The following is a 72089-nucleotide window of genomic DNA, read 5'->3' on the forward strand; positions in this document are numbered from 1 at the left end:
GTACCTCTGAAGCTGTTTCCGGTCATTTCTTCATCTAAGGCAAATACAAAGGTTAAGATTGCTGCCCGTACTTGTAGTGGCCTACTAAAGTGAGGTAGGGTAGCATTCTTGCTGATTCACAGAGATGTCCTGTCCAGTCACCTTCCCGCTCTTAGTAGATAAACCTTTGGAGAATATCTGACATCTCCAGTAAGTTTGCCCAGAGGACTGCAGTTGGTTGCCCATTGAATGAGCAGCTGATCTCCTAGGACTGCCATCTCTGGATGCCTCGTCATTTCTAACTTCTGCCAATTATCTCTTTTTCAAACAGGACTTTGAGGGCATGTAAAGTTTGGTAGTATTATGTCTTTTCAACAAACATCTTCTTGACTGTTCCTTCTCGACAAAGACTTGCTGCAACAAGCAGATCATCTGCCCCTAGATCCCTGATAATCTTGCAAATAGCCTTCATGTTCAGTAGTTGTGAGCTTGGTGGAAGCCTCCCAGCAACAGGACTACATTGCCAAACTCATCTTGGTGCTGTCTGATCTCCAGTGATAATGTAGTGAAGAGTTGTTTCATCTCTTTTCTGAGGACAGAAGGATCAGTTGGCGATGCTGGGATGAGTGGAAGGTAGCCAATAATGCTAGCCTGTGGGTGAAAGTTTACACTAGGGCTGACCTTTGAATACTTTTATCATAATCGAAGCTCCTTCGAAGCTTTCTTTCGAACTTCGAAGCTTCGATGACGGCGACGGGGGGGGGGGGGGGGGGGGGGAGAAGCAAAAGTTTATCGGTTACATAAGTGATAACCGTTAAGGAAATGTGTCTAAAAATGCGCGATTTACACAATTTTAAAAGGGAAAACACACCAGTTTTTTCCTTGTAATAAAGCTCCTTATTTTCATTAAATAGTACGACAATACAATGAGGAAGAAGAAGATACGAATGTTTTCTATATTAAAGAAAAGTGTTTTTGCAGTACAGTAGGATTGACATAATCACATCACGTCTGTAATGTAACACACCGTGGCTGCAACAGCAAACAGCAGCAGCGCGACTCAAGAGCCCCATATAACAAACAGATTAACTCCCAAGTCCCAAGGTGTACTGTACACGCAAATGTAATAGTATATTTTATAGTAAATAATTGCACTGCAGTGTGTCTGATGTAACGTTCCACTCATCAGCCGAAAGCTGACGGTCAGACTCAGACAACGTAGTTCTCTATGCGGGCGCAACTAGTGAGCTTGCAGATCCGACATAAACTTGTAATTATCAACACCACGACAATGTAACCCTAGCAAGTTGTTTTTAAGCTCATTTGTCCTCTTTAAAACGGGATCGACGCTGACGGGGTCCGATTTGTAAAATCCAATTGTCGCTGTTTGTTTCCTTGCGTTGAGTTGTGTGTCTGTCAGCGTGTGGAAGTGTGCATGGATGTTACACCGACAATGGGTGGCAAACGAAATGTGTGACTGCATCGCATAGTTGCATTGGGTGATGATGTTACTCAGACATTGGTGTTACACATTTCGGTACCAAACGGATGTCGGTGTATATGTGACAGCGCGCTGTCTTTTCTTTTTTTTCTTCAGCGTCGACCATTTGGATGGCTTCATGCATGCTTTTGTTGTTGTTGGCTTGTTATTGTTAACACGTGTGTGAGAAGGGGGTGACGCTATCATGCTAGAGTGGAGCGAGGCGCATGCAAGCTAAGGCACGCGGCCCCCCCAAAGGACAAACGGCCGCGGCCGATTATTCGAATTTATTTTTCAAATTCGAATACCGTGCCTTCGAACGAAGCTTCGAATATTCGATTTTTTTGGGTCAGCCCTAGTTTACACAGAATGCTGAAAAGCCAGGTAAACCAGCTTCTGCATCTGGAGGAGCATTCAGCAACTGTGATGTTGGAAGCTATTCTACCTACAGTAGGTGCCACACAAGTAAAAGGTCTTCAGCCAAGCCATCTGATGAAGTCTCTAGAATCTCCAACTTCCCAGTGCTCAGGAGACCTTGACTTCTGTCTGTCTTTGCTTGCTGACAAGAAACACTTGGGAGTAGGTGGTTCAGCAATGTGATGAATTAAAAATGTCATCTTTAAGATACATTTAGCTGTATGTACGTTTTCTCAGACTTTTATCCGCAATCATCCCCACAACTCTTGATAGAGGTAAAACTGTCCAAATGTGTTCATATTGCTTTTGTCATAACAGCCAGCTGCCTGTCACTGTAAACGTCATAGTAAAGCTCTAGGGTGGTGGGTGGCGTCCATCTTGGAAATATGTAAATTAAGATCCAGACACACCCAATCATGAAGATAAGTATTCCATTGAGTTTCTCTTGCTGTGAAATCCAAATAGACACCATTATAACTTGTCATTATAACAAAATTACAGTCACTGACAATCACTTACATTGAAGCGTTTCCTTCAACAAATTTGCTACATTACATGTATACTAAGGCACCAATACTTGTTTCAGATGTTAGGTGGATGTATTTATGACATTTGAGAAAGATTTTGTGTTGCCAAAATCAATATATCAAATTTTACAAGCAAAAACAGAAGCACAAGATTTTTGTTTTTTTGTTATTCCCATTAAATACATTTCTGGCTGGTGACAAAGATTGTGCAAGTGACACGCGGAGAACTTTTTGTTTCTTACTTACTATCAATAGATCTTTCTAATAAAGTAAAGTTTATATAGTGCCCATGGGGCGGGAACGAAACCAAACGATACCAGACACGCAATACAGCCTATCCTTGCGCCCCTTCATGACAAGACAAAACAAACAGTCCCTCAGAATTGTAGGTTTGCATATTAAGGTTTAATGAGATGTAGGCTAAAGCTCAAATCATATTAGTTTGGGCAACTACATCGCACTAGGCAAGCAGTTCACTCGCTTGCGTTGCGTGTGTGTGTGTGTGTGAGTGAGTGAGTGAGTGAGTGAGTGAGTGAGTGAGTGAGTGAGTGAGTGTGCGTTAATGCCTCGGAGATAGAGAGCGACAGATACAAACAGCGTCTATAAAAACTGTGTGTGTATGATGTTTTAAGCATTGTTTCCCAAGCACTGGGTCTCGACCCACGGGTGGCGGTGGGTCGCGGAATGGGACTGTGTGTGTGTGGTAATGTTGTGTATTGTAACTGCGTCTTCTATAGCAAACAGTGCTAAACTCTTCAATCAATCAATCAGTCTATACAACAACGTGAGGTCGAGAATTGAGCGGCCGCAAATTTCTAGTCACTTTATATTCCTCTATGCAGGGCCGCCCCAAGGCCTTTTGGTGCAATTGTGCCTAACTCGCAACTGGCTGTTGGGCTCAGAACCAATTTCATTGGAAAGGATAGGGATACTATGGTTGGTTCAAGTGGTTATTTAAAAAAAAAAGAAAATCCTTTGCTCACCAGGTCCAAGTGTTTTTCTTTTTCATAACAGGCAATCCTGTCCATAGAGAAAGGAGCTGTTGGTTACAGAGATAATCTGCTTATTTCTATTGCTCAAAAAGAAAACAAACTAGAAAAGAAAATTGCTACGAAATTTTAAGTGTGCCTGCAGCTCGCTAAATGTTAGCATTTGTAGCATTAGCATTTTAGAATTAGCATTAAATAATTTTAACATTAGCATTTTAGCGTTAGCGTTAGCATTAGCATTAACGGAAGTAGCGGTTAGCATTAGCGGTTAGCCGTTAGGTCTGTGGGACCACCCACCGAGTTTGAGACCAGTAACATGTTGGGAACTGGAGTTATGGATGTTTAAAGCCCAGCCAATAGGAAGACAGAGGGGGCGGGGCTTAAGCAATTACAGATCATTCCTATTGGCCGTGTAAATACACCCACCAAATTCCGAGACAGTACAATGCTGCAAACTGGAGTTATGGATGTTTAAAGCTCAGCCAATAGGAAGAGAGAAGGCGGGGCTTCAGCAATTACAGTTCATTCCTATTGGCTGTCTAAGTCCAGACAGCAAGTTTCAAGATGGTACCATGCTGTGAACTGGAGTTATGGCCGTTTAAAGCCCAGCCAATAGGAATACAGAGGGGGCGGGACTTAATCAATTACAGCTCATCCCTATTGGCCGGAAAAAGTCCAAAGTCGTGTGAGTGTTTTAAAGTTTAAATCACGTTGCTAGGCAAAAGTATGGCAGAGTAATGTGGCGCCAAAGTTTCTGTTTTTTTTTTTTCGGAGTCCCCCATTCAAAGTCAATGGGGTTTTTGGGTGTCGTTTTTTGCGAATTACGTCGCCATGGTAACGCGGATTGGAAAGAAAAGTAATAGCACCTCATTCCCGTCCGAGCCGCACGTTTTGATGTATATATTGCTGGGGTGGCGTAAATTGTGCGGCAGTTATTACGTGCCGAAATTTGCGGGAAGATGATAAGTATATAAGTATGGCGGATTACAACTAGAAAAGAAAATTTCTAAGAAATTTTAAGTGTGCCTGCAGCTCGCTAAGTGTGTGCAACCTTGTATAGCAGTTGGTGTTAGCATTAGCATTTTTCATTAACATTAACATCATTATTAGAATTTTTTACATCAGCATTTTTATCATTAGCTTTAACATTCAACATCTTTATTAGCATTTGTTAGCATTAGCATTTGTTAGCATTATCATTTGTTAGCATTAGCATTTGTTACCATTAGCATTTGTTAGCATTAGCATTAACATATGTTAGCATTAGCATTTGTTAGCATTAGCATGTGTTAGCATTAGTATTTGTTAGCATTAGCATTTGTTAGCATTAGCATTTGTTAGCATTAACATTAGCATGTGTTAGCATTAGCATTGTTAGCATTAGCATGTGTTAGCATTAGCATTCGCATTTGTTAGCATTAGCATGTGTTAGCATTAGCATTCGTTAACATTAGCATGTGTTAGCATTAGCATTTGTTAGCATTAGCATGTGTTAGCATTAGCATTTGTTAGCATTAGCATTTGTTAGCATTAACATTTGTTAGCATTAGCATGTGTTAGCATTAGCATGTGTAAGCATTAGCATTTGTTAGCATTAGCATTTGACACCACCCACAAGTCTGTACGACAAACGGTTCATGAGATAAAGGGTCACTTCCTGTTTGGTGAGGGGCACTTCCTGTTTGGCGAAATAGGCCCCAATTAAGGTTAAGGACTCTTAATCAAGTCATATGACGCCTTCCGTGCGTCTGTACGACAAACGGTTCATGAGATGCAGAGGCACTTCCTCTTTGGCAAAGGGCACTTCCTGTTTGGCACAGGAAGCACCAATTAAGCTTAAGGACTCTTAATCAAGTCATATAACGCCATCCGTGCGTCTGTACGACAAACGGTTCATGAGATAAAGAGGCACTTCCTGTTTGGCAAAGGGCACTTCCTGTTTGGCGCAGGAAGCACTAATTAAGCTTAAGGACTCTTAATCAAGTCATATGACGCCAACCACGCGTCTGTACGACAAACGGTTTATGAGATGTACAGGCACTTCCTGTTTGGCGAAGGGCACTTCCTGTTACAGAGGAACGGGGCTTAATCAATTACAGCTCATCCCTATTGGCCGGAAAAAGACCAAAGTTGTGTGTGCATTTTAAAGTTTAAGTGACGTTGCTAGGCAAAAGTATGTCAAAGTAATGTGGGGACAAAGTTTCTGGTTTTTTTTCAGAGTCCCCCATTCAAAGTCAATGGGGGTTTTTGAGCGTAGTTTTTTACGAATTACGTTGCCATGGTAACGCGGATCGGAAAGAAAAGTAATAGCACACCATTCCCGGCCGAGCCACACATTTTGATGTATATATTGCGGGGGTGGCGTAAATCGTGCAGCAGTTATTACGTGCCGAAATTTCCCCCATTCTAAGTCAATGGGGTTTTTTGGCGTCGTTTTTCGTGAATTACGTCGCAATGGTAACGCGGATCGTAAAGAAAAGTAATAGCACCCCATTCCCGGCCGAGCCACACGTTTTGATGTATATATTGCGGCGGTGGCGTAAATCGTGCGGCAGTTATTACGTGCCGAAATTTGTGGCGAAACACTTACTTACATAACTAGAAAAGAAAATTTCGAAGAAATTTTAAGTGTGCCTGCAGCTCGCTATTTGTGTTCAACCTTGTGTAGCGGTTGGGACTGTGGGACCACCCACTGAGTTTGAGACCAGTAATGTGTTGCGAAGTGGAGTTATGGCTGTTTAAAGCCCAGCCAATTGGAAGACAGAGGGGGCGGGGCTTAAACAATTACAGCTCATTCCTATTGGCCATCTAAGTACACACAGCAAGTTTCGAGACGGTACCATGCTGCAAACTGGAGATATAGCCGTTTAAAGCTCAGCCAATAGGAAGATAGGGTTGGGGCTTAATAGGGGCGGGGCTTAAGTAATACGTCCCTATTGGCCGTTTAAGTCCAGACACCAAGTTTCAAGTCAGTACCATGCTGTGAACTGGAGTATTGGCTGTTTAAAGCCCAGCCAATAGGAATACAGAGGGGGCGGGGCTTAATCAATTACAGCTCATCCCTATTGGCCGGAAAAAGACCAAAGTTGTGTGAGCATTTTACATTTTTTTTTTTTTTTATATATTTGTTTATTTGGGTACAGCAGGTTATATGTACATACATTGGTTTGGGGTTTCGATATGGTTTAGTCCCTGTGTCCCCAATTTTTTCCTCTTTTTTTCGCATTTTACATTTTAAATGACGTTGCGAGGCAAAAGTATGGCAGAGTTATGTGGCGCCAAAGTTTCTGGGTTTTTTTCAGAGTCCCCCATTCAAAGTCAATGGGGTTTTTTGGCGTCGTTTTTTGCGAATTACATCGCAATGGTAACGCGGATCGGAAAAAGAAAAGTAATAGCACCCCATTCCCGGCCGAGCCGCACGTTTTGATGTATATATTGCGGCGGTGGTGTAAATCGTGCGGCACTTATTACGTGCCGAAATTTTGTGGCGACATTATGTACTTACTTACTTACTTACTTAAGTATGGCGGATTACAATAAGTGTTTTGCCATTGCGTTGCATGGCAGGCACACTTAACTAGAAAAGAACATTTCCAAGAAATTTTAAGTGTGCCTGCAGCTCGCTAAGTCTGTGCAACCTTGTGTAGCGGTTGGTGTTAGCATTAGCGTTACATTTTTTAACATTAGCATTTTTTGCATAAGCTTTAACATTATCATTTTTCATATGATACCAACCACATGTCTGTACGACAAACGGTTCATGAGATATAAGGTCACTTCCTGTTTGGTGAGGGGCAATTCCTGTTTGGCGAAATAGGCCCCAATTAAGGTTAAGGACTCTTAATCAAGTCATATGGGGCCACCCACGCGTCTGTACGACAAACGGTTCACGAGATAAAGGGTCACTTCCTGTTTGGTGAGGGGCAATTCCTGTTTGGCGAAATGGGCCCCAATTAAGGTTAAGGACTCTTAATCAAGTCATATGGCGCCACCCACGCGTCTGTACGACAGACGGTTCACGAGATATAGGGTCACTTCCTGTTTGGTGAGGGGCACTTCCTGTTTGGCGAAATAGGCCCCAATTAAGGTCAAGGACTCTTAATCAAGTCATATGGTGCCACCCACGCGTCTGTACGACAAGCGGTTCACGAGATAAAGGGTCACTTCCTGTTTGGTGAGGGGCACTTCCTGTTTGGCGAAATAGGCCCCAATTAAGGTCAAGGACTCTTAATCAAGTCATTTGACGCCACCCACGCGTCTGTACGACAAGCGGTTCACAAGATGAAGGGTCACTTCCTATTTGGTGAGGGGCACTTCCTGTTTGGCGAAATGGGCCCCAATTAAGGTCAAGGACTCTTAATCAAGTCATTTGACGCCACCCACGCGTCTTTACGACAAACGGTTCATGAGATGTAGAGGCACTTCCTGTTTGGCGAAGGGCACTTCCTGTTACAGAGGGGGCGGGGCTTAATCAATTACAGCTCATCCCTATTGGCTGGAAAAAGACCAAAGTTGTGTGTGCATTTTAAAGTTTAAGTGACGTTGCTAGGCAAAAGTATGTCAGAGTAATGTGGGGCCAAAGTTTCTGTTTTTTTTTTTTTTTTCAGAGTCCCCCATTCAAAGTTAATGGGGTTTTTTGCGCGTAGTTTTTTACGAATTATGTTGCCATGGTAACGCGGATCGGAACGAAAAGTAATAGCACACCATTCCCGGCCGAGCCGCACATTTTGATATATATATTGCGGGGGTGGCGTAAATCGTGCGGCAGTTATTACGTGCCGAAATTTCCCCCATTCTAAGTCAATGGGGTTTTTTGGCGTCGTTTTTTGCGAATTACGTCGCCATGGTAATGCGGATCGGAAAGAAAAGTAATAGCACCCCATTCCCGGCCGAGCCGCACGTTTTGATGTATATATTGCGGGGGTGGCGTAAATTGTGCGGCACTTATTACGTGCCGAAATTTGTGGCGACATTACTTACTTACTTATGTATGTATATAAGTATGGCGGATTACAATAAGTGTTTTGCCATTGCATTGCATGGCAGACACACTTAATTAGGTAAATGTCTGTCGTACGTAATGCCAGTAGTCACTACACAGTGTCAATTCCCACTGGGCGCTGCCATTATTGTGTACAAGCCCACACCGTTGGCCTAAATGTCTGCTGTACGTAACAGACATTGTTGGTACAGAGATTTCAAGCGTGAATTCAAAGTTCACAGCTTGCCTTGTACACAATAACAGTGGTGCTCAGTGGGAATTGACACTCTGTAGCAACAATGTCTGTTACGTACAGCAGACATTTACAGAAAATATATATATATTTGTGAGCGATAGAAATAAGCAGATTACCGGTATGTCTGTAACCAACCGCTCCTTTCTGGAGCTTTTGATCGTGTCGGACGAATGGACAAGGTTGCCTGTTATGAAAAAAAAAAATGGGATGGGGAAATGAAAACCTAGCTATCTACTATTTCTAGGTAAAACCCTCCTATCTGCACTGCAGTGGTGTAAAGTAACTAAGTACTTTTACCTAAGTACTGTACTTTAGTACAGTTTTGAGCTATTTTGTACTTTACTTTAAGTTGAGTATTTCCGATTTCCAATAATTAAGTGTGCCTGCCATGCAACGCAATGGCAAAACACTTATTGTAATCCGCCATACTTAGTTAAGTGTGCCTGCCATGCAGCGCAATGGCAAAACACTTATTGTAATCCGCCATACTTAATTAAAGGAGTAGTTCACCCCCAAAATGACTTTTTTTCTATTGATTAGTCACACCATGGAGAGTAGAGTTCAACTAGAAGAGAAAATTTCTAAGAAATTTTAAGTGTGCCTGCAGCTCGCTAAGTCTGTGCAACCTTGTGTAGCGGTTGGTGTTAGCATTAGCGTTATTTCATTTGACGCAACCCGCGTGTCTGTATGACAAACGGTTCACGAGATCAAGGGTCACTTCCTGTTTGGTGAGGGGCACTTCCTGTTTGGCGAAATAGGCCCCAATTAAGGTCATGGACGATTAATGAATTAAAGCTGCAAGCAGCGATGACCGGGCCCTCGCAGCTCTACCCACGTCACAAGGCCAGCAGCCAATCAGAAACCAAACAGGAAGTCAGCCATTTCGACTAATTAGTGGCGTTTTGGAGCATTTTTGGCCGTTATGACGGGTCGCACTTTAACGACAGTTTTTTGAGAAAAAATTGTTTTGTGAGAAAAAAAAAATTTGAGAAAAAAAATTTGAGAAAAAAACTTTTTTGAGAAAAAGAAATTTTGAAAAAAAAAATGTGAGAAAAAAAAATTTTGAGAAAAAAAAATGTGAGGAAAAAAAATTTTTGAGAAAAAAAATTTTTGAGAAAAAAAAAATTTGGAGAAAAAAAAATTGAGAAAAAAAAAATTGAGAAAAAAAAATTTGAGAAAAAAAAATTTGAGAAAAAAAAAATTTGAGAAAAAAAAAATTTGAGAAAAAAAAAAATTGAGAAAAAAAAATTGAGAAAAAAAGAAAAGGTATGACACCAGCCGCGAGTCTGTACGACAAACGGTTCATGAGTTATAGAGGCACTTCCTGTTTGGTGAAGGGCACTTCCTGTTAAAGAGGGGGCGGGGCTTAATCAATTACAGCTTATCCCTATTGGTCGGAAAAAGACCAAAGTTGTGTGAGCATTTTACATTTTAAATGACGTTGCTAGGCAAAAGTATGGCAGAGTTATGTGGCGCCAAAGTTTCTGGGAAAAAAAAAATTTGAGAAAAAAAAAATTGAGAAAAAAAAATTTGAGAAAAAAAAAATTTGAGAAAAAAAATGTTGAGAAAAAAAAAATGTTGAGAAAAAAAATTTGAGAAAAAAAATGTTTTGAGAAAAAAAAATGTGAGAAAAAAAATTTTTTGAGAAAAAAATTTTTTGAGAAAAAAAATTTGGAGAAAAAAAAAATTGAGAAAAAAAAATTGAGAAAAAAAAATTTTTGAGAAAAAAAATTTTGAGAAAAAAAATTTTGAGAAAAAAAAAATTTGAGAAAAAAAAAATTTGAGAAAAAAAAATTGAGAAAAAAAGAAAAGGTATGACACCAGCCGCGAGTCTGTACGACAAACGGTTCATGAGTTATAGAAGCACTTCCTGTTTGGTGAAGGGCACTTCCTGTTAAAGAGGGGGCGGGGCTTAATCAATTACAGCTCATCCCTATTGGTCGGAAAAAGACCAAAGTTGTGTGAGCATTTTACATTTTAAATGACGTTGCTAGGCAAAAGTATGGCAGAGTTATGTGGCGCCAAAGTTTCTGGGTTTTTTTCGGAGTCCCCCATTCAAAGTCAATGGAGTTTTTGGGCGTTGTTTTTTGCGGATTACATCGCAATCGTAAAGCGGATCGGAAAGAAAAGTAATAGCACACCATTCCCGGCCGAGCCGCACATTTTGATGTATATATTGCGGGGGTGGCGTAAATCGTGCGGCAGTTATTACGTGCCGAAGTTTCCCCCATTCTAAGTCAATGGGGTTTTTTGGCGTCGTTTTTTGCGAATTACGTCGCAATGGTAACGCGGATCGGAAAGAAAAGTAATAGCAACCTATTCCCGGCCGAGCCGCACGTTTTGATGTATATATTGCGGCGGTGGCGTAAATTGTGCGGCAGTTATTACGTGCAGAAATTCGTGGCGAAAGACTTAATTAATTAATTAATTAATGACTTAAGTATGGCGGATTACAATAAGTGTTTTGCCATTGCGTTGCATGGCAGGCACACTTAATAATATTTTTTGGTTTTTGTCGCATTCCTAAGACAAAAATTTGATTTGAGTAAATTTACCCCCATTGATTCCGGATCAATGGGGGTACATTTATTGTTATCACATTTTTGTCTTTTTGAATGTGACAAAAACCAAAAAATATTATTGAACTCTACTCTCCATGGTCATTTTGGGGGTGAACTACTCCTTTAAGTACGTAAGTTTCGCCACAAATTTCGGCACGTAATAACTGCCGCACGATTTACGCCACTACTGCAATATATACATCAAAACGTGCGGCTCGGCCGGGAATGGGGTGCTATTACTTTTCTTTCCGATCCGCGTTACCATTGCGACGTAATTCGCAAAAAACTACGCCCAAAAACCCCATTGACTTAGAATGGGGGAAATTTCGGCAATTAATAACTGCCGCACGATTTACGCCACCCCCGCAATATATACATCAAAACGTGCGGCTCGGCCGGGAATGAATGGGGTGCTATTACTTTTCTTTCCGATCCGCGTTACCATTGCGACGTAATTCGCAAAAAACTACGCCCAAAAACCCCATTGACTTTGAATGGGGGACTCTGAAAAAAACCCAGAAACTTTGGCACCACATAGCTCTGCCATACTTTTGCCTAGCAACGTCATTTGAAATGTAAAATGCAAAGGTGGTACTGCAGCTGAAATGCTCTGAGAGCCATTCAAAAATGAGAGAGGCTCTCTATTCAGGAGTGGTAATTTAGCCTCAAACCTTTTGAAAAACGTTTTTGGGACATAAACAATATGACATAAATACTTTTTAAATGCATGGTGTATCACCTTTAAAATTTCTTCGAAATTTTCTTTTCTAGTATACTTATCTTCCCGCAAATTTCGTCACGTAATAACTGCCGCACGATTTACGCCACCACCGCAATATATACATCAAAACGTGCGGCTCGGCTGGGAATGGGGTGCTATAACTTTTCTTTCCGATCCGCGTTACCATTGCGACGTAATTCGCAAAAAACGACGCCAAAAAACCCCATTGACTTAGAATGGGGGAAATTTCTGCACGTAATAACTGCCGCACGATTTACGCCACCCCAGCAATATATACATCAAAATGTGCGGCTCGGCCGGGAATGGTGTGCTATTACTTTTCTTCCCGATCCGCGTTACCATGGCAACGTAATTCGTAAAAAACTACGCGCTAAAACCCCCATTGACTTTGAATGGGGGACTCGGGAAAAAAAAACAGAAACTTTGATGCCACATAACTCTGCCATACTTTTGCCTAGCAACGTCATTTAAACTTTAAAATGCACACACAACTTTGGTCTTTTTCCAGCCAATAGGGATGGGCTGTAATTGATTAAGCCCCGCCCCCTCTGTATTCCTATTGGCTGGGTTTTAAACAGCCACTACTCCAGTTCACAGCATGGTACCGTCTTGAAACTTGGTGTCTGGACTTAAACGGCCAATAGGGACTTATTACTTAAGCCCCGCCCCCTCTAAAGCCCCGCCCCTATCTTCCTATTGGCTTAGCTTTAAACAGCTATATCTCCAGTTTGCAGCATGGTACCGTCTCGAAACTTGCTGTGTGTACTTACATGGCAAATAGGAATTATCTGTAATTGCTTAAGCCCCGCCCCCTCTGCATTCCTATTGGCTGGGCTTTAAACAGCCATGTCTCCACTTCCCAAAACGTTACTGGTCTCTAACTCGGTGGGTGGTCCCACAGTCCCAACGGCTAACCGATAATGCTAATGCTAACAAATGCTAATGCTAACAAATGCTAATGCTAACACATGCTAATGCTAATGCTAACTAATGCTAATGCTAACACATGCTAATGCTAACAAATGCTAATGCTAAAACATTTTAATGCTAACAAATGCTAATGCTAAAAATGCGAATGCTAACAAATGCTAATGCTAACATATGCTAATGCTAACAAAAATGCTAATGCTAACAAATGCTAATGTTAACACATGCTAATGCTAATGCTAACATATGCTAATGCTAACAAAAATGCTAATGCTAACAAATGCTAATGTTAATGTTAACATATGCTAATGTTAACACAAATGCTAATGCTAACACATAGTAATGCTAACAAATGCTAATGCTAACACATGCTAATGCTAACATATGCTAATGCTAACAAAAATGCTAATGCTAACAAATGCTAATGCTAACACATGCTAATGCTAACAAATGTTAATGGTAACAAATGCTAATGCTAACACATGCTAATGCTAACACATGCTAATGCTAACAAATGCTAATGCTAATAAAAATGTTAATGTTAAAGCTAATGATAAAAATGCTGATGTAAAAAATGTGAATAATTATGCTAATGCTAACACGAACTGCTATACAAGGATGCTAATGCTAACACCAACTGCTATACAAGGTTGCACACACTTAGCGAGCTGCAGGCACACTTAAAATTTCTTAGAAATTTTCTTTTTCTATTTTTTTATTGGCCTAAAATATTTTCTATAATACATAAAGTCATGATTCCACCTGCTGACCGCCTGTCAGCATTGAGACATTTCTTTTATGGAAGAAAGTGTGCGGCCCATTCATGTACTATACACTATAAAGGAAAGAAATACCCCCAAAAATCTGTTTTAAGTAGCATGTGAGGGCCTGAGGCATCAAACTAGGGTTTTTAATGATTCTGAATCCATTACAAGCATTTGTTTGGCATGAAAAACATTCCTTGGCCTAAAAACAGCCGCACAAAAATTTGGTTTAGTGATGAGTCATCACTTTTCACAATTTCGTGGGGGGCTTTTTTTTTTTAGCCCAAGGAAGGTTTTTCATGCGAAACAAATGCCTACAATGGATTCAGAAACAGAAAAGAAAATTTCTATGAAATTTTAAGTGTGCCTGCAGCTCGCTAAGTGTGTGCAACCTTGTATAGCAGTTGGTGTTAGCATTAGCATCCTTGTATAGCAGTTGGTGTTAGCATTAGCATTTTGCATTAACATTAACATCAGTATTCGAATTTTTACATCAGCATTTTTATCATTAGCTTTAACATTAACATTTTATTAGCATTAGCATTCGTTAGCATTAGCATTAGCATTTGTTAGCATTAGCATTTGTTAGAATTAGCATGTTTTAGCATTAGCATGTGTTAGCATTAGCATTTGTTAGCATTAGCATTTGTTAGCATTAGCATTTTTGTTAGCATTAGCATATGTTAGCATTAGCATTTGTTAGCATTAGCATGTGTTAGCATTAGCATGTGTTAGCATTAGCATTTGTGTTAGCATTAGCATATGTTAGCATTAGCATTAGCATGTGTTAGCATTTGTTAACATTAGCATTTTTTTTTAGCATTAGCATGTGTTAGCCTTAGCATTTGTTAGCATTAACATTTTTTGCATTAGCATTTGTTAGCATTAGCATGTTTTAGCATTAGCATTTGTTAGCATTAGCATGTGTTATCATTAGCATTAGCATTAGCATGTGTTAGCATTAGCATTTGTTAGCATTAGCCTTTGTTAGCATTAGCATTAGCATTAGCATTAGCGGTTAGCCGTTGGGACTGTGGAACCACCCACCGAGTTTGAGACCAGTAACGTTTTGGGAAGTGGAGACATGGCTGTTTAAAGCCCAGCCAATAGGAATGCAGAGGGGGCGGGGCTTAAGCAATTACAGATAATTCCTATTTGCCATGTAAGTATACACAGCGAGTTTCGAGACGGTACCATGCTGCAAACTGGAGATATAGTTGTTTAAAGCTAAGCCAATAGGAAGTTAGGGGCGGGGCTTTAGAGGGGGCGGGGCTTAAGTAATAAGTCCCTATTGGCCGTTTAAGTCCAGACACCAAGTTTCAAGACGGTACCATGCTGTGAACTGGAGTAGTGGCTGTTTAAAACCCAGCCAATAGGAATACAGAGGGTGCGGGGCTTAATCAATTACAGACCATCCCTATTGGCCGGAAAAAGACCAAAGTTGTGTATGCATTTGTAATGAGCTCCGAGTTACTGAATGCCCCTTCACCTCTTAGGACAAACCCCGACGCCGTCCGGAACCCCCAGTGGGGTGCTAAACCTACCAACTTACCAGATATTTTTTAACAAAACACTATCACTAACACTACACTATACCTTTAAGTTAACACAAACAGGTGTTATAACCTTTCTCATTTGCATAAACCTACTATTACTGTATATACATATACACTTCTCTGTATAAAGGCTGAGCTATCAATGAGACCCTCTTTAAACTGTTGAATATTTTTACTTTCTACAGCAACTATTTATTTTAGAGACCAGGATATACACCTTACCTTAGAAATGTAGAATCAGCCATATCCTCCATCCCACCCCTCCAAAAAAATATTCATCATCACTTTAGCCAGCATCAACTAATATTAGCTTTGCTACCTGTATTTTCATTACATTACCACATTAGCAGTACAATTACATTACCAAATCAGCTCAACATTATAGCAGCAAAATCCGATTTTACCACTTTTAAAGTTATACCATGTAACTTTTTTTATAAAACAAATCTTAAAATTGTCCTAACTGTTAAATCGCTAAAGTTTTAGAACACCCACTACGTTATTTTCAGCTTCTAAAGCCTTCTCTTTATATGTTTTCTATGATCCTGACCAGGGGCCGGTTTTCGTGGAAAAATTACGTCATCATACACTACCGGCCAATCACAGCGAGGGTTATACACTGCCGGCCAATCACAGCGCATCTTGAAGTGGGGTCGCTATCACAATAGGGCGGCCATATTTGTAGGCGCCCGTGTGTCTCTATACTCGGGTGAAGGAGTCTGTTTCTCCGGAATGCCTGAACGCACAGGAACCAGGGACCCCTCTAAAGATAGATCTCGGTGAGGTGGAGGCAGACGCGGGGGTGTGAGGCCCGGTCCGCGGTGAAAAACGGCCGAAAGACGCGGACGCGACCGCGGTTTGCTATAGAGCTACTGACCACTAGTTGAGCAACTTACACAGTATAGCTTTAAGTATACAGTGATAAAATGACCTAAACATCTTTTTCAGAGATGCCAACAAGGTTAGAACCCATCACAAGGGGTTAAAGATTAGTTCTGAATAGGTTGGCAACTTCTACCCCGAGATAGCTGCATAGTATGTCTCATAATCAGCTTCGGACCCCCGACTATGTGTTTACGAGAGGGTGTCATGGCGGCTGCCATGCGAGTGCATTTTTAGCATGAAACATGCCAGCCGCTTGGGATCAAAATGTATTTTTTCGAGTAAATGAAGTCTCTTTATTGCAAGATCAATGGATTTCTATGGAGGACCTACAGTAGACCTCCGCGGCGAAAAACGGCCGAAAGACGTGGACGCGACAGCGGTTTGCTATAGAGCTACTGACTACTAGTTGAGCAACTTACAAAGTATAGCTTTAAGTATACAGTGATAAAATGACCTAAACATCTTTTTCAGAGATGCCAACCAGGTTAGAACCCATCACAAGGGGTTAAAGATTAGTTCTGAATAGGTTGGCAACTTCTACCCCGAGATAACTGCATATGTCTCATAATCAGCTTCGGACCCCCGACTATGTGTTTACGAGAGGGTGTCATGGCGGCTGCCATGCGAGTGCATTTTTAGCATAAAACATGCCAGCCGCTTGGGATCAAAATGTATTTTTTCGAGTAAATGAAGTCTCTCTATTGCAAGATCAATGGATTTCTATGGAGGACCTACAGTAGACCTCCGCGTGGCGAAAAACGGCCGAAAGACGCGGACGCGACAGCGGTTTGCTATAGAGCTACTGACCACTAGTTGAGCAACTTACACAGTATAGCTTTAAGTATACAGTGATAAAATGACCTAAACATCTTTTTCAGAGATGCCAACCAGGTTAGAACCCATCACAAGGGGTTAAAGATTAGTTCTGAATAGGTTGGCAACTTCTACCCCGAGATAGCTGCATATGTCTCATAATCAGCTTCGGACCCCCGACTATGTGTTTACTAGGGGTGGGACGATATTGGCATCTCACGATACGATATCTATCACGGTTTTGGGCTCACGATAACAATATTATCACGGTATTCGATATATTGCAATATTCAATATATTGCAAGAAATGTCACCAACGATATATCACAATATATCTAACTGAAAATGAAAAACTACCATAAAAGGCCAAACCCTGGAATTATACATTTATTCCATTAATTTTACAAGATTCATTTATAAATTGGCTAATAAGTAGATGAATCTTGCCTCCTCAAACAACAAACACTGCAACTTTGTAACCTGCCCACAATTTGTCTGTCCACAACAATGGGTATGCCTAACTAAAACATCCATAACTAAAAAGCATGTAGTGAAAATGTAAAATAGCCTCTCTAAAACAGGCTATATTTTGCCAATTACATGGAGGAAAATGAATTCTTAATAGTGACAGTGCTTTGCAAGTATAACCAATTTGTTTCATGTTCTTATTGCTTTGATAATAATACAATGAAATGAAATGAAATTAAATTAAATCCATATCAGTGGTGAGGATGTATGAATATACAAAAACATGAGGGAGATCGAGGCAAAGGGGGAACATGGTTGTGTTTCTGTGTGTGTGTGTGTGTGTGTGTGTGTGTGTGTGTGTGTGTGTGTGTGTATGTGTGACTTCCATTCATATTAACGTGGGTGTGTGTGTGTGTGTGTGTGTGTGTGTGTGTGTGTGTGTGTGTGTGTGTGTGTGTGTGTTTGTATATATATTGTAATGGTGGCTGCATGTGTACAGTAGCCTATGTGTGTGTCCACTAAACACAGACAGAGCTGCATGTGTTGCTCAAATTAACTTCACCTTGTTGTAAACTGAAGACAGCTCTCCATTCCTCCTCTCTCCCTCTCTCTCTGACCGTCAAACTCAGAGTGAGAGAATCACAGCGTAACGTTCTTCTCTCTTCCTCTCTGTTGCATAATCCGGCCGGTCCTTTATCTCCCTAGCGCCCCCACTACAAACAGTGCTGGCGGCTGACGGTATTGCACCATAGTACAACACCATACAGTAGGTTAAATGGGGAATCCCTGGTGTTATGAAAACTCGATATTTGCCGGCAACATATCGATAATTATCGCGGGAGATAATACCGCGGTATATCGAAATATCGATATTTTGTCCCAGGCCTAGTGTTTACGAGAGGGTGTCATGGCGGCTGCCATGCGAGTGCATTTTTAGCATAAAACATGCTAGCCGCTTGGGATCAAAATGTATTTTTTCAAGTAAATGAAGTCTCTTTATTGCAAGATCAATGGATTTCTATGGAGGAGCTTCACTTCGCCAACATGCGTTGTAAACAAATCGCGGACTTTAGTGATCACCACTGGACAGCCCAGATGTACAGTAAGTCATAACAGTTTTACTGTATTTACAGGGAGTTTGACGGTGAGGTTTGTCAATGGCAGCATGTAGTTAACCCTTTCAATGATGAGCCAGACTGTCAACGGCAGCATAAGTGTTAAGGTAGGTATAAGAGCTGGTACTTAAGACAATCAAAATACAGCCCTCAATGTGATACTAACATCAATCAGATCTACTGTATGAAATACACGTTTTTGTCTATATTTTTCTGTTGTACCAGTAATGTATTCACTGTTAGTTTAAGAAAAATCTTTATTGAGCTCAATGTTTGTGTCTCCCCGTAGCTGTTCTGAAGCACACAAATGAATCCATCACCGACCCTACGACGGAAATGGCGTCCAATCAGTGAAAGGTGGAGACCACAGTTAGAGAAGCTTGCACGTGCTGAGAAAGTTGTCAAATTTGGATGTTTTGAGTTTGTGAATGACAAAGACTTCCGTATAGCAAAGGGAAGTGATGGAACTGAGGTGTACTTGGGGTTAAGAGATGATGGCACTGAAGTGGCGATCAAGCGAATGTATAAATCCAACTATGATGAGCTGCGGAACGAGGAAAACTTTTTGAGTCTTCCAGAGCTTGATCATCCTTCAATTGTACGATATCTGTGCTTTGTAGAGGATGACCTCTTTGGATACCTTGTTCTTCAGTTGTGTGAATATTCACTGCAAGAACACATCAAGAATATAGGCCCAGACTCTGAACTGAAGAAGGAGCTTGCAAAGCAGGTTCTAAAAAGCTTAGAGGTACTTCATTCTCAGGATCCTCCAATTCTCCACCGGGACATCAAGCCCCAGAATGTCTTAATTGGTAAGCAGCAGAAGTCAAATTGAACAAGCAGATAATGTCAGAGATTTAAGTGTCATTCACTGGATTTATTTTGAATGTAAAACATGTTGATTATATTATATTTATCTAACCATTTGCCCTGCAGATATTAAAGGGAGGGCAAGATTGACTGATTTTGGAATAAGCAGACGGTTGCTCCCAGCACAAACAACGTTCCTCACAAAGAGTGTAGGAACAAGAGGCTGGATGGCAAAGGAGACCTTGGATGAAGACAGTGATGAAGACAGTGATGACATACGTGTACCGTATAAACGCAGCACTGACATCCAGGTTTGTTCTATATCTGGTTTAGTTTTTAGGTTTATTTATTATTATTTTATTTTATTAGCAATATACAGTAAATAAGAAGCAAATGAATGGCCCTACACAATGTATCCACAACTATGTGCTTCTCTTCCAACGTGTTATCTAGATATCAAGTGTGTCTTGCCTGAACCTCAGTTTCTGTTAAAGGGAATGGGCACTATGATTGGTTTAATTAATGTAACGCCCTAAACACACCCAAGTCTAATTCAGAACCTTAACAACATCTTATAGTGCAGCACGCTCATGTTTGCATTCAAATAAAGGCTAGAGAATAATAATATTCAGCATGAGAACAATTTAATCATTGGGTACAACACATACAATACTGTCTCTAAATGTTCACATTAATTTTAAAGGTGCTTGGGATGCTGATCTACTTCATCCTGTCTGAAGGATACCATCCATTTGGCAAAGTTAAGAAATGTGAAGCCAACATTTTGGAAGGAAAGTACAACCTGGACCATCTTCAGGATGAGGTTGCAAAGAATCTCATCGAGTGGATGATCAACAAAGACCCAACAAAAAGACCTACAGTAGATGAATGTTTGGCTCATGATTTCTTCTTGTCAGACAAAAGGTACAAGACATAGGCAAAGATTATCTGTTGCCATACATCACTGACTCATAGCTTAATCACAGCCCCATCTCTGAAACTGATATTATTTCCAATAGTATGTTTTATGTGTAGTCTGTAGGAAAACGGCATATTTGTAAACCTTTCTATTGTCCCCAGACGTCAGTGGCTCCATCTCAGTCCTGTGTGTGAGAGACCTAGAGCCCTATTTTCGTCTTTCCGTTTATCACTAAACTTGCAAATGAATGATATATGTTACCACTGTGAATATACAGTGTATGTATGTACCGGTGTGTATGTACAAATGCATATATTACTTAAATAGAGCAGTCGTGCACATATCTAGACCCCAACAGGAGGTGTGTGAGATGTGAGATACAATACAAAAAGTACCCTCCTCAAATGCAGGATGACTTGCATTATTGATGCAATAATATGCACATGTATTACTTATATACTGCTCAAAGAATTTAAGGGATCAAAATGTTCCCTTAATTATTTGAGCAGTACTACAATATACTATATTAAAAAAAAAAGAAAAAAAAATCCTTAAATTCTTTGGGCAGTGTACTTTGGAAGAACTATAGCACACCATGAGTGTAACGGTGTCAAGCACATACCTGTAATATACAACAATGTATGAGAATCAATAACACTACGAGGTACTGTACAAAGTGCCTTATTGAAGTACAGCCTCAGAATGGATGCATGTAAAGCCAAAGTCTATGTTGTACTGAAGCTCCATGTGCCTCACAACACACCCACTGTGTCCCGCCATCTGACAACCAAATGCAACAGTTTCTCTATCCTTGATAAAACGTTAAAAACACAGCCAAAATATGTTTTAAAAGAACAAGGATGCCTGCCTTCACCCTGCCTCTTCCCAGTGTAAAGGTCACTCCGGTCACATACCGGTATCATAAAAAAACTATTCTAATCCTCATCATCATCATCATTGTCTTCGTCCCCTTTGACAGCGAGAGTGGACAGCTGAAGTCCATCCAGCAGGAGAAAGTCCAGAAATCACCCCAGGGCCGTCTCACCCCCGGCTGCATCATCACTCAGACCTCCACATCCCAGTCCACTGTACCAGCCTCCACCTCACTGCAGGGACCCCCTGACCAGTCCACTGGGCCAGCCTCCACCTCACTGCAGGGACCCCCTGACCAGACCACTGTGCCAGCCCCCACCACACTGCAGGGACCCCCTGACCAGACCACTGGGCCAGCCTCCACCTCACTGCAGGGACCCCCTGACCAGTCCACTGGGCCAGCCTCCACCTCACTGCAGGGACCCCCTGACCAGACCACTGTGCCAGCCCCCACCACACTGCAGGGACCCCCTGACCAGACCACTGTGCAAGCCCCCGCCTCACTGCAGGGACCCCCTGACCAGCTGGTAAGGCCTGACTCCACTCAGTTACTGGAAACACCTGTACGTATTCAAACTACATTTAATAACAAATCTATTATCATGGCAAAAACAAATTGCTAGGGTTGTCAGGGTAAGACAGAATAATGAATGAGTTAATGAGCCAGAAGCAGGTTTTGAGCCTGTGTTAGGTTAGGTTAGGTTAATCTGAATCGTAAATCAGTATGTGTTGTCACATGTTCACAGGTTTACAGGTGTAAATCAGTGGGTTAAATAATGTTGTATGCAAATATATCACCCATTGTTCATCATTTTGGAATAAAAGAAGGGGGAGGGGTAGAAAAAAAACAAGAAAACAAGATGTCTGCTGTTCCTGACATGCATCGTTCCCCAGGAGGCCAAACTGACTAGTTAAAGTCTAGTGAAACAAAAAAAATATGTTTTTCACACTTTTAGAGCATATCTGTAGTGAAAATACAAAAAAAGAAAAAAAGAAAAGAAAAAAAAAAACAGAAAATAAGTGAAAAGATCTTTGAGTTTGAGTATTATAACGAGACAATTACAGTTCTAAGCCCAGCACCTAAGTGTTGTGTTGACCGCCTGGTAACCACATCTTGACGGCGTGCGTGCATGCACATGCATGAGAGGTGGCGTTAACTACTATGCCACTCCCATTTTCTTTGAAGGGCATTTTCTCTGCTTTGCTGTTTCTGGATCAACGACTTTCAGATCGTATCTTCTTCAAATATTGTCCAATTTCAATTAATACATCATATAAGGTGATGACACATGCTATTGTTACTCTTGGTACTAAAACATACTACCCCTTTTTGACAGGAATACTCTGTGAACATATTGAAGAAGAATAAGGTGAAACTTATCCGCTGGCTGAGCACTGATTTCCAGTTCATTCTGCAATATGCACACTCTGGAGATATCGTTGATGACAGAGTGTATCGGCAACTCAAGCATAAAGCACCACCAGAAGATGCTTGCATTGACTTAATCGATTCATTGATGTCTAGAGGAGAGGGACCTTCATCTGACTTCCTTCAACTTCTCAAACATTCAGAGATTCTCAGCACTTATAATGCACAACTCAAGGACTGGATTCTTTCTCTCGAGCTGCCAGGTAATAAAACAAAAAAGGTGAAATCTTTATGCTGTCTGGCTTTGTGCCAGACACCACATATTGGTGATTGGTGATTACTGGCCAACCAGAAAAATCATTCTCTTTTGCTACCGGGGGTGGAGTTATGCAGTGGGACAAAGTCCTCATTCTTTCATTCACATCAATGGAAAGAGTGTCGTTTTAAATTTATCATTATTTGTATAATTCTTTTTGCTTTGTCATGATAAATAGGAACATTTTGGAACACAATGGAGTGAATACAGAGTCAATATTTGTTGAAATGATAAAACAAAAATCGCTATGTGGATTACCAGTCTTGCATAGACATCTCCTGGCTAGACTTCTGCATTGTGACTGATGCAGAGATCACCCCCTGGTGGTTGAAGGCCGGGGAAGAGGCACTAAAAACTGACACATTGTGGTGGCGCGGCGCGGTGGTGATGCGCGGTACGGCCACGGCGCGGTATGGTGCAGCAAGGTCATATCGATTTTGATAATTATAATGAATAAGCTTCAACAAACTAGTTTACATGAACAATATCGATGTAACTAAGATATTCGATTGGGTACATATATTTTAAATGGGCAGAATTACAATTAAAATACATTTTATGTTGAGGCGAGGCTATACTTCCACAATTTCCTGGTCAGCCTGTTACCAATAGCCACCTGGTCTCTTTTAAACGCCGGGGTCCACATCGATCGAACCGTGAATTTTGTAAACCATTTCACCCTTATATGTGTGTGTGTATATATATGTGTGTATATATATGTGTGTGTGTGTGTGTGTGTGTCTGTGTGTGTGTGTGTGTGTGTGTGTGTGTGTGTGTGTGTGTGTGTGTGTGTGTGTGTGTGTGTGTGTGTGTGTGTGTGTGTGTGCGCGCACGCGTGTGTGTGCGTGTATGTATGTATGTATGTATGTATATACATTATATATATAGTGCGTGCGTGCGTGCGTGCGTGTGTGTGTGCGCACACAAGCATGTGTGCGTGCGTGCGTGTGTCTAAACCTGCACGTGAAACCTAATATCACTGTTATATTATCACTGTTTGAATTCCATCACAGATCGTATAAAGAAGAGGTTTTCTTTAGGTGGGTCTGAGCGCGTGCCTGTGGATGATCCTGAAGGTGAAGGTGAGAACTTTATTTTTGCAGTTTGTGATGTGACTTGATCTGGAGTTGAACCTCCATCTAATGTATAATAATAATTATTATATAATAGAAAAAGTCATTTTGCACATCTATTAAATTAGGAGTTATGAGCTTGAAAAGAGAGGAAAAAAATACAAAAAACAAGGAGAGTCCAATACACTGTCTTCACTTACAGCAGATTGACTTTAATCAGCAGACATAAAATCACAATAGTATTTGAGCCCATATGCCAGTCTCTGGTCAAAAGATGGAGGCTGGGGTGGAGGAGGCAGCAAGAGCAGCAGCAGGAATGTGGCAAGCAGCAAAAGAAGCATAGATCTTAAAGGAGCAGCCCTGGTATGAGCGCGAGCTCTGATTGGAGTGTAGAGAAGTGTGACTGCTTTGGTAATGACCATCATAGCTGTGATTGGACAGTAGGAAGCTAGGCTGATTCTAAACAATCAGCAGACTAACAGGCAGCCTGTTACAGCCGAGGCATGTATGACTTTTGTGCCCTGCATGAACTAACGTAATGCTTCATAATGAAGCCACTGTAAAAATCTAAAATGACAGATACTTTCCCGGTTGTTATGGGTTAAACCAACTCTGCTGTGAAGACAGGGTGCCATAATAATATTTATAAAATATTATTGTCATTATGAAAATAATTATAGTATCCTCCATACAGCATAACAACCGTAACACATGATATGTGTGTGTTCATAATTAATCTTCAATCATCAGGGATTATTGTTCCTGCTGACTTTGACAACTGGCACTCTGGCAGAGTTGCTATAAAGTGAGAATACTTAATGTTGTTAGTAATCACAGTGTTGTAGAGCTGCAACTATCCATTATTTTTTCAGCGATTATCAATGACTTTATTAATCCATTAATCGAGAAACGTTATGTATCAACAAAACGATTAACAATTTGCATTATAGTTCGTCACACAATGGTGTCATGCAAAAATAGTGAAAATAGCAGATCTACAAGCTCATAACACTAGCCCTGAATGACCATAAGAGGTCTGTAACTCTGAGAGTGTTCAAATGGAACCATTTGTACACTATCAGAATTATGGGGGTCCTTGCACTTGCAAAACGTTTGAGCATCACTACTAGTTCATAGTAAATGTGCCATAGTGTCGTAGTAGGGGCTTTGCTCACACACACAATGTTTTTTTTTTTTTTTTTTTTTTTTCATTTGCCGCATGATTGATTGGATTTGGTGTGCAATGCTGTGGATCCCTACTGCGGATCCGAAAAAGAGTTGCAGAAATAAATCATAATGTTATAAAACCTACACAAACCACGTTAGTCTTATTTTATACCGTGGCTATTTGAAAATAGCATATCTACAAGCTCACAATGCGATGCACTGTAAGTCTGCTATTTTCAAACATGTTATACTTTTACAGTACTTAGGCTACTTTACTTGTGTTGGTGCCAACACTTTCATACTCAGTAGGCTACATTTTGCATTCAGGACTATTACTATTTCTACATTGCAGTATTGATACTTTTACTATTCTACTCAGGAAAAAAAATATCTGCTGCAGCCACTTGCCGCACGGCAAAATCAGAGCCAGTGTGCATGAGGTCATTGAGAACCATTGTTTTCTTTAAAAAAAGAAATCCTCTTTTTATTCCGTGCGGAAAATCGTGTCTGTGTGCAAAGCCCTTAAATCAGTGTTATATACTGAAGAAATCCTGAACAATTGACATTCAGTAATTGAGTATTATGATTAAAATAAAAGCGTTATAAATGGTGTGTAATTCAGAAAATATTGTTCATGGACAAGGACTGAAAATCTAAAAAATTGCCACGGACACATTTGTCTGTGTACGGACATGCTGATAATCTCTGAGCTCCATGAATAATGACAAAATGCTCCTTCTCCCGTGTCTAAAAGTAGGATCACATTCTTAGGAAGGATTTTCCTACCATGAAAGGCTTTATAAATATAGACCCAGGTAATTAAACAAAGTTATAAAGTAGTGTGAACTGAAGTGACCTTTCGGTGCCTGGTATATAATTATGACCGTTCACTGTCAACATCTGGGTGAAGTAGGGATGCAACAAGTAGGGATGCAACAGTTCATTAAACTAATCAATTAAATACATCTACTTTGGGCGTGTTGGGCTATAGATGAAAAATGTAAAGCAAATCAAAACATAAAAAAGTGAAACTATCACAAAGGGCTGTGTGCTTGTAGATCTGCTATTTTCAACACTGTTGTGCGATGAAGTTCAAAGTAATGGTTGTTAAAAAATATAATTTATATTTAAAAAATGCGCTTCTCGACTATTAGATTAAAATACATTTGATTGATAGAATAATAGAAATAATTTATAGTTGCAGCCCGAAAATGTTTATTTCATAACTTGACTGTAAGAATGTGAAATTAAACAGATCTTTTCCTCTCTACTCGGCAGCCACTGATTAAATGAATCTGAAGAAGAAAATGAAAGCAGTGTTTTTCTATGTATTTCTTATTTGACTGCTGCCATCTCACTGTGACAACAAAAACAACATCATCAAGCTTTCATAAAGCATGGTTGTTGTTTGTTTTATTTGATCATAAATGCAGAGAATTGAAGACATGTTTATAGGACTGGTCCTGTGCTCAGACCTTCACATGGAGGCTGGTCTGTTATAAGGACATTTCTCCATGAGGAACATCATTTATTCTGTGTCTTTTATTGTATTTCTGTTGGATGCAGAGCTCTAATTTAGCATCACACCCAGATAACTGCTTCTCATTCATGGCAATTGCTGACTTGTGTTTTGTGTCTCTGTGTGTGGTTTGTATCTGAATGCGTGCGTGTGTGCGTGCCTGCTTGCGTGGGTGCGTGTGTGCGTGCATGCGTGCGTGCGTGCGTGCGTGTACATGTTTGTATCCTAGGAATTCCGCTAAGAAGAAGAAGAGTTGATCAGACATCAAATGTGAACAGTGGTCTGGAACCTGGTATGTCTGTTTCTCTTCTGTTACAACCTGTCTATTGTTTATTATCATGTTATTATTTTAACTATTTAAACAGTTTAAGCAACCATTTTCGGTTTGCTTATCTTTGTCCTACATTGACATTTAGGTTTTATTTCAACTCCAAAATTGCATGAGTTTTATTTAAAAGTTTACAACCAAAATGTTATCTTATTTTGCTGTTAATATTTTATCATCATCAACAACAGCAACATGTTAAACAAGGACACTGTACTGCTGTCCTCTATGGTGTGAACAATAAACATTTCAGCAGTCAGACAAACTCTTAACAACTCCTGACAACTCATGCAGGATACAGGATAAACAATGTCATTTCATGATGATGACAATTGGAACTGGAACACAATTATAGATAAATGATCTTTGTGGGGCTCTCTCTTTTGATTGGATAAAAGTATAATATTCGTTAAATTTCCAGTGGAAAATAGCAACTCTAAAGCTGGGTCAAACCTGGATGGTTCGAGCGGCGAAATTACATACAAAGTCAATGCAAATACGAGTCGCCACGCGACTGGGCGCGGCGCGAACAGGCGCGGGGCGGACGATCCGAACGGGGCGGCGCGAACGGCGCGAACAGTCGCCTCGTTCGCGCCGCCCCACTTTGAAAAATTCAACTGAAGCGACCATCGCTTCACCCACACTCCAACCATCGTGTCCTGACAGCCAATCCGCTTTGATGTTGTCCAGAGACACAGACATGTTTTTGGTGTTTGGAATTGGGACTCCCTTTTTTCCGGTTGTTTCACCTTTATTCCAACGGGACATGATTTTTTTTACCAACGCGGACCTGCGCGACCTGAATGACCACAAGAGGTCTCTAACTCTTGAGAGTGTTCAAATGGAGCCATTTGTTCACTCTCAGAGTTACGGGGGTCCTTGCACTTAAAATGTTTGAGCACCACTAGTACTAGTTCATAGTAAATGTGCCATAGTGTCGTAGTAAGGGGCTTTGCACACAGATGCAATTATTAACCGTTGTTTTTTTCCATTTGCCGCATGATTAAAGCGCATTGGATTTGGTGTGCAATGCTGTGTGGAATCCACACTGCGGATTCGAAAAATAGTTACTAGTTACTTTGCAGAAATAAATCATAATGTTATAAAACCAAAACCTACATACACCACTTTTATTTTATACCGTGGCTATTTGAAAATAGCAGATCTACAAGCTCATAACACGATGTGCTGTAAGTCTGATAGACCTGCAATTTTCAAACATGTTATACTTTTACAGTACTTGTAGGCTACTTTACTTGTGTTGGTGCCAACACTTTCATACTCAGTAGGCTACATTTTGCATTCAGGACTATTACTATTTCTACATTGCAGTATTGATACTTTTACTATTCTACTCAGGAAAAAAAATATCTGCTGCAGCCACTTGCCGCACGGCAAAATCAGAGCCAGTGTGCATGAGGTAATTGAGAACCATTGTTTTCTTTAAAAAAAGAAATCCTCTTTTTATTCCGTGCGGATAATCGTGTCTGTGTGCAAAGCCCTTAAATCAGTGTTATATACTGAAGAAATCCTGAACAATTGACATTCAGTAATTGGGTATTATGATTAAAATAAAAGCATGATAAATGGTGTGTAATTCAGAAAATATTGTTCATGGACAAGGACTGAAAATCTAAAAAATTGCCACGGACACATTTGTCCGTGTACGGACATGCTGATGATCTCTGAGCTCCATGAATAATGACAAAATGCTCCTTCTCCCGTGTCTAAAAGTAGGATCACATTCTTAGGAAGGATTTTCCTACCATGAAAGGCTTTATAAATATGGACCCAGGTAATTAAACAAAGTTATAAAGTAGTGTGAACTGAAGTGACCTTTCGGTGCCTGGTATATAATTATGACCGTTCACTGTCAACATCTGGGTGAAGTAGAGATGCAACAAGTAGGGATGCAACAGATCATTAAACTAATCAATTAAATACATCTACTTTGGGCGTGTTGGGCTATAGATGAAAAATGTAAAGCAAATCAAAACATAAAAAAGTGAAACTATCACAAAGGGCTGTGTGCTTGTAGATCTGCTATTTTCAACACTGTTGTGCGATGAAGTTCAAAGTAATGGTTGTTAAAAAATATAATTTATATTTAAAAAATGCGCTTCTCGACTATTAGATTAAAATACATTTGATTGATAGAATAATAGAAATAATTTATAGTTGCAGCCCGAAAATGTTTATTTCATAACTTGACTGTAAGAATGTGAAATTAAACAGATCTTTTCCTCTCTACTCAGCAGCCACTGATTAAATGAATCTGAAGAAGAAAATGAAAGCAGTGTTTTTCTATGTATTTCTTATTTGACTGCTGCCATCTCCCTGTGACAACAAAAACAACATCATCAAGCTTTCATAAAGCATGGTTGTTGTTTGTTTTATTTGATCATAAATGCAGAGAATTGAAGATATGTTTATAGGACTGGTCCTGTGCTCAGACCTTCACATGGAGGCTGGTCTGTTATAAGGACATTTCTCCATGAGGAACATCATTTATTCTGTGTCTTTTATTGTATTTCTGTTGGATGCAGAGCTCTAATTTAGCATCACACCCAGATAACTGCTTCTCATTCATGGCAATTGCTGACTTGTGTTTTGTGTCTCTGTGTGTGGTTTGTATCTGAATGTGTGCGTGTGCGTGAGTGCCTGATTGCGTGGGTGTGTGTGTGCGTGCGTGCATGCGTGCGTGTACATGTTTGTATTCTAGGAATTCCGCTAAGAACAAGAGTTGATCAGACATCAAATGTGAACAGTGGTCTGGAACTTGGTATGTCTGTTTCACTTCTGTTACAACCTGTCTATTGTTTATTATCATGTTATTATCAGAGCAGTATAATCAGAGAGTGGTGTCACCGAGGGGTCCGAAAATGAACTCATTACGTCACCCATTTCAGCTCTAAAGTGATGCAGCGTCGCGAATATCGGCATTTTTAGGTAAATATACAACATTAGAACGGTTTTAAAGTATTTTACAGTGACAGCTAAAGTCTCTGTCTCTGTCTCTGTCTATGTAAAATAACATGGTTAATAAAATTCGAATAAGATATCAGGAAATAACCTGTGATATTTTTTCTTTCATTTGTCTGAATCGATTATTTTTATAAAGGTCAAAGTCGTTAGGAAATAATGTTTTGAGCTGCTGCTCTCATTCATTTAGCAGACTTCCGGTTAGATATTTGTCACTATAGAAGCTCCTCCCGAGCCGCCATTGGACTCGCCCCATGAAGTGAACGTAGTTGGCCTAACTCTCCATTCTAGGGCTCTGGTTATTATTTTAACTATTTAAACAGTTTAAGCAACCATTTTCGGTTTGCTTATCTTTGTCCTACATTGACATTTAGGTTTTATTTCAACTCCAAAATTGCTCAAGTTTTATTTAAAAGTTTACAATCAAAATGTTATCTTATTTTGCTGTTATTATTTTATCATCATCAACAACATCAACATGTTAAACAAGGACACTGTACTGCTGTCCTCTATGGTGTGAACAATAAACAATTCAGCAGTCAGACAAACTCTTAACAACTCCTGACAACTCATGCAAGATACAGGATAAACAATGTAATTTCATGATGATGACAATTGGAACTGGAACACTGTACAATTATAGATATAAGATCTTTGTGGGGTTCTCTCTTTTGATTGGATAAAAGTATAATATTCAGTGGAAAATAGCAACTCTAAAGCTGGGTTCAAACCTGGATGGTTCGAGCGGCGAGATTACATACAAAGTCAATGCAAAGACGAGCCGACGCGCGACTGGGTGCGCCGCGAACAGGCGCGGGGCGGACGGTCCGAACGGGGCGGCGTGAACGGCGCGAACAGTCGCCTTGTTCGCGCCGCCCCACTTCGAAAAATCCAACTGAACCGACCATTGCTTCACCCACACTCAAACCATCGCGTCCTGACAGCCAATCCGCTTTGATGTTGTCCAGAGACACAGACATGTTTTTTTGTGTTTGGAATTGGGACTCCCTTTATTCCGGGTGTTTCACCTTTATTCCAACGGGACATGATTTTTGAACGCGGACCTGCGCGACCAAAGTGAAGCGATAGAAGCGACTGGGATAGAAGAAATAGCTTCAGGTTTGGACGCAGCTTTAAAGCTCATTAACACGTTGCCAAGAGACAAGTTGTGAGCTTGTAGATCAGCTACTTTCTGTGAAGATATGTGGTTTAGAATGAAAACAAGTGGGACTACTATTGAGCCCTGGGGGACTCCCCAGTGATATTATAATATTAAATAATAATAATAATAATAATAATAGGAAGCCTGAATATTCAACTGTTGTTGTTTTTATAGTGAAAATAGTATAATACACAATCTACATGCTCACAACGTGTAGCACTATGTTGTGAGCTTGCAGATATTTATATAATTTATTATATAATAATCTGACATCAAATTGAAGACTTTAACATAGCTCTACAGCTATGGCAGCTGACACATGATCCTCTTTAACTTTTAAATGACCAAGACTTCTCATTTGAGAAGCACATTTTCCATAACATGCACTTATTGTTGCACTTGTTTTGTCTCCTGCAGCTCTGTATCAACAACAACTTAAGTCTACTCTGAAGGAGAAGTTTCAGTATGTCTTGGAGTGGATGAAAAAAGGACAAACATTTCTGAATAACATCTTTACAGAGCTCGATGTCACAGAGGGAGAGAGTGGACAGGTCAATCTGCAACATGAGGTCAGACAAATTGAAACACCATCCAGAACAGGAGCACAAATCACATTAGAAGGCATGTTTAAACCGTTACCTGGTCCTGGACAACATAAACAAATCAAAACAGTAGTGACGAAGGGAGTGGCTGGCATTGGTAAAACAGTCTTAACTCAGAAGTACACTCTGGACTGGGCAGAAGACAAAGCCAACAAGGATATCCACTTCATCTTTCCATTCACTTTCCGAGAGCTGAATTTGATACTGAAGGAGAAGAAGGAATACAGCTTGGTGGGACTTATTCATCACTTTTTTGGTGAAACCAAGGAAGCAGGAATCTGCCGTTTCCAAGACTCTAAAGTTGTGTTCATCTTTGATGGTCTGGATGAGATGAGGTTTCCTTTAAGCTTTGGAAAAAATAAGATATGGACTGATGAAACAAAGCCAACCTCAGTGGACGTGATACTGGAAAACCTCATTAGTGGACACCTCTTACCCTCTGCTCGCATCTGGATAACCACACGACCTGCTGCAGCCCATTTGATCCCTAGAAAGTATGTTGACAGGTTGACAGAGGTGAGAGGGTTCACCAATTCCCAGAAGGAACAGTACTTCATGAAGAGATTCAGTGATGATGAGGACCAGGCGAGAACAGTCATCTCACACATCCAGAAGTCACGAAGCCTCCACATCATGTGTCACATCCCAGTCTTCTGTTGGATCATTGCTGCAGTTATCCAGGACATGTGGAAATCACTGAAGCAGAGAACATTGCCATCGACCCTGACTAATATGTACCTCCACTTCACAGAGATTCAGATCAAACACAGGGAGGACAAGTATCATGACAAAACATCGCCATGTGACTTGAATCCAGAGGAGGCCATGCTGTCTCTGGGAAAACTGGCTTTTGAACAACTCAAGAAAGGTAACCTGATCTTCACTCATTCAGACCTGAAAGATAGTGGCATTGATATCAATGATGCACCACGGTACTCAGGATTCTTCACACTGTTGTTTAAAGAGATGAAGGGCGGGTGGCTCAAGGAGGAGGTGTTCTGCTTTGTCCATCTGAGTGTTCAGGAGTTTCTGGCTGCTCTTTATGTCTTTGTCACATTCATCAACACTGGTGTCAACCTTCTGTCAGAATCACAAACAACCTCCACACTGCCCAAACCTGACATGGATCACCTCTACCAGAGTGCTGTAGACAAGGCTATACAGAGTAAAGATGGACACTGGGACTTGTTCCTCCGTTTCCTGCTGGGCCTCTCAGTGGAAACCAATCAGACTCTCTTAAAAACACTGTTGGGACAAACAGGAAGTATGTCACAGACCAATGAGAAAACAATCGGGTATATCAAGGAGAAGATCAGGGAGAATCCCTCTCCAGAGACAAGCATCAATCTGTTCCACTGTCTGAATGAGATGCATGATGATTCTCTAGAGAAGGAGATCCAAAAGTACATGACCCCAGGAGGTCTCTCTGATGAACCACTCTCTCCTGCTCAGTGGTCAGCTCTGGCCTTCATATTGCTGTCATCAGAAAAGGAGCTGGACGTGTTTGACCTGAAGAAATACCAAGCTTCAGAGGAGGCTCTTCGGGGCCTGCTACCAGTGATCAAAGCCTCCAATAGAGCTCTGTAAGTAAACGGATATATTTCTGTTATAGATAAGGAAATACACACATTTAACTACCAGTAAGACTCCCTAATCGGGAGATAAGCGACCGCCAGGTCGCAGCGTGATTTTAGGACAAAATGTGTAGGAGCAGTGTCCAAAAATGTGTTTGAAGAAATTGGCCTGATGGTGGCGCTATATGGGACCGATTCATATTGATGAGATGAATGTAGACATACTGTGTACCGATTTGCGTGATTTTAGGGCAAAATCTTTAGGAGCAGTGTCCAAAAATGTGTTTCAAAAATCGGCCTGATGGTGGCGCTATATGAGACAGATCCATGTTGATGACATGAGTGTAGACATACTGTGTACCAATTTGCGTGATTTTAGGGCAAAATCTGTAGGAGCAGTGTCTAGAAATTTGTTTTGAAAAAATCGGCCTGAAGGTGGCGCTATATGGGACAGATCCGTGTTGATGACATGAGTGTAGACATACTGTGTACCGATTTAAACCCTATGTACTTTGTTGTATGACAAATAGCGAAAAGAGCAGATCTACCAGCTCACAACGCGTGTTTGTGATGAAGAACATGAGCAAAGTGATAAGAAAATTTGTAAAACTACAATGCATCAGCACTGTGACATAATGCAATTATTACATCATGATTTAACCGATCATATCATTCTGACTTTGACTTCGGTTGTGACCTTCACTGTTGAGATAATGGATCCAAACAAAGATATTGAGTGAATGGGAAGAAAATATAATATTCCATAGATTTTTCTTCAGGAGTACTGATAAAATCCTGAAAAATATAAGGAATACAATGCAATTTTTTTAAGTCTCATTGAATGTGACTATAACTACATATGTTTAACATAAAGAAGCCTAGTGTCCGGGTATATCATACAGGCAAACATTCTGTGGAAATAGCAGACCTCAGAAGTTTTTTTCATGAAATGTTTATTGCGACCGTCAGGTCGCATTTACTATCAAAACCTCCACCGCCTGTTAGTCCCTCTGTCCGTCTGTCTTTCTGTCCATCACCGTCACACTTTTGCCCTACTCATATCTCCGCCACCGTTCCCCCTATCTATGACAAACTTTGCATGCACACTCCTTGGCTACCAAACCACAACCTCCACCCCTCAATTCTCACATGGCCCCCTTCTAGAGCCACCATGAGGCCGATTTTTGCAAAACACATTTTTGGACACTGCTCCTACATGAATGAATGAATGAACCCTCATGGGATTATATGACACCTTTTCAAACAGGGTTACAATATCCTTAAGAACATTCTTTTTTCTTTTTTCTATACATCCGTTACCATTATAGGCTACAACATAGATACCAGTGGGGGAAAAAAATAAAAAAAATAAAGCAAAACAGAGCATAAGGTACTTAAACACAAAATAATCATATTTTCCTCAAGACATTCTGCAATGCCTCACCAAATAAACTTTAGGTAAAAATTACCTCATGACCACAGAAACGTGTCTTTTTATTTTTCTTCTCAGTCATATTACTAGATTCTAGCGATCAACAGACTAACTAGATTATATTCTTCTGCTTTCTTATTTTTTTTTATATATATACCACGATGCCTTGTGTACATACTGGCTGTAATAACTCCAGGAGAAAGCTTTCATTTGCGCTAAAGAAAAAGCTAAAAGGGACGTGCTAAAGAAAAAGCTAAAAGGGACGCGGTAATCACGCGAGACGCAAGACTTCATTCTTCTTCTCTTGAGGAGTTGAGGTAAATATTGATCCGTTTCAGGAAATGCAAGCTGTTTGGTTATTAACTGCGGACTATATCGTCAACTATAAATAAAAGATTTATGATGGAAAAAGTGACTTTGGAGCGGTGAAAATTAGCGCTTTTGGAGGACCTCAATTGACCGCCGTTTTGGCTGTGGGAGAGAGATCTGAGGAGTCCAGGAGAAGTAAAAACTGGAAGGACAATAATAAAAATCCATCATACCAGGTATGTACATACGTGATAAAAGGCTGATTAAGTGGTATTATGTTTTATTCTGGAATTTTCCTTTAACATGAATCTGTCCCATAGAGCGCCATCATCAGGCCGATTTTTTCAAACACATTTTTGGACACTGCTCCCACAAACTTTGCCCTAAAATCATGCAAATCGGTACACTGTATGTCTACAGTCATGTCATCAACATGGATCTGTCCCCTTTAGCGCCAACATCAGGCTGATTCTTTTCAAACGCATTTTTGGACACTGCTCCTACAGATCAACATGGATATGTCCCATTTAGTGCCACCATCTGGCCGATTTTTAAAAATACCCTTTTGGACACTGCTCCTACAGATTTTGCACTAAAATCTAGAGTCATGTCATCAACATGGATCTGTCCCATTTAGCGCCACCATCAGGCCGATTTTTACATGCGACCTGACGGTCGCTTATCTCCTGATTAGGGAGTCTTACTGGTCTTACAGAAACAATACAATATTATCATGTATTGATTTAATCTCTGATGTTTGTTCAGGCTGAGTGGCTGTAACTTGACAGAGAGATGTTGTGAGGGCCTATCAGCTCTCAGCTCCTCTGGTTTGAAAGAAATGGATCTAAGTAATAACGATCTGCACGATTCAGTCGTTAAGAAACTCTGTGTTGGACTGGGGAGTCAACACTGTACACTGGAGACCCTCAGGTCAGTATTCATGAACCTGTTCAACAGATGACAATTCTTCAGTGATTACACATGGAGATTAATAGCTGCATATATTTAATGTAATCCTTGATCAGTGCCAACCACTCCTACATCTGGCTTTGCCTGTATGTACGTATGTCCAGCATCTGTATATACCGCCCCATCCCACATTGGCCAAGCTTCATGGGACGCTTAATGAAATTAACTCATAAATAGCCTTGTGGGCTCGCTTTAAGCCAAAAAACAATTGTATAATTAAGCTGCAAGCAGCGATAACGTGGCCAAGTCAGGAAAAAGTAAGAAAGGGAAAAAGCAGCGGAAAAAAGCAGGATTTTTTTCCCCACTTCATAGGCATGTTAGATAAAGGTTCTTAGATTGCATGTAGAATGTTTCATGCAAATTGCTCAAAAGTCCCAGGATAAAAACGGATTTAAGCGTTTTACAAACTGCTCAAAATGATATAGTTCCCCCCTTTGACCAATTGGGGTAAGATTGGTTTCAGTGATATTTGGACTAAAGCCCTTTGCACACAGGACAGTTGCGTTTTTTTCGTTTGCTGCATTAATAAAACGCATTGTATTTGGTGTGCAATGCTGTGCGGAATTGGCGCTGCGGATCCCAAAAGGAGTCATAAAAGGAGTGATGAGTTTTTTACCGCATGCAACAAGACGCACGAATCGAACTGGGTTCGATCGAGAGAAAAAAACGCACGACCGCAGACACTCGTTGCACGGCTAATTCGGATCCGGTGTGCATGAGGTCGTAGAGAATCATTGTTTTCTTTTAAAAAAATGAAATTGTCCGTTTTATCCGTGCGGATAAACGCGCCTGTGTGCAAAGGCCTTTACCCTCTACAGTATTTCCACTGGCCGAATGCCTCTTCTTTCATGTGGAGAAATACAACTGCGATGATCTGTGTAGAAAACAGACGATTTTGACTGATCACGCGATATGGGAAAAGAAGCCGAGATATATACATTTTTCTGCCGCCAGGGTGAATACAATTGAAAAAGAAAGCTCAATGAAATCTTGGCCATCTGTTCATGACTTATTTTACTAAAGATAGATACCTAACAGAATGGGATATAACCATAATCTCCATTCAACTGATTTTATTATTAATCATGTAATACAAATATTGTTTGTTTTTTATTTTTTGTTTAAGTTCTATTGAAAGTCACAAGTATGAAGGTTTGTTTTTATTTTGTTTATTTCTTTTCCACTAATTCTACTAACTGGATATGTTTCATGTATAATGTGATGTTTCTTTAATAAACATAAAATACAAACATTGATGTAATCCCTGTTGTTTCTTCAGGCTGAGTGGCTGTAACCTGACAGAGGGATGTTGTGAGGAGTTATCATCAGCTCTCAGCTACCCTGGTTTGAAAGAAATGGATCTAAGTAATAACGATCTGCACGATTCAGGCGTTAAGCAGCTCTGTGTTGGACTGGGGAGTCAAACCTGTACACTGGAGACCCTCAGGTCGGTATTCATGAACCTGTAATTACACATGGAGCTTTCTTTTTTGTGTGTTGGGGGTGGGCACACAGACAATAGCTATATATATGTCACGGTTTGATAGAGAAACAGTACGATTGAGAAACGGAGCACTCGTCGTGCGGCACAGGGCGGAACAAGCGGTCCCTTTGGCGTTATTTGAAATGACGCCGCAGCTCCAGGCGGAGCCGCTCGATTGTCCACGACATTGCAAGCGGCGCGAAGGCCAGCGGACCTTGGTCCTGCTCTTCGCCCCCGAGCGCCGCAGGCGCGAGTGGCCGCTAAGAGCGGGCCAGCGCCGGCCGCGCGAGTTACGAAGCCGTGGTGAATGCAATCGTTATATTTATGCCCAGGCCTTACGGCCTGGGCAAGCCCACGATAAACGCCCTGTCCAAGTGACTACAATGGAGCGCTCATAGTTTTACTGAGGTAAGGTTAGGGTTAGGGTTAGAGTAAGGCATAGTAAGCTAATGGCTACGAGCTAGGCTAGTAAATAAAGAAAGAGAGTCGCAAACGAGTGACGTCAGCGCCTGCACTAGTGAATGGCTGTTGTCGCCATCTGGTGGTGATTGGTGTGTGGTGAACGACAAAACAAGCGCTCTTACCATGAACGTACTGAGTTACCCAAACGTACTGTAACATATACATATACATACATACATACATACATACATACATACATACATACATACATACATATATATGAGTCGCAGCCCCAGCCTTGAAGCCACAAAAGTCTAGTATCTCCCCCAGACCAAAGAGAGTCTCTTTGGTCTAGTGGTTAAGATATTGGACTTTCGCGTGGGAGACCCGGGTACGAATCCGGGTGGGGAGGTTCGGATCACCTCCGTTACATTGGTGCCGTGACCCGGATTCAGGCTTCCCCGTAGGAGGAGGTCAAAGGGGGTGAGTGTGATGGAGAGAGTCGCAGCCCCAGCCTTGAAGCCTCAAAAGTCTAGTATCTCCCCTGGACCAAAGAGATGTCTCTTTGGTCTAGTGCAGGGGTCCTCAAATACAAATCTTGAAGGTCCAGAAATATTTTTTTGAAACAGGTCCGGGTCCGAAAAAAAGGCGAAGGCGAAATACATTTGTACTGTATGTATGTATGTATGTTTATTATAATCATTAGAATTGTTTATTTTTTATTATTAGTGTGGTTGCCAGGGCAACCACATTATTACTCTGGGGAATTTTGCATTTTTCAAAACTCTTAGTCTCATTGACTTGAATGGGAAACTCCATATATAGTGAGTAACTTTTATGACGTAACTTTTCCCATTGACTTTGAATGGGAAACTCCATATATAGTGAGTAACTTTTATGACGTAACTTTTCCCATTGACTTTGAATGGGAAACACCATATATAGTAAGGTAACTTTTTTTATGTAACTTTTTATGCAACCACACTCGCAATTTCCCAAATTGCAATTTCTCTAGTTATTATTATTATTATTGAGGAACTTTGGAAATCTCAGTTGGAACTGTTACCCCTGCTACCCGATGCTGGATAAGCGGTTGAAGATGGATGGATGGATGTATGGATAATTATTTATGCATGTAGAGTAGGCTACATTATTTACCATTTATTGTGTAGCAATAAAACACTGGCTTATAGTTTAATTTTTGGAAACTAAAGAGCCTAAATGCAATATTAGGCTTGTCGTTCAGAATGGAAAATAAAGTGGGACTTAGCATGAGGGGGAGAGGATTACTTGACATTCAGACACACGTACTGCACAAGCCAGACTGTGCTGATTGCCTATGTCAAATAGCCTCGGAAACCCAGACTTTTATTTTGGCGATAGGAAGAAAAAATAAAAGCCTGGGGAAGCACAACGCATTGTTTGGCATAAGGGGGCGTCTCTCCATATGCTGTGACGTCGGGGCAAGTCTGCTCTGGTCCTACCCTGAAAATAGTTCCGTAGGGAAACCAAACCAAACCAGCGCAGCAGTCCCTCTCCCTGCACGGCTGCGCTCGCATACACATTACACAAGACTCCGTGGATGGGAAATTTACATTTAAAAGGCAATCGGATGGAAGTGTGGACAAACGCACGCCAGCACGGTGTATGCAATGAAGTAGTCGCATATTCACCGCAGCAGGTCAAGCCTCAGGGTTTACCATAGTTCGAATTATGTTGCTGCTAGCTTAGAGGCTAACTTGAAGCTAACTAGCTAAGCAGCTAACGTTTACTTTCTCCTAGCCTCGGAACCCCAGTCTTTACTCTTACCTTTGCTATGGTACTGATGAGGCTGCGCAGCATCTCGTCCGTTGAAGTCACATCAATAAATAAATACACATTCACCAGTAACACAATCAAAGACTGTTTTAAGATGTTGAAAGGCTACCTTGGTGGGAACATGTATAAAATACACTATTTGACCAACCTACAGACTATTAAATGGCTATAACGTTTCAATGCATTCAATCTGTTATTCTCAATAGTAGTTTAGAATGTATAGCCTACGCCTTTTAATCATAGAACTATCCTTTTACTCTTGCTGTTTTGCATTCATGTTTAATCAATTATTCAATCAATTCACAATGCTAAATCCTCCTTTCACCCAAACCTGTGAGCAACATGAGACACATTGTTTAAATAATTCATTGTGTACATAGTCTGTATAGCCTACAGTATGATAATAGGCTATATGGGCCACTCAAGCCTGCTAGCACCTTGATTTTCATGCAAATACACCAATACCATGGATTATAAAGAGTGTCATGTCATCACCAGATGAGTCAAAGTCAAAGTCAAAACCGATTTTACAGATATGTTCCCATGTCAAAACAATATAATTATATTGAAATGATTAAATGTCTTAAACTGGTACCCTCAATTTAATAAAGACATATTAGGATTTCCATTTCCATATTATTTAAACGTTTATTTGGCTCAATAGTAAAATGTAAAGAAGACTGTAGAATGTAATAAAATATTCAATCAGTTCAATGTATACATCCTTTGTAGTTTTATTTTAGCAGCTTGTCGGATGTTTAATTGAACCATATTTCAGTATGTGTTGTTGTTACAGTGACAAGTTGAAGGCATATTTTGTTATTATTTTGATTGAGAAGATGTTTGTTTGGCGTTCCAGCTGTGACTCTCCACTCCCATTGTTGAAGGTCTGCACTGGGTTTGCAGCAGAGCTGAGTAGGGACTCCTCCAATGTGTTGTCTCCTTGAGATGAAAATGAAAAATAATGTTCAAATGAATACATTGATGAACACATGATAGAAAAAACATGATAACATTGGGATTAACATATTTGTAAATTGCTATGGAGTGGGGGTTGACACACAGATAAAGACCATAGTTAGAGACAAAAGGAAGGAATGTATGGGTAAGCATGTTACGTGGGGGAAGGGGGATATATTCAGAGGTGTAAAGCCAAGCAAGTACTGTACTTTACTTGAGCAACGTATTGTGAGCTTGTAATCTGCTATTTTCAAATTATTGTATACATTTGAAAACTTGTGAAATGGTTTGAGTAGTCTACTTTTCCACCAGTGGAAATACTATACGAGACATGATACAGCAAAGACTGACAAAGTAAAGACTGATACAGAGCTCTGTAGCTAATTCAAAAGAACAAAAGATACATTTATATTTTGCCGTTGCCGTTCCCAGATCAAACTGCGTGTGTAAACACAACAGTAGCTCGTTTGATACCCCCTCGCTCGCCCCATTATTACTGGATCGCGTTTTACTTTTAGCTTAAGTTTACAGCATTTTATTTATAACGGTAGTTAGGCTATTGTCCCAGTTTGAGCAGCGAGATGTTTAACTGCACTAAAATACAAAATGTCGTGCAGCAATACCGTACACAGCTGTAGTGTATGTACTGTACTGCAGGCTGCAGCATTGTTGAGCCAAAGTTATGTAACGTGTTGTTTATAATCTCTAGTTGAAATATCGTCAGATTAATATTTTTAACTAGAGCACTACAGTGCTAACCTAGCATAGTCATACTAAATCACACACTGCAGTTAACTGCGTGAGTATATATATTTCTGTCTTTTGTTAACATCATGGGTGGATAGTTTAGCTGTGCTAGGCTAACTTTATTCAACTGCAACACTAGTACTGTTATGCAATGTGCACACTAAACACAGAAAATAACGAAATACTTACAGTTGAAAGACGCTGAGTTGGTAGTGATCCACTTGTGAGAAAGCGCTTTTTCAAACCCAGCTTTGTGGTTTGAACTAAACTAAGGTCCCAAGTTGTGTAAACATTAGAATGAGGAACTAGGTTCAATTGCTTCCCACCGGAGCCTAAACGCTGACGGAGTGCACTGGGGAGGAGGGGTGAGGCGGTGAGCGGAGGGGGGTGGGGGGGAGGGTGGGGATCGGTGAACCAATAGGATTTGGCGCTGGATCCAGGCGGGAGGTTTGAATCCGCCCCCCAATGCCAAATCGTCCTCCTCTTTGAACAGGCTAATGTCAAATGACCGGGCAAATCAGGGTCAACGAGTCATAGTTATTAACCTAACACAGCCTAGGATAGCTGGCAATAATATGCGACATTATCACATCACATTGTTAAAGACGCATGATCCTTACATCGTGGATTTTAATGTGTTGCTGTTGTCCTCTCCAATTGAACAGCCAAAGGTAGAAGATTTCTAAGTTATTAATCCAGTGGGAGCAATGGTTTCCAAGAGGTTTTAGCAACTTTTTTCAGGCAGCGCTGCGAGCGGCATGAGTGTGTGGAGAGGGGAGGGGAGGGGGGCAGCATGGAGAGCAGACTGCGTCGGAGGGAAGGAAAACCTTTGATCTACAAACCCACAGCACGTTGCATCCGCGATGCTTTGTGGCCTTGCAAATTGGCGGAGGGGTGTGTCTTGTGAGCCTGTGTATGTGTTTGAGCGAATGAGCACATACACACACCCACGCACACACAAACACATCACACACAGTCAGTCCGATACAACTGTGCGGAGATTTCTCAGAAATGTGCCGCGGTCCGGTCGGAGGTGCGATCGGCCTATTGAGGACCCCTGGTCTAGTGGTTAAGATATTGGACTTTCGCATGGGAGACCCGGGTTCGAAGCCGGGTGGGGAGGTTCGGATCACCTCTGTTACAAATATATATATATATAAAATGAAGGGCTGTGATTATTGTGTGACAAGGGGAGGGAGAATCAAGCATATTCTGATTGTTCTGTCAAGCTCTCAAATACAAAGACAACTAGTTGAGTAATTTTGATTTTGACAGCAAATCTTGATTTAAATTCTTTTGAATAAAATTCCATTTAGTTTAAGTCACGTTTTACTCATCTGGAACGTTTAGTTTCAGTCTGGTTTTAGTTGACTAAATATCATATGATATTAGTTAAAACTACAGTTGATTTAGACAACTAAAATGTATTTTGATTGCGCCATAATGCCTGATTTTAGACTTGGTTGCATGCTGACAATAGCTAATCTACAAGCTCACAAAGTGTCATGTTGGGACGCGTTGTGAGCTTCTAGATCTGCAATACCACAACATTATTTTAGTTCTACAACACTGCTGTTGAGTTTCTATGTGAAAGCTCTCCTGTACTACAGACACTATCATGCCTCCTCCCAGAATCACTTTTGGGTGTAATTTGTATTGATCATGTATGTGTTGGCAGCAATGTAGTTTTACTTGAAAAAAGGAAAAGGTTGTTAGAGAATGTGCAAACATTGGTTTGAATTAATGATTTATAGGCAAGGCAGAGCAGCATAAACAAGGTTTTTCCCTTCCTCCTATCTCACAATAAAACACATTGAATGGTTGGGAAGACGGAAGTGGCACAGGCTTAAAATAAATTAGCCCAATATTGGAAAAAGTAGTGTGCTCAGTCAGAACCTTGCCTACACAATAGACAAAATAAGTGTATTTGGGACAACAGAGAGCTTGCTTGGATCACTTGCAGAGTGATTTTATGAATGACGTAAACACTGACAGACAATCAAAACCATTAGAAGAACATGTGGCATGCAATCAGAATGCACTCTCAGAATGACAATATTTGCTAGTTGTCATTACATCAGGTATAGCCTACAACTAATTGCCATAATTTGATATGTAACCAAATGCAGTGCAATAGGCTGCCTACTGGGTGAAATGTGGGACAAAAGAAAAGACAATAACAATGTAAACTGTACGTGTGTGTGTGTGTGTGTGTGTGTGTGTGTGTGTGTGTGTGTGTGTGTGTGTGTGTGTACGCTAGATTGTCAGGCTGCCTGATCACAGAGGAAGGCTGTTCGTATCTGGTCTCAGCTCTGAGATCCAACTCCCATCTCAAAGAATTGGACTTAAATTATAATCATCCAGGAGACACTGAGCAACTCTCTGCTCTACCACTGGAGACTCTCAGGTATGGAGAAACATGCTGTCATAAAAATGTGTTCTAGTAGGTTTGGAAATAATTATGTGATGCTGTATAGCATTGTATAATCTTTGATGGTGAAAATCATTATTAATCATTGTTCCATTAACAAATGGAATATGCACGCCTCACATTGTCTCTCCTTCACACCCAGTGTCGGCCATGGTGGGGAGAAGATGCTGAAACCAGGCTTGAGGAAGTGTAAGTGTGTATTCTGTTTTATTCATGAAATCAAAGCAGCACACATCCAGATATATTTATTTTCTTATACACAACAGCATGTGATATTCTCTCATTCACATCCTACTGTGAATTAAGATGATAATAACCACAACTATGATACGTTGTTATTAACCAAAATTATACAGAATCTTACTTGCTGAGTTTTGTTACAATTCACCAGCTTATAGGGGTGGACCCTGCCTACTGTACCTGTGGTGTCCACATAGGATTCTAATTATTGCGACCATCAGGTCGCAGTTACTATCAAAACCTCCACCAGCTGTCAGTCTGTCAGTCTGTCTGTCAGTCACGTCACACTTTTCCCCTACTCATATCTCCGCCACCGTTGTCCCTATCCATGCCATGCCTCATTTCTCACATGGCCATCTTCTAGCGCTACCATGAGGCAGATTCTTTCAAAACACATTTTTGGACACTGCTCCTACAGATTTTGCACTAAAATCACGCAAAGCGGCACACAGTATGTTTAGAGTCCTGTCATCAACATGGATCTGTCTCATTTAGCGCCACCATCAGGCCAATTTCTTAAAACACACAAAACGGTGTATACATGTGAACTGACGGTCGCTTATCTCCCTATTAGGGAGTCTTACTGGTACAACTAAGGTTGATAATATATTCATCAAGATATTTAATACATACTGTAACCTCACGTCACTAGGCTTTTCACCACAGAGGAAAGGCTGGTATTGATTCTGAGCCATGTGATCCAGTTTAGAAAAAAAGTAAAAAGAAAACAATTGTGTTCTGATGGCTGGTTCCAGTTGGCATCACATTTCGTACTACAAGTTGGAATAAAAGATGGACATATCAAACGATAATTATACTAAAAGAAACAATCATACCATATTAACACATTTTGAACACGGGGAATCATAAAACGTGTGCTGTGACTGTAAATAATATCACTGATGTAGTGGATGATATTGTCAAGTCATTGAGGGCAATAGCCTACTACTGTATTTCCCTATATTAATATTATGCACTCTCTTTCCATCCAAACTTTGTTGTAGGTGTTGAGTGCCTGCTAATATATCAAACAATCTGTAAATACTGTGGCTAACCAGAGCTGTTCTAGACCAGTTGTTCAACAAACAAAAAAAAGAAAAAAAATATATATATAAAAATATAAAGATATACATATGCTCACGACATGAACATTTTCACTTTCTATCTTTCGGAAACTGGCATTTCCATTCATGAAAATATATTTTAAAATGTAATTTCAGCTACGCAGCAAGCTAAATATGCTTAGATGATTTTTATTTAGCCGAAATGAGTTTTCTCAGAAGGGTGGCGGGTATCTCCCTTAGAGATAGGGTGAGAAGTTCAATCACCCGAGAGAGACTTGGAGTAGAACCGCTGCTCCTTCACTTGGAAAGGAGTCAGCTTAGGTGGTTCGGGCATCTAGTACGGATGCCCCCCGAGCGCCTTCCTAGGAAGGTCCTCGAACCACGTCCAACTGGGAGGAGAGTTTCTGCCCAACAATAAACCTCCATTCACACCAAAGAAACACACACAGGAACACATTCTGTGCGTTGACAGTCACTCTGTCGGATCACTTATTCCCTGTCATTCCCCACAGTCATACAGTACCTACACGCAGAGCAGCGCTGCTTTCATTTGCTTCAAGAGCTCACACACGCACAAGATTTGAATAATGTTGGTTGAGATGAACTTCATTCAAATTAGATCTGTCCTTGTCAGCGTGCGTTCAGTGTGAATTTTTCCATAACGCGCTCCTTTGGAAATGAATGGGATGCGTGCGTTCACACACGCAACACGCAAACTGTCTGAATGGACCTTAACACTCTTGCTGCCGTTTGACATGTCAGCTCGTCATTGAAAGGGTTAACTGCGTGGTGCCGTTGACATATCAGCTCGTCAAACTCACTGTAAATACAGTAAAGTTGTTTAACCTTACCTTGCGGTCTGGGCTATCCATTGTGCATCGGTAATGTCCGCGATTTGTTTACAACGCACGTTGGCGTGCACGCGAAGTGAAGCTGCTCCATAGAAACCCCTGGATCTTCCATCAAATAATCCTCATTTTCTCGAAAAAATACATTTTGATCCCAAGGCTGGCATTTTTCACGCCAAAATGGCACTCGCATCTATTACTTTCTCTGTCAACACCATGGCATAGACATATAAAGGTAAACGCCTCCTCCGGCTTGGGGCGTTGGTAAAAGAGGACTGGCAAGCTTCCAGAATTCTGAAGGACGCTTCCTTGGGCGTCACAAAATGGGACACTCGGTAGGCCAATAGATGCGGGACTGGCACTGGACTGGCGGGACTCCCTCTTTCCCACTGCAGGGGGCAGAGTGCCTTCCACTGTTCCGCAGTTCCGCCAGTCCTGTTTGACCAGTCGCGCCAAAGAACTGCAGCGGCGGAGGAGGTATCTAGCTTTTCATATCTGTGGTCAAAACACTGCTCCAGAACTAGAACCGGGTCAAAGTTGAAAAAAGTAAAGTGACCAAAAATCAGCACAATTTCCACCCGGCCCTTCAAAATAAGAGTGATGGCATATGGGAGGAAGTCGCGGCAGTTTGCACCCCTTCATCCCTTCAAAGTAATGGCAGTAAAATTAACATGTAAAACACGCGCGCACGCACGCACGCACGCACGCACGCACGCACGCACGCACGCACGCACGCACGCACGCACACACACACACACACACACACACACACACACACACACACACACAGTGTGCATCATGTTGTCAGAGTTGAAACATGGAGATCCAAGGTTTCTTCCAGACAGTAATAATATAGACTGCATCTAGATACTCATATTTCATATTCATTATTCATTATATTATATCCATTATACTATGGTGAAGTTATATTTGATTGTAAACTGATGCTGTATTGTATCATGTTTTCCTCATCAGATGTGTGTGAACTCACACTGGATCCATACACAGCAAACAGACAACTCTCTCTGTCTGAGGACAACAGGAAGGTGACACATGCGGATGCGCAGGAGGTGCAGCCGTTTCCTGACCATTCAAAAAGATTTACCTTCAGGCCACAGGTTCTGTGTGGAGAGAGTCTGACTGGACGCTCTTACTGGGAGGTAGAGTGGAGTAAAAAGGTTTATATAGCAGTGACACAAAGAGGAATCAACAGGAGAGGAGATGGTGATGACTGTAGGTTAGGATACAATGACATGTCCTGGTGTCTGCTATGTGATGATGATGACAACAGGTATGTTGTGGTGTACAATAAGAAGCAGACTTACCTCCCTGCCGGTCCCTCTGGCTCCCACAGAGTAGCAGTGTATGTAGACTGTGACGCTGGCACGCTGTCCTTCTACACAGTGTCCTCTGACACACTGACACACCTGCACACCTTCCAGTCCACATTCACTGAACATTCACTCTATGCTGGGTTCACATGCTTGAGGCGTGGTTCCTCAGTGTCTCTGTGTCAGATGTAGGAGGTTCAGTAACATCCTGTGTCCTGTAGGAACACACACTGATGCTGATGTGATGCTACACTATGTACACACATCATAAAACACACACGTGTGCAAGCAAGCACACACACACACACACACACACACACACACACACACACACACACACACACACACACACACACACACACATGTTGTGCCTGCACCTTCTCTGCCCCTCCCCCTCCTGTTTCTCCCACTTGACTTTGACTTTGTTCCTCCCAGGTCACGCAGCTGGATGCTGTTGTGTCTAATTGTACCTAGTTATATGGCCCGCCAGCGAGTTGCACCTCGCTCTTGCATTGTTTGCTGTACCCTTCGCACGCTGACCGACTGAAAAGACTCTCTCTGTATATTACTCCGTTCTTCCCTTATTCTGTGGTTCCTGGCTCCTTGGGCTCCACTCAGGTTATTTGTTTCCTTCGTTATACCCTAGCCCTCTGAGGCGGTGTCTAAGTTATTTCTACCCAAGGACTTCCAGTGAGTTTCTGTTTACTGCTGTTTGTTTATATTAAAAGCTATTTTGTTGTTAAACCCTGACTCCTCGTTTTCCACATCATAATTCCCATTTCCTTGCTCTACGGCCTGTGGCCTAACAGAATGCAAGAGCCAAGTGTGGATAGTGTGGATACGGGGCTGGGTGTGTTTGAAACACAGAATAAGCTACTAGGGGAGATATTAGCGGGCGTGTCCGCGCTGGAGTTTCGGGTGGGGGCCCTAGAGGAGCGTGTGATCGACCCGTTGGAGAAGATCCTGCCCCGGGTGATTTTCATTGATAACCGGCTTCGCAGAGTGGAGGTGGCGCTGCGGCGGAGGTGGCTGTCCAGACGGAGCCGGAGATGGAGCGGGTCGTTCTTCCCAGTGTCTCAGTCCACTTCTCTCCGTGCCTGGGCGTCCAACTCTACGCTCCGGGGGTCCACGAGTGTCTCTCCGAGGCGCCGAGCCGTGGAGCCTGCTGGAGCAGCTCTTCGGCGCCCCTCCCGCCCGGAGACGCCCAGTTCTTTTGGTTCCTCCACCCCCAACCCGCCGTCCTCTCCAGATGGACGTGCCGCTGCCCCTCGTGAGATGCCAAGGAGACGCCGGGTGCCACAGACGCCTCGTGCCAGCCGAACCGAGCTCAGCCCTGCCCAGTCTGCGTGGATGCCGGGACCGGGCGAGAGGCGACAACCGTTCGAGGAGCGAGAACGGCGTATGAGGGAAGGATTGTGCCTTTATTGTGCTAGCGCTGAGCACTTCCTTGAGGAGTGCGATGTAAGGCCTCGTCGCTGGTCCTAATTTTTCAGTGTTGTAGTTTTTCAGTGTCAGCATTCCCTTTTCCCCCCAGTCTTGCTAAGTGTTTCTTAGCTCTTTTAGTTCTCCGTTTCAGTGCGGCCCTTTTACTCTGTATGCCGGCTCCCTGAGTCGTTTTTGTTACTTTTTTTCTGCTAGTTCTGGCCCTCAGCTCGGTTTTTGGTAGCTGTGTTCTCTGTTCTCCCCGTTTTTTACCGGCTCCTTGAGCTGTTGGTTTTGTTTTTTTTCCCTGCCTTACCTGTTTTTAGCTCTCTCCGTTTTAGACTTTTTTATTTTGTTTACAGCTGCTTATATTATTATTTTACTCCCTGTTTTGTTTTTGTCTGCTCCTTTTTGATTCTTGTCTCACCTTTTTGTTGTCTCCACCAGCCGAAGGCTGAGGGAGAGTATGTTTTCCCCTCCGTCCGTGTGTCCGTCCGTCCGTCCGTCCGTCCGTGCGTGCGTCCGTCCGTGCGTGCGTGCGTGCGTCCGTGCGTCCTCGCAGTTTGTGAGCGCCAAATCTCAGTCGCCGTTGGCCCGGTCGCTCACACATGAGCACACACATTCCCTGGATGCCAATCTAGAACCTCTGCCCTAATTTTTTCAAATGGGCCTTTTCTAGCGCCAACTAGTGGCCGATGTTTGCTAAACACATTTCTGTGCACTACTCTTACAGATTTTGTCCAAAAATCCTACAAATCGGTAGGCAATATCTCGACAGTCATGTGATCGACACGGATCTGTCCGATTTTGCATATTCCATCCTGATTGGCTAAGATTGGCTTCCAAAGTTTGTGGGATTGAGCCGTTTTGAACAAAATGCCTCAAATCACAAATGCAAAGTGCAATTATCATGAAATCGCGCACACACGTTCCCACTAGGCCGAGGAAGAAATGCCAGTTTTTTTTTTTAATCAGCCTTATGGTGGCGCTATAACAGCCCGATTTGTGGTTTTACCTATAACTCCACCGATCAGTTTCAAACTTTGTAAGCACACTCCCTAGAGGCTAAGGATAAACCTTTGCCCTGCATTTTTCGCATCAGCCTTTTATAGCGCCACCTTTGGGCCGACTTATGTAAAACACATTTTTGGATATTACTCCTTGAGATTTTATCCAAAAATCATGCAAATCGGTACACAGTATCTCTATAGTCATGTGATCAAGTCCGATCCGTCTGATATTTCACATTCCATCCTGATTGGCTAATATTAGCTTCCAAAGTTTGCAGGATTGCTCCGTTTTGGAACAAAATGCCTCAAATCATCAACGCAGCTTGCGATTACCGTGACATTTGCCACACATATTCCCACTAGGTCAAGGAACAAATGCTACCTTTTTAACATTGTCCTGTTATAGCGCCACCAGCAGGTAGACTTTAGCAAAACACATTTTTGGAACACAATGCTTGAAATCATGCATGCAGCGTCCGATTGCCATGAAAGATCTAAGGTGAAGAACATATGCCACCCTTTTTACATTGGCCTATTATACAGTAGCACCACCAGGACGCACGGCCTGGTGGAGACCTGTGCTCGGAAGAGCACTGCTTCTAGTTTTTTTTGCCTCCTCCTGTGCTCCTGTCTGTGAGTGTGTGTGTGAGTGTTGTGCGTGTGCTTGTGCGTTTGTCTCCGTTTTGGTCTTCGTGTGAGTGGTCCTTCCTGTCCTGGCGTTTCTTCAGACCCCCCCCCCCGGTCAGGGGGGGGGGTGCGGTGAGGCCAGGTTGGCGTTTGCCTGGGAGGAGCCCGGGACCCTCTGTGTTGGAGGGTCTGGCTGTGTTGCTGTTCCTGCTGTTCGCCCTGCTGTTGCCCAAGACTCCTTGCTCTCCGGTGTGTGTTCCCTGGGGGTTTCGCCCTCATCCTCCTGTTCTGCTGGGGTTCCTGTGCCGGCCCGGCTCTGCGTCAGTCGGGGGTTCCTGTCCTGTCGGGGCCTCCGACCCGTTCTATGGTGGTTCAGCTCAGTTCCTGTCCCTGGTGCACTTGGTTGGGGTGCCCCCCAGTTTCCCCTCGCCCTCTGCTTCTCCCCTCGCCCCCTCTGAAGACGCTGGCCCACGTTATTGTGAGCAGAGCGCCCCGCAGCTCGCCGTTCACACCGCTCACCGCGGAGGGGACCAGGTAGTTTAATAACTAATGTGCGTGGTGAATTATCCTCGCACACCAGTGCAGGAGCCCAAGGAAGGCGTTTGTAGCAGAGCTGCGCTGAAGGAATGGCAGAAAAGTCGACCTCTTTCAAAGTCGACCCCAAACTCGTTTCCCAACGGGTCTGAGGCCTTTAGCTATCTGCAGAATAGACAAAAATCAAATATTTGCTTCTGGGGGTCCCTGGAACAAAATATTTTGTGATGGGGGTCCGTAGCCAAATACATATCATTCTGGGGGTCCTTCACATGACAAAGTTTGAGAAACACTGATGGCCACATAAGTTTTTTTCAGAAAATTGTTATGATTTATTAGACATTTGTAGAATGTGCCTATCAGTGGTTAAGGACCCCCAAAATGTATTTTTGGCCGTGGACCCCCATCTCAAAATAGTTTGTTCCACGGATGGACCCCTATTGCTAACCTTTTTGTTCCAGGGACCCCCAGAAGCACAGATTTGATTTTAGTCAAATATGTGGCTAATTTTAGCCACAGACCCGTTGGGAAAAGAGTCTGGGTCGACTTTGAAAGAGGTCGACTTATCTGGCTACCCGCTGAAGCGTATTGTGAACGTGGGCTGTAGCCCGACAGGCCAGCCTAGTTCATGAAACAAACTTTTAGCAACACCACCAAGGTAAGCGTGGCGTGGCACCCACACCGAGCAGAACGGAGAGACAGACCTGTTGCGGGCCGGGTGCAAAAGCCGTCCGTATTATCCGGAAGTGCGGAAGTTATATGTTAATGGGACCCGGCAACTACTGCCGATAGCAGGTGATGAGGCGACGGTCGAAAAATGGGCGGAGGAACGTCGTCCAAAAACATTTTATCTATGGGCGTCATTGTATGGTGATAGCCAATCAAATTATTTTTTTGCTTTGTTTACCCAATGGAGGACATATTATGCAGGAACACAGGAACGCCCTCTAGGAGGTTTTTATCGCCCAGAGCAGTTGGCTGTTACCCCCTGTTAAAATGTATGGTTACAGTGTGTGACTCTTAAATCTCCTCACTCCACTCCACTGATAATTTGCAAAAATTGTGAGCATTTGTGAACCTGTTAATATTTAGACTTTGTAAATACAGTATGGTTCATATGGGCTTCAGAGTGTGAAGATTAACCCATGTTTAGTTTTTTTTCATATTTTCTCATACTGTAATTACCAACCAGTGATGCTTTGTGTTAATAGTACATTTATTATGTGACATTGTTGTTATGGTCTGTTGCTTTTTTAACTTTTTTACTTTTAATAATAAAGATGATCTGATTTTATAGCTGATGTTCTTCACTTATTTATTAGTCTTGGTTTTAGACGTCTTTTTCATTGAAGTCTCTAGGACAGTAGAGAGATTTTCTTTGCTTAGGACTATTTTCACACAAAAACGCATTGTGAAACTGGCATGAAAACCGTTGCTCATCAGGTTTGAACCACATTCATAGGTTGTTAAAAATGATTCAAATCAGAGTTCTAAAGATGTATCTCAGTCTGGAAGCTCTGAAAATCTGATCTCAAAATGTCATTTATGTCACTCACAACAAATAACAAACGGTCCCTTGGCTACAGATCCTGTTTTCAAGTACAGATGTCTGGTTATAGAGATTAATATATTCCAAACACAGACAACAAATCACACTAGACTTGTCTAGTTGTGAAATCGGTTTTATTAAAGAGTTCCCTGAGAGGATTATAAGGCCAGAACACATTAAACTGGTATCATGATTGCTTTGGTGAAGAAACATCTCACTTCCAACACCACTGAAAATGGACCAAACTCTCAACATCACAGAACACTACAATACCACTCAAAATGGTGGAATGGTTTCCATCATGACCAATACAGTTATTTCATACATAGAGCTCTGCCCTTATGCCATAAAATAAACACTCTTATACTGAGTTGACTGGTGTCCCTCAGGTCTGCTAGTATTTCTCTCAACACCAAATCTCTTGCAAAAGCTTGTATACCCACTAAACATCTTATACTAGACGTCTAAGTTTATATGTATAAAAAATGGTCTACCAGAGGTATAGATACATTTTTTAGGCGTCTAAACTTAGACTAGACGTCTAATATACATCTAATAGATAATATACGTCTAAGTTTATACCTGGGTCTAAATTTAGACGTCTAATAGACGTCTAGTCTATATTTAGACCTTAACGGCCGGCAAAAGTAGTGAAAAACTGACCTTAACGGCCGTCAAAAGTAGTGAAAAAGTGATTGTCTCACTGCCTCTGGGGCTTGAGTTCTGTTCTGATGCTCTGCATTTTTGGTGAAATTTAGACCCAGGTATAAACTTAAAAAAAGAAACGTGCATATATCTATACCTCTGGTAGACAATTTTTTATACGTATAAACTTAGACGTCTGGTATAAGTTTAGACGTATATTAGACGTCTAATATACCTAAAAATGTTTGCTGGGATAGTGTATACTGTTTGCCCCAGAATGTGGACACTAGGGTTTAAGTGTTTCTGAGTGTAGAGAAACAACAACTTGAACTTTAATGTCAAATGATTCAGATCAAAGTGGTGGTGGTTCTGTCCCTCCTGCAATCGGGTGCTGCGTTTATGATTTGAGGCAATTTGATCGAAAACGGTCCCCTCCTGCAAACTTTGGAAGCCAATCTTAGACAATCAGGATGGAATATGAAAATTCCTACAGATCCGTCTTGGTCACATGACAACAGAAGTAACGTGTACCGATTTGTGTGATGCTTTGAAGAAATCTGTAGGAGTAATATAAAGAAATGTGTTTAACAAAAATCTGCAAGATGTTTTTACCTGGCCTCCGACTGCGAGTATGCATGCAAGATTTTGGTTACACATCGGCACACCGAAACATTATAAATGTTTATGCTGATCGGTCAACGGTGGTGAAAATTGGCTGCTCACGGACGGACACACACACACACACACACACACACACACACACACACACACACACACACACACAGAAGTATAGGGAGCGAGCGGAACAGGACCTAGCCAACTTGAACACCACAAGACTCTGAGACTCAGGGAAATGACAAATATGAAGTCGGAGAGAAAGCCCATCTTTGCTCAGGAGAGAGTGCCAGGGCAAATGAACTGAATAATTTATTTATGCGCTTTGAATGTGATACTTCTCAGGGATGCTATGATGTAATTAGTGAGCTGAATTGTGATGTTAATGGTGACAGGATGGTTAGAGATCTGGACACAGTGGCCCTAATTTATCAATGGAGTGTAAAAAACTGTGTATTTTTCCCCCAAAAAATGTGCGTTGGGCAATGTTCACGTGGCATTTACCAATGCTTCCTAAACTAACACACGTGGTGTAAATGTGATCGCAGCGTTGATAAATGCGCAGCTGAAATTTAAATAACACGCCCTTAATTAATCTTGAAACGCCCCGATTTTAGAACAACCCGAATACGACCTAAGAACGAAAGAAAAGTCGAGTTCACTCCGCACAGACCACACACACATGCACGCACTCACGCACGCACGCACGCACACACGCACACACACACCCACACACACAACTAGGCTACTTGGAACAGCAGCATTTTGGTTTACACAGCAGTCTTTGACAGTGGGAATGTGGGATTAACCAACGGTACAATCTTTGACAAGGAGGATATAGCACTGAAGCCGACATGAATGACACAAGTCACTGCCATGAATACTTTTGAATATTAATTTAAACCATAGCCTACCCGTGCTAATAACAGGATTATTTATTATTGTGTTGGATATACATTTTCGAGTGGATACATGTGTCCATTACCTGTCAGATAGTTAGACAATGCTGCTCCACACGTCAACAATGGAACAAAGTGGTGTAGGATGATTCCTACACCACCTCAGGACTTACGTGAGATTTGATCCTACCCTACGCCAATGTCAAAGTCAAGTTGAAATGATAAATGTCGAGACTTGCCTAAATTTCGGTGTACGCCCAAATTTTGATCTGCACCACGTTGATGAGGGCCAGTGTGTAAAGTGTTTAAGACCATACATACTAGTGTTGTAGTCGAGTCCACCTAAAGCGAGTCCAAGTCAAGTCCAAGTCATATGGGGTTCGAGTCCGAGTCGAGTCCGAGTCAAGAGCCCCTGGGAGGGGGCCGAGTCCGAGTCGAGTCCGAGACCAATGGCAGGCGAGTCCGAGTCGAGTCCGAGACCAATGGTAGGCGAGACCGAGCCGAGTCCAGTTTTCTTTTTTTTTCCTTTTTTTTTTTTGATAGGTAGGCTGCAGAAAACAATATATATATTTTTTTTTCGGGGACACACACACACACACACACACACACACACACACACACACACACAAACAAACAATGCAAGAACCCCCCGTTCATGTGCATGCACCTGTCTGGTGTTTCCTACCAATACCTTTCAAATTAATGGCTTGTCGTCAAATTAAATCAATAGGTCTCCCCAAATTACCTTTGGTTGCTGTCAATGCTGTGGTTTAGGTTTGAGGGAGTTTTTTGGAGAGGTAGTTTTTTCCCATACCAATTTTCTGTCTAAGAACTAGACATTTGAGTTGCTACAATTACATTTTCTCCCAGGCAGAGAACAAGTACTTTAGTGTACAAATAAGACTTGGCATATACTGCAGTACAATATCCCAAATCACAGACGATAATTAGGCCTATCCAGTCTAATATCATGATATGGATATAATATTGATGCCCATGCACCAAAAGGCCAAGTGATAACAAAAATAATATTATTTAAAAAATAATTATGTCTACTACTGTAATCCATAACATTTTTAAACATTGCTGTTATAGTTGCATTGAAATAGAGCATGCATGATTTTAGCAAAACATTTTTCAAACAAACTCTTATCTTAATATTTTATTTTGACTAAAAGCTAAAATAAATAAATAAGGTTTTCCCATTCAAACACATAGCAGTATGTGCCTGTCTGCATTTCATTGTTTAAGGTGAGAAATGTAGGCTACCCTATGTCATTAGTCTGATGCCTTTCAAGTACAAGGCAAAACAATACCCCATGTCACTGCTTCAAGTTGTTTTGATTCGTTTTAACCTCTCTACAGGGACTTACAATGTTACACTTCTCTCTGTTGATCAGTGCACTTTAAAACTTTCGGACGAGGCTTGCTTAACGAGTAATAGACTACACCTGGAAATACAAAAGGACGTAAATTCTTAATCCAGCTGTGCGGGTGGATTAAACTACACAACACATGATCACAAAGGCTTGTGTTTGGAAGCTGTTAGGACTTATTTATTTGGGGACACAAGGATATCCTGCAGGTAAGAGGAAAGTGGACTGTTGTGCTGTTGTCTGTTTGGCGAAAAAAATAACTTCTGGGAAGATTAGATGCTTGCTGCTGTGCAGAGCGGGGCTCTGTGTGTGTGTGTGCCTGTGTGTGCGTGTGTGCTACTACTGTGTGCCTATCAGATGCGCTTCAGAATGCTCTGTTACTTAACAAGGCAGCTCTCTTAATGTTAACGTGAATGCGCTCCTCATATGGATATAACATTTATTCCATTGCATTGTAGTGACTTGACTCGAGTGGACTCGGTGGGGGGTGAGTCCAAGTCAAATTAGACCGAGACCGAGACGAGTCCAAGTCAAATTAAGGGCGAGACCGAGACGAGACCGAGTCAGTGAAAATTTGGACTTGAGTCCTGACTCGAGACGAGTCATTGACTCGAGTTCTACAACACTAATACATACTAATAAAGCTACGGGACCAGACGGCATGCATGCCTCTCTGTTAAAAAAACATGTGCTGAGGAACTAGCCCCAGCTTGGCATAGGCTTTTCCAGCTCTCGTTGGACTCTCACACAGTGCCAACGCTCTGGAAAAAATCTGTGATTGTCCCAATCCCGAAAAAATCATGTCCAGTTGAGAATAATGACTAGGCCTGTGGCCATAACATCAAATGTAGTAAAATCACTGGAGAGGATTCTGACAGGGGAAATTGATACTAGACCAGTATCAACTTGCTTACGCAAGAAAACGCAGTACATGCGATGCAATCTCTACAGTAGCACATCTCACTCTGAAACACCTGGAAAGTAAGGTAGCATATGCCAGATTACTTTTTATTGATTTCAGTTCTGCGTTTAATACGATACATCCAGACATTCTGCTCCGTAAACTAACATAGTTGGATGTGAACCCATTCATAATCAAATGGTATTTCTCCTTCCTCTCCAGGAGACCAGAGAGGGTGAGATGTAACTCAGTGCTCTCTGAGGAGACACTTGGTAGCACAGGAGTGCCCCAAGGAACAGTTAGCTCCTCCTTTCTTTTTACTTTGTACATAGACGATTGTGTCAGCAATTGTTCTAATCAATTTGTTATTAAGTTCTCAGATGACACTGTGATACTCAGTCTGCTTAAGAGCGATTCTAACATCCTCAGTCATACATCTGGAGTAGACAGGTACATAGAATGGTGTGATTAACATCATCTGAAAATAAATGTAAACAAAACAGAGGAGGTCATAGTAGACCCCAGGTCCATAGGCGACCACAGTATGATCAGTGTTCACGTCCATAACATCAGGCAGGTCGCCTCCTATAGGAGTGCAGATTGATCAGGATCTGAGCTGGCACACGCATGTTACAACCTTATATTCTAAAGGGTTAGGGGTTAGGGTTAGGTTAGGTCTAGAAATGGTATGTCTAGCTGGTTTGGTAACCTGACTGTTAAATATAAGTCTCAAATAGCTAAGTCTCAAATTAGCTACCCTAACCCTAACCCTAACCCGAGGGAGACAATTAAACTTGAACCTTGAAACTTGAACCTTGTCTACGAGTTCATGTGTAACCTTGTGTCACAGGGCTTTCCACTGGTTAAATACAAAGGCCGTTCTTGTCTGTAGTGATATCGGTTTAACTTTTCTAATGACTTTGAGGTTGTTTGGGGACATGTCATGTGCAAGCCCATGTGTCACCTCTTCTCATATAGGGTTGAAGTGATAAATGTAAAAAAAAATGAATATGAATATTTGGCAGCTGCCCCTGTACTATAGTCCTGGTTGAAGACCCCTGTTTATAGGGTGTTTGAGGAGCACACAGTAATGTCACAACCTGAGCCAGAGATGAATGATGAGGATGCGGACGAGGATATGTTTGGGCATTACCTGTTTAAATGACCAAAATCTATTGTAAACTCTTTGTTTTTCTAAAATATATAAAACCCATAGAGGTTATTTTGTTTTAGTTTTTTCTCGTTTTGAGAACCTCTGTAAACTATAGGATTGTTACTGACTAGATTATCCACAATGTAAAAACAACATTTCTTTGAGAATAATGTAGTTAGTTAGGTTACAGTCAGTGTCAGAGTGAGTTCAGCTCAATGTAAGAAACTCCTGCTGGACTCTGGCAGGTCTCCTGCTGAACTTCATGTCAACCAAACAGATTCCCTGCTTCCAGTTTCACCTTTAGATGTCTGTATTTTTGGTTACATTTGCATACTCTCAGATTTACAAATGGATACATGAACACTGCAGGTTTTATTGGTTGTCATGTAGAAGCTCATTTCATTTGTATAGAATCTAAAAGAAACGCATGATTTTGTTTATTTATTATGGGAAAGTAGCCTAAACATAATAATACATGAAGAAGTGAACAATACCAAGAAGGAAATAACACCGCCTTATCAGGCAAAAAAGAGAATGTAGGCTACAAATGTAAAGATTTAATCCCATAAGGCGGGGGGGGGGGGGGGCGACATGTAAAACAGAGATGTCCTTATAGTCAAATGTGAAAACATTCAAGTGGAAGGGAATTGTTTGTAATGCTCAGAGCAGTCTTTGGCACACATACAACTGTGTCCCTTTAGCTTACTGCATACTGCCACCTAGTGGCCTACATACATTCATTTCTCCAACTAAAGTGCAGAAGAGTGAAAACAAACCATGCAGCGCCAAAGCCACCATGTTGTTAACTGTTAAGTAAGACACCGTGTTGTCGTTGCTGTTTGGAGCTCGTGGTGTCACCAGCGGTCCACAGTCAGTGTCCCAACAGGAAGGATTCTCTCCCAGCTTCAACCACAGGACATCATGCGAATGAGGAGGAAAAGAGACCAGAGTGAAGCCTCCAACAGCCCCGCACAGAGAGCCTCGTTCACGGGCTGCGTGTTGCCCTTCTCCCCGTGGACAACCTGGAGCGGTGGAGCCCTGGCCTGGAACCACCCCAAGGACCCCCTGGATGGCCTGGAACCACCTCAAGGTCAAGGACCCCCTGCACCACTGGGTTACACATCATTTACAGGCAGGTATTTAGATCACTACACCACAGTAACTCGTACAGTAACATCACAAGTTATATCACAAGTCTCTATCAGAAGGTTGTAAGAGACATTGGCAATTTGGCAGTGAATGGTAACAGGAATATTGGGCCTTTGAGAACACTATACCTCATAGTGAATTACCCTAGATTATTATAATGTAGCCTATAAGTAGCACGGAAATAAATACATTATCATGAGGTGAGTTTATAAGTAATTTGACACTTTAAGTGTTTACATTGTCTTGGTAACAGACAGTACTCAGAGAGGTCAGGACTGCATCCACTAAAATGAATTAGAGACCAGAACATGTGTTTATTTAATAAGCATTGTCATATAACCCTTTGTCAGGTTTAATGTCAGTGTTGTGTAGAAGGTCTATGAATTAAGTACAAAAGGACACCAATGTCTCTCTCTAACCATAGTAGACATTGTATGTGAACTGTACTGTCTTGTGCTCTTCAAACTGCTAATAAAGTATTCAATCAATCAAAGGTGTTTTTTTTTCTTCCTTTTAGTGAACCATCAACAACTTTAACATTTCTCCCTCCTGCTTTAGAAGCCTCAGTCCTTCTCTGAGGATGACTCCCTGTTTGATGAAGATGAAGTAGAAATGAAGGCTCCACTGCTGCTGGTGGGTTTCTCTACATGAAAACCTTAATGTCACATTATTTACATTATTCATGTCCACAACATTATCAGCACATTTCTACCTGAAGCCTGCGTAACTTGCATCGATAAAGACTCTCATCAGTGTCTGTCTAGTACTTTAAAGGACCAGGTCACCTCTGGGACAACCAGATCTTATGTTATTGTTGTGTGGGACACGATCAACACAATCCTGAATTATTGTTTGTGTTCAATTTGTGTTTCTAGATATGTTAGTATTTCAGCATGCTACAACTGGTCATATGATGCATTTTGCATCATATGACCAGTTGTAGCATGCTGAAATCGGCTAAAATACTAAATCTAAAAACACAGATTGAACACAAAAAATAACTCAGGATTGTGTTGATCGTGTCCCACACAACAATAAAATAAGATCTGGTTGTCCCAGAGGTGACCTGGTCCTTTAATGTCTAGTCCTGTTTGTCTTGTTTTATTGATTACGATCTGTGGGGCTGACCTGTATACATTTCACTGCATTTTAGAAATTCGCTTTTTAAATTTGTATGTGACAAATAAAGGTTGATTGATTGATTTGGTCTACCTTCATTTTGTCTCTCTCCCCATAGAGTCCGCAGGCCAGCGACCCAGCCCCCATAGCGCCCCCTGTCTGTGAGGATTACCCGGCCAACTGGAGCATGAATGCAAGGGCTGTGTTCACCTCCCAGCTGCCGTTCAGTGGCGAATGAGGTATCTGGCTTTTTATATAACACTGCAGGTGGCAAAGTGTCTCACGTGGCATTAAAGTTCCCAGTCATTTGGATTCCATTATAGCAGCCAGCATGTCTTCTATGGAAGCTTGTTGCAGAGTGAAAATAGTCCATCTACATGCAACGCACTGCAGGGGCATTCTGAAGTCACCATACAATCTACAAATGTAATTATAATACAGAAGCACTCAGTCATAACAAATCCTAAACATTTAGTGTTCTCCTTGTGGTCAGACTTGTACACATTGATTGATTGATTGAATACTTTATTAGCAGTTTGCATAGGAAAAGCACAAGACAGTACAATTCAGATATAAGGTCTACTAATAGGATTTAAACCAAGGTAGTGAAGGTAGAGCAGAGAGAGATGAGTCACCTGGGCCGTGTTTCTCAACCCCTGGTCCATGTCTCAACACAACAAAATGACTTTTTCCCCCAAATGATTACTCACTGACTTTTTTTTTTAGTTTTTGTCGCATTCCTAAGCCAATAATTTGAAGCTAGAGCAGAGAGAGATGTAGTGTACAAGATACACTACACCACTAAGATACCCATGTACTTGACAAAATACTTTAAAAACGTTAAGGACGTCCACAATTACAACACCAGAGGCAGCGCCACAGATCACGTTCAACCCAGAGTCAAGTCAATCAATCAAAGGGTCAAACTCGTTCTTCTTCTATACCACCAAAATGTGGAACGCCTTACCGAAGGCCTTAAAGGAGTGTGGATCCCTAGCATCCTTTAAAATCGCCCTGAAAAACCACTTACAGGCGGCAGCCGTTCGCAACTGGCAATAACAAACCTAGCCCTGACCCTCCTTGATATTTATATTTTTTTGCACTGTTCTTTTTTTTCCTTTTTTTTTCTAGCTTCCTGACTATATCTACTGCCTACTAGTACTGTGTTCTATCCGCCTGTCATTCAATGTTATATGAGTTACTTCAATGGTTTCCTGTGTAAATAAGTGCTAGTGCTTTTCTAGGATCTCCTTTTAGTTGACCTTGTACCAGTGAACTGTACTGTCATGAAACTGTACCTTTTCCTATGCAAACTTCTAATAAAGTCTTCAATCAATCAATCAATCAATCAATCAATCAATCAATCCATCCCCACGCTTATGAGACACAAAGAGTCTCCTTGGGTCCACTAGAGTCTTTATATTATTATCATCAAATTATTGGCTTAGGAGTGAAAAAGAAATCCATGAATCCAAGTCTCCATGGGGTGAGAAATCAATAGGAAAAAAAATCATTCTGCAGAATTACTCTCTTCTGTTTGTTACAATAGTTTTTTTGGTTGTGCAACTTGATGTTACTGTTGTAGTGACGTATGATTGGCTGGAAATTCCCTACCCAGACGTGTGAAACAATCAGTCAACCATAGGCCGTAAAAAATATGGACGGTGGGAACCGTCACATGACCCATTGGTTTCTATCAGAGTGAAAATGAAGCCTTTTTTTTTGCCCTCGTATGGGTGCCGCCATCATTGTATAATGGTACCCATAAAGGAAGGCTATTGGCTGCCAACGGTCACGTGCAACCGCAGGGATACTTGGGATAATGTGTTAAGCTTGCCGAATATAAAGCAGACGAATAAGGGACCTATTTTTTACAGTCTATCCTATTGAGTCTATGAGCATACCCAGCTTTAACATGATCAATTATAAAATAAATGGGACCATATTTTCACCTTTAGTTCCGGGTTTGTTTCATGTTATAGAGAACTGGCCCCCTGCAGACAACCAACCATGTCTATCTGTGTGTCAGGTCATCTGGAGAGTTCATCGTTGTAAACATTTTGCAGAGCCAGTGATGTCACTGAGATAACATTTTTACTGTTCAATACCAGTTATTAGTGTGAGCTTGACAGCAGAATGTACCTTCGTTCATAGTGCTTTGTTCATTTGGAACCAATACGTGTGTCAGGTGTCAGGACTGGCTGTCATGCAAAAACATGATTTATGACAGCAAAGTTTTATTTAGTTTAAGTCATTAGTCTTTTGAATACATTTTAATTAGTTTTAGTCATCTGAAATGTTTTAGTTTTAGTCTAGTGTAGTGACTCTGAGGCTGTCTTGAGAGATTACTATACAATAGCTGTGGTTTCTATGAAGCAAATAAACAGAAAAACAAAGATGTGTGTGACAATACAAAGATGAAATGTTGTTGCTCAAATTGGCCACAAGGTGACTCTCTAACACCACGATGGGTGCAGCATCATTATACAGTTGGCAGAACTGATTCAAAACAGGAATATTTGTCACAACACAACCAGACAGACTAATTGCAATGGATGTCAATGCAACACAGAAATATGGAACTAAACTATGGTGAATAATGTATGTAGTGGAGTAATGTATGTAGTGGAGTAGTCTATTATTAAGTATATTAACATATTAAGGGAGCACAAAGAGGAGAGTCTTCTGTGTTGAATGAAGAACAGATCTATATGAGTCGTCTGGCGTTCCACACTGATCTACAAGCCATCAAAGTGTGGCCATGCAACACATTGATGTCTTGCAGTGAGAGCTCCACTGTGCAGAGAGGTTCTGAATTGGCATTCAGGGAGTGTGTGTGCTCATTTTGGCAGCGACCGGGCCAACGGCGACTGAGATTAGGTGGTAACAAACTGCGAGGACGCTCGCACGGACACACACACGGACGGACGGACGGACGGACGGACGGACGCACGGACGCACGGACGAAGGGGAAAACATATTCCCACCATGCCTTCGGCTGGTGGAGACAATAAATAACTGTGTGTTTGAGGTGATTGTTTCAGGAAAATAATGAGGAGCACTTGTCAAAAAGTAGTTCAAAAATATATTCTTCTTGGGTGCACGGTTCGGGCAAACAATAAACTTAGAACAAGGACACCAGCACTTTAGAAGTTCTTCATGTTTATTGAAGGGTTTCCCCCAGCAGCAGAAAACAAATGGACGTTTCGGCCCACAAAGGTCTTCCTCAGCTGGTAACTCTGAGGAGATTGGTTCTTGGGGCATGAAGTGTTAATTGACCCAGGCTGGCATTCCTGGTGTAATAATTGCGTGCGTTGGTTGATTTTAAACCCTCTTTTTACTGTACTGTACTGTACTGTACTGTAAACAAGCCACAGTCAACTGGCTATAACTCTGTGGTGGACGGATCGTCACGATGCATAATAATCTATGATTTTTCAAAGGCATTGTGAAAACAGTCGGTCTTGCTGGCAAGGGTAGCTACAGAATATGCTTTAAATCTTTCAGTCAAAGAGTTAAGACGGAATCATTATGGAACGGTTAAAATCCTAACAGATCCATTCCTGACCCTAGTCATCGCAACAAACTGGGCCGGGTTAGGGTCTGTCAACTTTCTCCATCACTATGGTAACCAGAGAAGCAGATGCCATCTCCTTAAATGGGATGTGACGCACCATCACAGTCACACAGTCCCTCTCAGTAGCCTAACCTAATGAACCCCGGCCAATCCAGTGCCCAAACTAGGCTACGTAAGGCGAGAGCTCTACGCTTTTCCACACCAAAATTATGTTTTATGGCCTCAAAAGGATACTCGTGAATATCACTATGCTGTGCATGCACCTTAGCTTTACCTGCTGAGCCTCCATTAAAGCCCCTGGACAAACAAAGTGCTGGTGGTTCTTGGTCTGCCGGCTGGTCTGTCTGGTGGTTCAGACATACAGAGCCTGCCGGGCTCATAATTATCTCAGGTTTGGGGCACCGCTTCCGTCGAAGTACAGATGTAGAGAGAGTATCGGTGGTGCTCGGAAAGTGAGACCCAGGAATGTGACCATGAGTTTGTATTGATTATACTTCCTATAATAAATAACACAATTCAATTTCTCTCTAGAAAATGGGAACTACAATATTTGCAAATTTGTCTCTGGCACTTGATGTAAAGCACTGATGCAGAAAAGTACGAGACAGACAGACAGACAGACAGATGGGGTGGAGTTCTGCTTTCTTAAAGTATGTCATCAGTGCAGCTCTCCTCCTCCAGTGATGTCACCTACCGGTAGCTTACACAAACACATCACAGCCCTGAGTTAAGATGACAAAACAAGAATGGCCCGGTCATATATTCACATATTTATTTCTTTGCCTGGGGTTCTATTATCTATGAGGAGAGATGGTTCTGCACAATTGGATGAATGAAAGTTTCTTTAATAAAAGCCAAACCTTCGGCCACATGACCTTCATCAGGCCAAAACACACTTCACAATTAAACCAAGTCCATAATATAAACAAGCAATGAGCAATTTACAGTACTACTACGATCATGGATACTGTACTGTGATGCCTAGATGGGAGATGTGCTTCCACAAACTATTTATACATGCTTATGTCTTATTGATTGGCAGAATGTTTTGTCTGTATGAATGTGGCTTGGTTTTGGTAGATAATAAATAAACAAACAGATAAACAAAAAAAAAGCCTTCCTGGATCCTATTACTGTATGTATCACTACTATGCTTTGTTAAGAAGTACGTTGGGAGTGTGGGCGGGAGGAGTAGGACGAAGGCTCTATGTCCTCCTGGTGGGGGCTCCTCAGTGGCAGTTGAGCCAGTAGGATACAACAGAAATGTGTGTGAGGAGGATTAAGACTAAACTGGGAAAAGGGGGGTAAAAAATAATGTGCTATTTTATTAGGATGTAAACACACTTTGCGTGCTCTGCCTCTAAGCAAGGAAGGCGGGCCCATTTAAAACTTCATCAACACCATTAAAATACTATTAAAATGTTGGGTTGCATGTTGTTGGTTTATCGGGCCCAATCATTGTGGCTTGCCTACCGGCCCGGTTTTGAGTTGTTCCGCTACTGGACCCTCAACCTATAAAAGGATTCATATTGAGCCCTCTGTACAGCAGTTTCCCCAGTCCTCAGAGATATAGTGGAACCAGTTTGCAACCAGTACAACCAGTTTTAATTCAGTGACGTGTAAACAATTATTTTACAGGTCAGTTATATATTAGCTGTCCATGTATAGAGACAAATGTAAAAAAGATGGAGGGTGTCTAATGTTGCAAGTAATGTTCTATGACTAACACACTTCTCGCTCTGATACTTGTTAGTTTGATGATTTACCGGTATGAACAGTATGTGTTTAATGTGTCATGTTGGCTACACTGAACTTTTTTATTGCTGTGAGAGAGGGAGAGGGAGAGAGGGGGGGGGGAGAGGGAGGGAGAGAGTGAGTGTGTGTGTGTGTGTGTGTTTCTTGTTTTCTGTTCTCTATTGTATCTCTCATAGCACCCTGCCCCCCTCTTACAGCTGCACTGAGTGATTCATTGAAATGAACGGGTGGCGGTGTTTTTATCTCTCATCCACTTCTCTTAATACACCCATGGCTGCACTTATAGAAGGTCTTCTGCTGTTGCACCATCACAATGTCTGTACACAAAATGTTTGATGTGCACAAAATGTCTAAAGATGCTCTGTTTACCATTGAGCACAATATATTGCATGACACATAAATAAACTTTACAGAAAAAACCATGCACATAAAGTAGCTTTCAAGACTTTGGAAATGCATTATTAAGAACGATGAATATTGATTCTGCAAGCATTTACAGTAAAAGTGTACAACAGCCTAAGTTTTTTCTGTCAAATTGTTTTAACAAAGACTTTTCCATTGTGCATTCTGCAGTCTCTGTGCCTTATTGTGGTCAATGTGTGATGACACACGTATTGTGCAACAACATTAACGTTCCGCTGCTGTCAAAACCCCAGTGAACATCCTGTTCTCTCACTCTCTCTGCGTGTGTGTGTGTGTGTGTGTGTGTGTGTGTGTGTGTGTGTGTGTGTGTGTGTGTGTGTGTGTGTGTGTGTGTGTGTGCGTGCGTGTGTCGACGGTTTAACGCAAAAGTCTTAATAGTATGAGGCTAGTATGTAACACTTCTAAGAAAGCACAGCTACAGATTGTCAGTATTTCATTTTTGTGTGAGAGGTACGAAGCCTGCTCTGAGGACATGGCTGAACATTAGGAATCTGCGTCCTGCCCTCCTAAAGGTCTGTGCAGGGCCCTGCATCAAGGTATCTTGGTGCTGTTCGCCTAGGGTGACCATATTTTCAGCCACTCAAACCGGGACACGAAACACTGTTGCCTAAAACCGGGACCCTAAAAGCAATGCGCACGTTACCACGCACACGTGTGCCCATTCTCTAACATTCGTGCACGTGCACACACGCACCGCAGGGTTGCAAACAGGCAGTGAGTGATTGACAAACAGGCTCAGTGTTGAATTCAGACACGCAATGAATTTGTTCATGTTTTCTGATGGTTAGGTGAGCATGTTTTTATGAAAAAGAACATGATAAATGTCTATGCAACCGCTGAAAACAGCTACTATTATTTTAATTCTGGCAAAAACCGGGACAATTTTGCAGTGAATGTTGAAAACCGGGACATATTAGTGTTTTAGAGATATTTGTCGGGACACCGGGACACACAGCTTGAAAACGGGACTGTCCCGGGTAAACCGGGATGTCTGGTGACCCTATGTTCGCCTCCTACCAGGTTTAGAGTTACAGCATGTAATTCAGCCCATGTCAGCGTCTTGTTGGAAATACAGAACAAGTTTGAAAATATCATGGTCTTATGAACACTATTAGTCCCATCATGCTGAAATTAGATTTTAATACTGAAATGGTGTGTAAAAAATAAAACAAAATAAAATATGAAGCACAAGAAAAGTGCCATTTGGGTCTGCCCTGTAATGAACTCCTATTCATATCATTCTAGTACTGTATATTGAATAGTGTTTTATAAAGGAGGAAAGGAAGAGAAAAAGAAAAAGCAGTGATAATGATAACTGAAGTGATGTATGCTCACTACAATACAATGTTTCTGCTGCAGGAAATAGAATTGCAGGAAGAGGGGAGCTGTGTTTATATTATAACTCACTCTGTTGCCTGCATTGAGACAAAAGGTTTCATTGACCACATTAACTACCCATGATGTTCACTATTATTTGTGACATCAATTAATATCATATATTGATTACTAGTTATAATTATTTTGGAAACCACAGCACCTTATCATGACACTATCATTCAATATTTTACTTATTCTTATTTTTGTACTCTATAACGTCTATGATAATAACTTCATAGGTCAAATGTTTGAGGCATGCATCTAACAGCAGTTGAGTTTTGCAGCCCAGCATTTCACACATCTGAAAGCCACAGCTCTGTTTGTCACGTCAACACCAGGTTTGCTTGTACATTCAGTGGTTAAGGGTCTCTTGTTTGTTTTTTTCCCCTGCACTGAATTGGTGTGGTCTGTGTGCACATGCATGCAAGTACCATATGTCTAAAAGTACTTGCTTTGGTTTGACAGAGTCAGAGACCTTTCTGCAACAGTGAAGCCCAATGTAGGACAACACAGATATCGGACAAAGTGAGTAAGATAACATTTAAAAATAATAGGTTTAAATATTATCTAGAAATACAGTGCATTATATTGAAATAACTTAATGCATCATTTTGCTATTTGGACATTATTGACATTTACTTTTTCTAACTACTTCAAGCCTAGACTTGTTGTACATCAAATAGCGTAAATAATCAATCTACAAGTTATATATATATATATATATATAATATTTTGCATTGCAATAAGAAAGTCAGCTTGTAGATCTGCTATTTTCATGAAATGTTCACCTACTTTGTCCGGCTGCAGAACAGGGCCGCTAGGCTTCACAAGGTTAATGAACTTGTGCTTTGTTTGTGTGCTTCATTAAGATGTCTACAGACCCTTCTGACAAGCCAGGCACATCAACACGTGTGAGGTCTGGTGAAGGAGTCAGGAGGGAGAGGCAGGAGGAGAGAGGAGAGGAGGAGAACCTGGAGGACATTCCTGAAGGAGCAGACAGTCTGAGAGAGCAAGGCTCTGGCTCACAGGATCAAGGTATACACTTGTTCGTTCGTGTAGGGCTACACAGGCAATTGGGACATCAGCCAAGTAGTGGTATCGTCATCCAGTTCAATTAGGCAGCTGACTCCATGTGGTGATTTGAAGATCGGGCATTCGTATACACTAACACTCCTACAATGTCTCCTCTCACGTCAATACTACAGCAGCTTGGCGCACAATATTTAAAGCAGTAGTTCTGGCTACAGGAGGCCCGCCACCATGCAGAATGAATGACAATACCCTTTAATTTCATGATGTGGCGTTTATTTTATTTTGTGAGCCGTTGTCAGCTGATATGTAGCCTGCAGCAGTCGGGGAACAAAGTTAGCACCACCCACCCACCAATGTCATCATGTAGATGTCCTCTTTGGGGCTTAATTTACACGGACTAACCTGCTGCCACTCTGGCCTTTGAATTATTGGTTTCCCAGTTTTTAAGAGAGAAATATGCTAGTTTATCTTCTCTGTTCATGTTAGTACCTTTGCATTTATTTTTAATGTTGTATTATTTCTTATTCATAGCAGAAGCTGACATGTGTATTTGTGTACTTCTCGCCTGTCTATGGGAGAAGTGATAACTACCTACGCCTCTGGCCTCCTGAAAGGTGAATTTTCAGGGCAGTTTTGAGGGAGGCCAGCGAGCTACATGTTTTTCTTTTTTTTGATTTTTTTGATTTTTTTTATTTGCACATTTTTAAAAGAACAAAACATTTGAAACAAATTATATTTGACTTGGGTTGTGCAGGTGAGATTTAAAAAACCCAGTTGGGTTTATAAAGTAATCTCACCAAAGTTAACAGAATAATACAAAATAATCATAAAAATAAAATAAAATAAAAATAACATATAACATAATGACACAAAATAATACAATAAATGAATATGCAGTGTGAAAAGTAAATACATTTAATAAAATAAAGAAAAGAAAATGGTGTGGGTGTGGGTGCAAGTGTGTGTGGGTGTGGAGACTGAAACTTTATTACATCAAGTGGGTTCTAAGCTTATATTTAAATTGATTGAGTGAAGTAGACTTTGATGAAATTGCAATATGACTGTTCCATAGCTTAGCCCCCCTGAACTTGATGGAAAACTGACATAGACCGGTACAAAACTTTGGAAGATGCAGATGATTTTCCTGTCTTGTGTTGAAATGGTGTATATCACTGTTGAGCTGGAAAAAGGTTCTACAGGGCAAGGAAAATGAATCAGGCTGCATCAACACTTTGAAAATAAAATTGCAGGTTTGGTATTTATTTAAATTAAAAATAGATAAAATATTGAGCTGTTTGAAAAGAGGGGCAGAAGGAGCAGACCAATCACTATATGTAGCAATCCTGCAAAATCTTTTTTGCATCTTATGGAGTTTATGTAAATGAGTAGGATATGTAGCTCCCCAGATTGTATTGCAATATGTAAGATACGGATAAATTAAACTATAATAAGTGAGGTAGTCAAGGAATGCCACACCTGGCTGGCAGTGTTGTAGAAGGAGAATTTACCCATACTGTATTTGTCTTATGGGTTTGTGTTATCAGATCGTTGTTGTGTGTTCTGACCGTTTGACGCCTTGTAAGGCCTGTCAACTGAATCTACAGTACTATGGCTAGATCACACTCGCACCAACATACTGTACGTACAGTATGTCTCCGAAATATTCATTTGGTATTTGTGTGCCTTTTGGGTTTTAGGTAAGAGCATTTTTCTTTCTTTCTTGCTAAAACTTTCAGGAGGAGGATTAAACAAAACAACCTAACCTAGCCTTTTGCTTTGAATGAGAGCAGGGTGGACAGCAAGAGATATTTACATAAATGAGAGAAATTATGTAGGCATAAAAAAGGAACTTCTCCTATGCAATTCACATAGAGTGGCTGCTCTGGAAACGTAAGGTTCCCAGTTTGATCGCAGGCCACCCCTGAGTTTAGTGTCAAAGTGTCCTTGAGCAAGACACTGAACCCCATGCTCCTGATGAGCAGGTTGGTGCTTTGCATGGTGTCCTCTGCTGTGGGTGTGTGATCGTGTGAGTGAATGTGTGTGTGAATGTGTGTGGTGTGAATATGTGCAGTCAGTGTGAATGGGTGAATGCAACGCATGTTGTAAAGCGCTTTGGATTAAGACGCTATATCAATGCACCATTTATTTATCTTGCAGTTCTATGCAAGGGCTCAAAATGTATGGATTATACTGGATAAATTGACGGGGTTATGATTAAGCTGTTTTTAATTGGACATTGGAGTTACTAATTAATTATCTTAACCTTCTGGCAACAACTGAAGGGATGGATGGAATATTAGTATGATCAAATTATTATCAACTACAATAGGCAATAGCTACCTAGATTTTTATATTATATAGGCAAAGGAACCGCATAATATATTGTAGGCTACAGTTGGCAATATACATTTCATATTTTTTATAATATAATATTATATATAGTCTTTTGAGGAATTTAGCCATTCCACTGTGATATTTAGTTGCTTTGTCACAGAAATCTAAAAACGGTTTTGAATTTAGTGTAAAAAACATCACAAGGATGCAGCTGGGACGTATCATCAGTGATGTAGCCTGGGGTCGACGGGTGTTTCGGGTCTCGCAACATCATACACCCTCGCCCAGGTGACCCAGCCGGGGTTGATCAAGTCCCGACTTACGTCCCAGTAGCTATCCACGATCAGTCCTATTAGGGAAAGACAGGGTCACTCAATGTGCAGCACCGGAACTACTCTGCCAGGATTGGGGAGCCATTCTGGCGCGTGGAAGAACTAGGCTCTATGGGTTGACTCCTGGCCGGGCTCCTCCTACGTCTTACCAGGTCCTCTCCTGCTCTCACCAGGTTCAGAACCTGTGCGTTGCACCAGACCCCAATCCAAACATTCCATTCAGCTGCTGCAGTTGAATGGCCCTCCTAAAGGCCTCACCGTGGATTTGTTGGGCTTCTTCCTCACGGAAGACACAGGCTGGGGCGCTAACCCAACCTGCTCCCGGGTGCCATCTAAATTCCGGCCGTCAACCGAGTCTCCGGTGGTCACCAAACTATTCCTGGTTGTCACATAGTCTATTCCTATGAGCCACTATAAATAGAACTAATAGTGTAAAAAACATCACAAGGATGCAGCTGGGACGTATCATCAGTGATGTAGCCTGGGGTCGACGGGTGTTTCGGGTCTCGCAACATCATACACCCTCGCCCAGGTGACCCAGCCGGGGTTGATCAAGTCCCGACTTACGTCCCAGTAGCTATCCACGATCAGTCCTATTAGGGAAAGACAGGGTCACTCAATGTGCAGCACCGGAACTACTCTGCCAGGATTGGGGAGCCATTCTGGCGCGTGGAAGAACTAGGCTCTATGGGTTGACTCCTGGCCGGGCTCCTCCTACGTCTTACCAGGTCCTCTCCTGCTCTCACCAGGTTCAGAACCTGTGCGTTGCACCAGACCCCAATCCAAACATTCCATTCAGCTGCTGCAGTTGAATGGCCCTCCTAAAGGCCTCACCGTGGATTTGTTGGGCTTCTTCCTCACGGAAGACACAGGCTGGGGCGCTAACCCAACCTGCTCCCGGGTGCCGTCTAAATTCCGGCTGTCAACCGAGTCTCCGGTGGTCACCAAACTATTCCTGGTTGTCACATAGTCTATTCCTATGAGCCACTATAAATAGAACTAATAGTGTAAAAAACATCACAAGGATGCAGCTGGGACGTATCATCAGTGATGTAGCCTGGGGTCGACGGGTGTT

The 72089-nt window shown here is 41.5% G+C and overlaps 2 protein-coding genes across 2 annotated transcripts in view; both read left to right on the plus strand.

Annotated features, from left to right (window-relative positions):
- Nucleotides 1–21049: 21049 nt before the first annotated feature.
- On the plus strand, nt 21050–47377 carry LOC308280266 (NLR family CARD domain-containing protein 3-like; the record flags this gene model as incomplete). The annotated part of the gene is made up of 7 exons (XM_080720526.1): nt 21050–21589; nt 23009–23141; nt 23761–23829; nt 31393–33160; nt 35658–35822; nt 43845–43891; nt 46830–47377. The coding sequence occupies 7 exons, from the start codon at nt 21050–21052 to the stop codon at nt 47375–47377; spliced, it is 3270 nt and encodes a 1089-aa protein (XP_080576652.1).
- Nucleotides 47378–67820: 20443 nt separating this feature from the next.
- The window catches only part of LOC308280267 (C-type lectin domain family 7 member A-like), a gene marked incomplete at its 3' end in the record, with an annotated part of 11150 nt that continues 6881 nt past the window's right edge, over nt 67821–72089 (plus strand). Inside the window, exons 1-2 of the mRNA XM_080720527.1 lie at nt 67821–67841; nt 68186–68351. Coding sequence (XP_080576653.1) covers nt 68186–68351 — 166 coding nt within the window. The 5' untranslated portion in view covers nt 67821–67841. The remainder of the gene's footprint in view (nt 67842–68185; nt 68352–72089) is intronic.

The sequence above is a fragment of the Nannobrachium achirus genome, assembly GCF_963921795.1.
Source record: "Nannobrachium achirus genome assembly, chromosome: 24".
NCBI lineage: Eukaryota > Metazoa > Chordata > Actinopteri > Myctophiformes > Myctophidae > Nannobrachium > Nannobrachium achirus.